At 34.1% G+C, this 72,089-nt stretch overlaps 2 protein-coding genes across 3 annotated transcripts; one reads left to right on the forward strand and one right to left on the reverse strand.

Moving 5' to 3' along the window:
• Window positions 1–16,203: 16,203 nt before the first annotated feature.
• LOC148616111 (uncharacterized) lies at window positions 16,204–29,348 on the reverse strand. Of its 2 annotated transcripts, XM_088582810.1 has the most exons (5): window positions 29,117–29,348; window positions 20,846–20,893; window positions 19,231–19,491; window positions 17,984–18,166; window positions 16,206–17,520 (listed from the first exon to the last, which is right to left on the reverse strand). In XM_088582810.1, the coding sequence occupies exons 1-5, from the start codon at window positions 29,133–29,135 to the stop codon at window positions 17,024–17,026; spliced, it is 1,008 nt and encodes a 335-aa protein (XP_088438936.1). In that variant the 5' UTR covers window positions 29,136–29,348; the 3' UTR covers window positions 16,206–17,023. The 2 variants fall into 2 exon arrangements, with proteins under 2 accessions (XP_088438937.1, XP_088438936.1); XM_088582811.1 differs by lacking the exons at window positions 20,846–20,893; window positions 29,117–29,348 and adding an exon at window positions 19,909–20,020 and having other exon boundaries at window positions 16,204–17,520.
• A 12,017-nt stretch (window positions 29,349–41,365) lies between these two features.
• Window positions 41,366–51,141, forward strand: LOC148616112 (xaa-Arg dipeptidase-like). The gene is made up of 6 exons (XM_088581575.1): window positions 41,366–41,737; window positions 46,098–46,246; window positions 47,837–47,979; window positions 49,685–49,839; window positions 50,103–50,337; window positions 50,712–51,141. The coding sequence occupies exons 1-6, from the start codon at window positions 41,366–41,368 to the stop codon at window positions 50,840–50,842; spliced, it is 1,185 nt and encodes a 394-aa protein (XP_088437701.1). The 3' UTR covers window positions 50,843–51,141.
• Window positions 51,142–72,089: the final 20,948 nt, after the last annotated feature.

Raw genomic sequence — 72,089 nt, forward strand, 5'->3', positions numbered from 1 at the left:
AAACGAGGGAAGGAAAACTATGACCCGTTGAATAAATCAGTTTTCATGGTGCTGATGGACACACCATAACGAACCACGAGTTCATGATAACGACCATAAAACTTCTGTAGTGATGACTTCAATCTTGTAGCAACATAACCCTGTTCCAGAAGCCTATTTGTTAGAGTTCTAGCGCGATACGAAAAGTTGGCGGAGTTTCGGCAAGCTCTGGCATAACGTATGAGTTGTGATATGAACACTCCATACGCAGGATCCGAAGCGATGTTGCCACAGATGAAAGGAAAGTTGACAATTCTGAATGAAAAGTCATCACGTTTGTCGTAAAGTTTGGTCAATAGTTTTCCTTTACCATCGATTTCTAAGTGTAGGTCAAGATATGAGGCTGACATCACAGTGTCTGTAGTATCCTTTATCTCAAGATCTTTTGGGTAGATGCGATGTATCAAATCCCCGAAATTAGGATTGTTTAAAGATAATCTATATAGCGGAAACTGAGATTGGAGGATCTAGCCTAACGATATTCTTTCTTTCTGATAAGATCAGCTATATAAAGTCAGCCTCATAAGAGTAAAGGAATAGGTCAGCAAGTAGAGGAGCACAATTTGTTCTCATTGGAATGCCGACCGTTTGTAAAAAAACACGTCCACCACACTGGACAAATATGTTGTCAATTAAAAATTCCAGCATTTTGTAAACATCTTCCTCTGTATATTTGGAAGATGATTTGGAATTATTTCTTACAAAGTATGAGGAATGTCTACCAAGAACTATATATTTGTATCTAGGTGTACAATCTTTTTTGGAAAAAAACAACGATGTATAATGTTTTTAAGTCGGGATTTTAACTGAGCATGGGGAATAGAAGTATACAGTGTTGAAAAATCATAGGTTTTAATGCTATTATATTCAGATAATAGTCTTGAACTGATTGTCTCCAGCCCCGTGCAGGTCCGGGTGTTAAAAGAATAGGCCTACAGCAGCGCTAAGCTTGTCCTAAAAGGGGACTAAATAATGCTCAGAACCCTAGCCAGGGGCTAGGGCGCGCTGCCCACAGAGCAACTGGGATGTGTGCCCCAGGTGGTGGAATGGGGTACCCCTGGCGTGTTACATGCTGGGGTTGTCAGGCTATAATACGGAAAACCTGACCGCAAACCATAGTGGTGCCCCGTGTTGGGAAAGATGCCACGTTCCTCGCACGAACCCTACTGTGGTATTCTCCCGGAGAAGGAATCATAGGGCTCCGCCACAGGAGGATAAATTGCCCGACCCTACCCACCTCTCCCTATTTCCAGTGGCAATCAAAATTTGTCGACCCCATTGTCCTTGTTTCCCATCCCTCTTTCATTTCATCATCATTTCATGTTCATTTATCAATTTCATGTTCATCGTCTAAATATATAGCTGAAATATTACTGCTCGGACGTTAAACCCGAACAAACAAACAAACAAACAAACTGATTGTCTCCAAAAGATCTTTCGAATTTTTCAGGATCCACATTGAATTAATACCACCACGGGAATAACAAATGTTGTGGTAGGACTAGACCCTCTTTGACAGTTGTGAGTATAGAAGTTAAACGTTTTGAAAGAGGTTGAAAGTATTCATCTGTGATCCGTTCACGGACTTCCACTGTAGAGCGCGGATACTGTCAAATAGACTTATTACTCATCTGTGATCCGTTCACGGACTTCCACTGTAGAGCGCGGATACTGTCAAATAGACTTATTACTCATCTGTGATCCGTTCACGGACTTCCACAGTAGAGCGCAGATACTGTCAAATAGACTTATTACTCATCTGTGATCCGTACACGGACTTCCACTGTAGAGCGCGGATACTGCCAAATAGACTTATTACTCATCTGTGATCCGTTCACGGACTTCCACTGTAGAGCGCGGATACTGTCAAATAGACTTATTACTCATCTGTGATCCGTACACGGACTTCCACTGTAGAGCGCGGATACTGTCAAATAGACTTATTACTCATCTGTGATCCGTACACGGACTTCCACTGTAGAGCGCGGATACTGTCAAATAGACTTATTACTCATCTGTGATCCGTACACGGACTTCCACTGTAGAGCGCGGATACTGTCAAATAGACTTATTACTCATCTGTGATCCGTTCACGGACTTCCACTGAAGAGCGCGGATACTGTCAATAGACTTATTACTCATCTGTGATCCGTACACGGACTTCCACTGTAGAGCGCGGATACTGTCAAATAGACTTTTATTACTCAGATTTATGTTCAGTCTTTATTAATAGCATCTATACAGAAGTTTTACGGTCCACACCACAACTGATATGAAGATGAGATATATTTCAATAAGACTCGACGTCTTTTCGGATGGACTACTCACCGAACTTTACACTTATCAGCTAAAGTGATATAGCGCATTTGAGAAGAGTCAAAGAAGATATAGTTCATATGACCCACTGTGGATCTGAACTACAGTTTCAAATCCAATACTGCCATGCCATCGTGTGGAGGCGTTGACATTACACTGAGATATATTTCATTTCCTTTGAAATCTTCTGGTAAATGCTTGGCACGATGTTTATTTTTATCACCTGATTTATTGCTCATTGATCAAATCCCGGCTTTTTTTTTAGATAAACAGTTACAAATGTCCTAGTGTTTTATTATCTTCATTGTATTTGCTATAGTGACCGCAATATTTACTGTTTACATCATGATATTTTGATGAATAGAATGATTTTGCCCTTGTGAATTGTTTTTGGCGGGATCTCTTTATGACTCGTGTCGGGAAGCTGCATGATTGTTGTTGACTATTGCCGGATTATACTCACATGCAATATGACGGGTGTCTCTGGCGGAGGAGGACATGAATAACCATCTAGAGCATCTGGTGTCATTCCAAGTTTTTTTTAAGTTCACATTTCTTGTGCTGTAATTATTTTATGAGACATCTTTTTTTTCATATTTTCAGATTGTAAATGTATTCTGCTTTATTTGGTTTGCTGCATTCTGTATCAAGTGTATATGTAGATCGTCTTTGTTTCCTGTGTTTACATTCAGGCCATGTTTTGGAATTTGATAAAATGCAAACATATTTGAATTATCCCAAAAAAGAATGACAAATTGAGACTAATCTATATTGAAATTGAGAAATGACATAAAAATAAAACAAAAACAAAAAATAAAGATACCAGGATCAGGTAAGAACTACTAGCCTTTCGTTTAGTAACATTTTCATACGACCGTATTTTTAACCTTTATTAAAATGGCACGACTTATAACTTAGTTGGGATACGAACACTACGTAATGTCGTAATTAGCTACACAGGATTTAATATTTCTGTGCAATATTTTTAACCACAAAGTAACACTTAAATCTAAAAGCACCTTATAAACAATGTTGTCGTCATCATGAACTCGTGGATCGTTACGCTGTATCTATCTGCACAATGAAAACTGATTCGTTCAGCGTGTCATAGTTTTCCTGTCCTCTTTCGTTTACGCCGGACTTTATTTTTTATGAACAAATCGGCAAGTGTTTCTCGAAAAGCAGCAGAGGGCAGAGGACGCTTGCCTTACCGGTGCACCTGGTCCATGCTCCCAGTTTTTAGTGAAGTCCGAGTTGATCATTTACTTTTGTTACTTTGTATGTATTATTTTAGTTACTTTATGTACTTTGTTGTGATTGTCTGTTTTCCATGTCTGGTATTTGTCTTTGGATTAAATTCTTCTGATTTCTGCTGGAATCCTTGTTTCCTTGATTACTCTTTAAGAAGATGCGTTTTTTTCTCTCAAAAATTACAAAAGGCAAACTGTAACGAACTTCATTATATTATTTTCATTTTTGCATTTACTAATTTATTATTTTGCCCATAGTTTGAAATAGATGATGTAGTTCACAAATATCTTGGCATTTTTTTAAGGTAAGTAATACCCGCTAAATGATTTTCCCGCGAAAGGTGCGTATAAGCACGGGTGATTTATACAGGTAAAACGGTTAGGCAGAGCACATTTAGATTTTGAAGTGACTGGACGTGTTGTGTCCAAGTTTGCAATTCACATATTTGGTGAGGTCTCAGAATTGTCAGTTCAGGACATGGATTTTCACAGGAAAATATGTTGAATCTGCTCAGGGGTTTTTCCTATCCAGTTTTGTGCTCCATTTTGAAGGAAACAACGTTAATATTGTCAAATGCTATCGTCCTAGTTTTTGACACAGATCTACCTAAATACCGTATGTTAATGTCAGTTTTGTACGGTGAACAGCGACCCATATGTCCGTAATTTAGCGGATGGTGTAATATTTATAGTCAGCGATAGTTGTGTTAATTTAGCTGGAATGTTGCATTAATATATCCTACAGTTCCATTTGTTACACAGTGAAATTTGCTGAAATTAGTTTTCCGTCGGTGTATATGGTGAAATGTTGAAATATTGTGTGGACGTTCAGCACAAGAATTGTGTTAATTATTTCTGAAATTTATATTGGCCGAAAAGTGTGTATTGGTCAATTTGAATAATAAATTGAGTTGATTTATATGAGAAATAAAAATTATAGTGTGCCATGAGAATCAGAAATGAATATACATGTATATTGAAATGGTGAAATTTAGTTTGAATTTTATATTGAAAGTCTACTGAAATCGTTGCGTCCTAGATCTTGACCATCGAGTATGGTGCACCGTAGGAGCCATGGTGAGAGATGATGATTGAATAATCTATTAGATTTTACTACACCAATTTTTAGTTTGTTTACTGTGTGTGAACTGTGACTTTTGTTTGCTTACATACTTTCATTTGCATACCCATTTATTTATGTTCATTTGCATGTTGTATATATATGTTTAGTTTTGTTTGATTTGTTCAGTTTATTTAGTTTTAGTAAAATATTATTTTTACTTTTGTCTCTATGAATGCTGGCCAACTGACAATCCGACTATCCTACGTCTTTACACAAACAAACAAATATTGTAACGGATGCTTCTTTGGAATTTTCCTTTTTAAGGTGTACAATCTAATGTAAAATGTTGTACATGCATTTTCAAAGGCTCTTTGCTTCCAATTTTATACTTTCCCATTTATTTGCATTTAAGGTATTTTTTTAATGAAAATTGCGGATATTTGAACAAATTTTAAATTGGACCTACTTGTTATCATTAGCCTGGCACAGGTCTTTTGAAATGAATATTCAGTATCTTTCCAATATACCGGAAGGAAATGTTAATGGTATAATGTGTCGCTGTTGAAGGTGAATCTTTTGTTAGTACAATAGATATGTAATTAAAAAATAAAATATAATCCTTGCACCTGTCCATACATGCCCTTTACATTAATTAACTATCCTAAGACACAACCAAAGTCTTATTTTTCCCATTATATGGTAACATTATATCAAAGTATTCTGTATTTCCGTGATCGTTTTATATGAACAAGTTAGATTAGAATTTTATCATTTTAGATTCTATGTATTTGCATTCTTTTTTTTTTTACTGAAAATTTGATACTACTTCAGAAAATATACAATGAATAATTATAAGTAAAGAGACTCATTTGATCTTAAAGCCATTTATATAAAAAATAAAGAAACAGATTATTACCGGAGGTTGGTAATAAGATCAAACCATATTTACATCTGTACATTTTATGACAATTGGTTTGTGGTATTTCGAATCTAACTGCTTAACGCTCACATATTCAAACATTCGAATTGTATAGATAATGTGGAATCCCATTAGTAACTCGATTAAATAAAAGTCTGGTTAAAATTTAGGTCTTAATTTTTTATTGACATTCGTTTTAGCTAGACTGTTGAACATTTCAATATAAACACATTATGAGATCTGACTCAATTCACTATTCATACACAATATGACGGTCCGAATAATTTCAGCAGACTTTGCTACATGTAATTGTGTTTAAATATATGGAAAGCATGAAAATAGCTATTGAAGGTATAAACACCTACAAATTGTATGTGTTGTTCTAAAGAAGTGTTACCCGTCAGAGTTGAAAGAGTTTTCAATAATGACGCGAACCATTTTACGGTTGCAGAGGATACGCAGCTTTGTCTGCATCATTACAAAGACTAGAATTGAGAGAAAGATCATTAAATCTATTCAACATTTAATTTCTAGCAAGAACATATCGCATAATAATAAATAATCATATGAATAAATGACATTACAAGATGCAAATGTGGGGTCTAAAAGTGCCAAATATCCCTGAAAAAGGATCCCCACTCAAAGAATCCTTGGCGAAATCCGAGTGAATGTGCTATCAAAACCCAACCAGAACCATTCATATATTGGTAAGTTAACCTATTTAACCAAGCAAATACCTAAATTCTTCAAATTACAACTTCTAAAAAGCATAAAGGGTGTCCTTCAGTAGAGTAAACCATTTTGACCTCTACTTTTAAGGACCCAGCTACATAGATACATACCCCCGTGCAGGTCCGGGTGATAAAAGAATAGGCCTGCAGCAGCGCTAAGCTTGTCGTATAAGGCGACTAAATAGTGCTCAGAAACCTAGCCCGGGGCTAGGCGCTCTGCCCACAGAGCAAATGGGATGTGTGCCCCAGGTGGTAGAATGGGGTAGCCCTGGCGTGTTACATGCTGGGGTTGTCAGGCTATAATACGTAAAATCTGACCGCAAACCATAGTGGTGCACTGTGTTGGGAAAAATGCCACGTTCCTCGCACGTTAAAGACCCCTGCTGTGTATTCGATAGGAGTAGGAACCTTTGCGCTCCGCCACAGGAGGCTAAATTGCCCGATCTTACCCATCCCCCTTTTTCCAGTGGCAATCAAAATTTGTCGACCCTATTATCCTTGTCACCCATCTTTTTTTTTTCATTTCATGTTCATTATATCATCCATTTCATGTTCATTGTCTGAATATAGCTGAAATATTGCTGCTCGGACATTAAACCCCAACAAACAACATAGATACATACTCATACATATATTCATGTATATGAGCACTTGCAAGAGCAAGTCATGATGACCTCTATTTACAAGAACTATATATGAAAACAGAATGAAAATACAATGTGTATAAAATAACAAAAATTCAGGGCAAGCCATGTTGACCCCTAACTTAAAACTTTTACATTAATCCATGTAGAGTAAGCCATGTTGTCCTCTGCTAAATTATGCATTCTGATATAATGTTGAAAAGCATCGTTGCCGCGTAATTACGGCCCCGATTCTAAAACTATGTCCTTTATAATAATCATCGTTTAAACCAATCGCTTGTAAAATAAATTTGAGTTGTTGTTTAAAAAAGAATGCTGAAACGGGTTTGCCGTCTTGAAACTGAAAAAGAGGACTTTTTTATGTTGTATCCACGTTAAACATTCTAATAGAGAAGAAACTGGACAAACAGCATTGTTTTTATACATAGCCAAAAACAACGTTTTCGGTTGAGCGATACAATGTTTAAAATATCTCAAAATAACACCTGACAAAATGCTTCGTATGCTTTAACCAATTTGATATAAGAACGTGTGGTGGCAGACCAAGACGCATTAACAAGTTGTGTAGTTTCAGTATGAAGAGATGTGATGGTACTGTGACTGGTGTGGGCTTGTGATGGTACTGTGACTGGTGTGGGCTTGTGATGGTACTGTGACTGGTGTGGGCTTGTGATGGTACTGTGACTGGTGTGGGCTTGTGATGGTACTGTGACTGGTGTGGGCTTGTGATGGTACTGTGACTGGTGTGGGCTTGTGATGGTACTGTGACTGGTGTGGGCTTGTGATGGTACTGTGACTGGTGTGGGCTTGTGATGGTACTGTGACTGGTGTGGGCTTGTGATGGTACTGTGACTGGTGTGGGCTTGTGATGGTACTGTGACTGGTGTGGGCTTTTGATGGTACTGTGACTGGTGTGGGCTTGTGATGGTACTGTGACTGGTGTGGGCTTGTGATGGTACTGTGACTGGTGTGGGCTTGTGATGGTACTGTGACTGGTGTGGGCTTTTGATGGTACTGTGACTGGTGTGGGCTTGTGATGGTACTGTGACTGGTGTGGGCTTGTGATGGTACTGTGACTGGTGTGGGCTTAACCCAAGAGCTATTTGAAGAGCTTTCTGAAACGAGTTAAAAGATCACAGACTACGTTTGATTTTCCCGGGATATGTTTTGCTCTAAAATGAATATTTAATTTCAGCACAGACAATAGAATTCTTCGTACTTAAATCATTATTGTTTGTTTTTCTTTTGAGGAGGTATTATGATATCAGCTACTGCTGCATTATCTGTCAAAAATAAAATTTTGTGGTTAGATAAAAGAGAGCCCCATATATCAATAGCGAATACTATTAGAAATAGTTCTTTGTCAGTAATACGTAAGTCCTTCACGTTGTAAGGTCATTCGCCACTAAACCATTTATTCCCAAAAACAGCTGCAAAACCACCATGAACCCCAGCATAACCCGAAAAAAGGTTTAGAACATCAGAGGAAACCCAATTTGTTTTAGTAAAAACGGCGATTCCCATTGAAGGTTAAAACAAATTCATGCCACAAAATCAATTCTAGCTTCTTAGATGAGAGTGAGTCTATAATGTGGACATGTAAGACCTATAGTTAAATAACCTACGTAAAAACGCACGACCAAAAAAAATGACAATGCAAGCAAAATTCTAAATCCCAAAAGTGACTGCAATGCACGTAGAGTTAAGTTTCTTTTATACCGATAATTTCGAAGCATTTTCTCAACTTATCCCGTGACAAACGTGCTTACATTTTTAATAAATCTATTTCTATACCATAGATAGTTATACATGTTGTTTTTCCTCCTTTATTAACACAGTTAAAATGCCTGCCAAAAAACAAAAAAAAAACAAAAACGTGATAAATGAAGTAAGACATTCCCTTTGGGTAGGATACATCATGGCTCAATCTAACTTAAACCTAGTGGTGAACATGCAAAATCTGGAAAAGGAGGTAGATTAAAAGGGCCCACAATACTTTGCTTTCTTACTTCCTTAGCTAATTTTATATTTACGACAAAAAATTAGTGCGAACACTCTTATGATTCGGAGAGAAGGAATTAATTTGTTTCTCAAAATTAGATCGTAATGAAGAACCAAATGTAAAACCATCTACCAGTAGTTTACAATCATATCCATTCAGAAAATTATTCAATTTATCTGCTTTTATTGGGGTTGGCATTTTGTTTTTCACTCTTGTTTTCTTCTTTGCAAGTAATTGAGCTGTGTTTTTATTTCTACTGCAGTGAATGCACTGCTCGTTACAAACCCATGGCCAAAATCTACAGAAGGCCCAGCAGAAACCCATATGGAAAGGTTGTTGGGCCTTCTTTGAAAGGGCACCCCACTGGTTTTTTGAATTTCTCTGAATATATCGTGCCCCACTTGTTTTTAATAGTTACCATACGCTGCCGACAGCCACAGTTCACCATTTATAACACCCCATGAAAAGTTCGTAATTTTTTCAACTTTCCTTAAATGTTCGTCTAAAGTTTTTACTGCTGAAAATCCAAATTGTTTAGCCATAATCCTTATATTATGGTAATGTTTTATAAGTTCTAAGATTGAATTCTGGTTATTTAACAAAAACACAATGTAAATAGACATAAACATGTCAAAAGCGTTAGCCCATTACCAAATAGATAGTAGTTCCCTCTTATATTTCTTGTTTAAAATAGTGACGATATCATTTTCAAACAAAATTTGTCCTGTATTTTCTTCCTCATCTCTGTGAGGGCAGAAGGGAAGAGCAATCAAGGGAACCAAGGTTATAGCGGTAATCAAAAGAATGTAATCTAGGGACAAAGACCAGACATGGAAAACAGACATACAAAACAAAGTACATAAAGTAACCAAAACAATACATACAAAGCAACAAAAGTAAATGAGCAACTCCGACTCCACTAAAAACTAGGAGCATGGACCAAGTGCACCGGTAGGGTAAGCGTCCTCTGCTTTTCTAGAAACACCTGACGAGTTGCTCATAAAAAGTCTAGTCCAGGGTAGACAAACGAGGAAAGGAAAACTATGACCCGTTGAATAAATCTGTTTTCATGGTGTTGATGGATACACCATAACGATCCACGAAAAATCAATATAATTATCAGAACAAACTAAGGATCTTTGCTTCTCCGTGACATGAAAACCTAATGGTATCGAATGTATTAAAAAAAAGAACAGGAAATATCATAGCCATCATAATGTATACCTGTTTGATTATGTGCATTGAAATTGTTTAAATTTAAAAGTTCAAGGTCGAACATCAAAGGCGACTGATGGAACCACAGACGGAAAGGAATCTACAGAAGGAATAATTCCGCACGTGTTACGTCCGGTGACGATATCGGTGTCAATGATAATCCCGAACCTTTAAGCTGGTTCAGCTATGGCGTGGCAATCTTATCTTTTATAGGAGCCATATTGCCCATCTTTATTCTTATATATGTATTACTATTTAAGCCTTAATAAGAAGAGACACCGATTCCGAAGAAGTCTGTGTGGGTCGTTGTTCTCTTCTTTTCCCTGTGCTGGTGTCTTGAAATATTTTCCACAAACCAAACGTGCTGGTAATGTTTTCTTCCTTTTACTGGTCTTCTGTTTTGGCATAGTGTCTACATAATACTTATAAATTACATTATTGCAGTCTCTAATAATAAATAACTAATCTGCAAATCGGCATTTTAAAATACAAATCAAGATGTTGGTCAAGTTGGAATCAAAATACTCATTTTCTACACAACCATGTATAATTGTTTAAACTGAGGGACCACAACCTATCTTTGTTCAAAACCAATAATAAAATGCTTCGCAAATTTGACAGTTCTAACATCGTTGGGAATTTTCAGACCCTTCTATAAGTTTACATTATGTTTATTACCCTTATATGTCCAATAAGTTATTTTGTCCCTAGACAAAACACGTCTTAATATTTTGTTGTTAGCATCACAAACCTTTAAATTGTATACAAACTTTACTTCCGATACATCGGAATACCTTGGGAGCAATTGTCCAATAACGACGTGACGCACGAAAATATACTTTGTCCCTTGCCAATTTGGTAACGTCAGGTTCTCTAAACAAATCATTTTCACCAATTTTCAAGAATACACAATGCGGATTAAATTCAGAATGATTTGCATTGAATCTCGCTTTTGAATACATTTCCGACCGGGTCTAAGCGTTGCCCCTCCAAAACCATGAAATTCTACTTGAATAGCCGTTCCATCAAGCCCATGTTCAGCCAACCCAACGACGATTATTACATGAGAAAAACTGTAATCTATGAACAAAAGAATGCCCAAATATTAACGCCATCGGAGCATTATTCAAAAGCAAATAGATTATTTTAAGGTTCGCTTTTATCTTTCAAAATCAGAGTAAGCTGGGCTGGTTCTCCAACTCACTTATCGTCAGCTACAACACCCATGTCGGGCTATGACGATCGACTGAACACTTCACTCGGTCTAGCGATATATTAATATGCTTAATCCAGCTCCGACTAAAAACACTGCGCCATTATGTACAAAGCTGGCCACTCAGGAATGATTTGGATTTTGTAAAAAAAAAATCGATATATTAGGGTTAAAGACAGTTCTAACTTCGGCAGGAAAGAAACATACAACTTTGAAACAAACAGTATCACAATTTTCCGCTATCAATTAAAATGTGAAACCAAAATTTGTTATATACAGACTTTATCCTGAGGAATTATAACGCTGATCGCTTGACTGTAGCAGTAACTTAATAACCCCAGGATACCAGTTCACCAATCAGATAAACATATATATGATTACGGGTGTATCATGCATGTATATCAGCGATAAATCGATCTTGCACTCATGACGCATTGAAATCCGATACAATCATTAATGGATTGACTAATCTATAATGTAATGTGATTTTGCGGATGAAAATTCTTTTATTTTCCTATAAATGTTCTATATTCTGGACCACTATAAACCATAATAGTATAGAAACATATTAACAAAATATTATTGAATAACTTTTCTTCTTTCCTAACGTCGTAATTGTTTATGAGTAGCTGGACGGGTGTTTCTAGATGAGCATAGACCGCTTACCTTACAGGAGCACCTGGTTCATTGGTTTCTCTGTATAAAATGTATGAAAGTTTTAAGTGGGTCTAAGACCCCGATGTAGCAAAAACCTTGTCTACTATACATGACAGATATTTTTTGTCGTACCAGCAGACAAAGCACAAAATAACATTGTTTTTGTCTGCAAAACGTATTACATTCATTTATTATCATTTGTTTGTTTGTTTGTTTGTTGGGGTTTAACGTCCGAGCAGCAATATTTCAGCTATATTCAGACAATGAACATGAAATGGATGATAAAATGAACATGAAATGAAAAAAAAGGATGGGTCACAAGGATAATAGGGTCGACAAATTTTGATTGCCACTGGAAAAAGGGGGATGGGTAAGGTCGGGCAATTTAGCCTCCTGTGGCGGAGCGCAAAGGTTCCTACTCCTATCGAATACCACAGCAGGGTTCTTTAACGTGCGAGGAACGTGGCATCTTTCCCAACACGGTGCACCACTATGGTTTGCGGTCAGGTTTTCCGTATTATAGCCTGACAACCCCAGCATGTAAAACGCCAGGGGTACCCCATTCCACCACCTGGGGCACACATCCAAGTTGCTCTGTGGGCAGAGCGCCTAGCCCCCGGCTAGGTTTCTGAGCACTATTTAGTCGCCTTATACGACAAGCTTAGCGCTGCTGCAGGCCTATTCTTTTAACACCCGGACCTGCACGGGGCATTTATTATCATAGATATACGTAGAAAATAAAAGCGGTAATAAGATCTATACGGTATTACACTATCCAAAGAAGAGATAGTGGAAAACCATAAACTGTGCTATCATCTTTATCTTTCTACCAAAGACGATGATTGTGATCTGTCGTCTATGAACTGGATTCCTCAGTTTTACAAGAATCCATACAAATAACACTACATAGCTGGATCTGCAAAATGTACTACTAAACCTCTTTAAACATTTAAAAACGACGTTACACCTATATACAAATATGTAGTTTTTGGTAGAGATTCCTCTTACTTTGTAAAAAAGAAATTCTAAATCATTTTCAAAATATACAGAAGACGTTTTCAAAATGCTTGAATTTTTTTATCGACATAGTTGTCCAGTGTGGTGGACGCGTTTTTCAAAAAACGTTCGGCATTCCAATGGGATAAATTAGTGATGATCTTCTTGCTAACCTATTCCTTCACTCTTATAATGCAGACATTATAGCTGATCTGATCCAAAAGAAGGAACATCGTTTAGCTAGATCCTTTAATCTCCACAATCTAGATGACGCATTAGCGTTAAACAACCCTAGTTTTTGGGATTGATACATCACATCTACCTCCAAGAAATTGAGATAAAAAGTACTACTGACACTGTGAAGTCAGCCTCATATCTTGAACTACGCTTAGCGATCGATGGTAATAGAAAACTATTGACCAAAATATACGACAAACGCAAGGTTTTTTTCATTCCGTATTGTCAAGTTTCCTGAGGCAACATCCCTTCATCACCTGCATATGAAGTTTACATATCAGAACTCATACGTTATGCCAGAGCTTGCCGTAACTACGCAAACTTTTTGTTTCTCTATAGACTTCTTACAATAAGGCTTCTGGATTAAGGGTTATGTTGCAACACTAAGTTTTATGGTCGTCATCATGAACTCGTGGATCGTTACGGTGTAACTATCTGCAACATGAAAACTGATTTGTTCAACGTGTCATAGTTTTCCTTTCCTGTTTCGTCTATCCCAGACTTGACTTTTTATGAGCAACTCGGAAAGTGTTTCTAGAAAGGCAGAGGATGCTTACCCTACCGGTGCACCTGGTCCATGTTCCCAGATTTTTGTAGAGTCCGATTTGCTTATTTCCTTTTGTAACTTTGTATGTATTATTTTGGTAATTTTATGTTATTTGTTGTATTTGTGTCTTTTCCATGTCTGGTCTTTGTCCCTTGATTACATTCTTTGATTTCCGCTAGAATTCTGGTTCTCTTGATTACTCTGTACATATGTTGATTATTTAATGTTCTTTGCTCTGTGTGTTTATTTTACTTTCTTATCTTTGGATTCTATTCTTTTGATTACTGTTCCAATTCTGATTTCCGTGAGCCTCCATTGTTATACGGACTTTCCGTTTTGACTATGCAATTTGGCTACTGCGTAGATTTGATCAGTTCGGCAATTTTGTAATTACCCTTCACTGACCCCCATACAAATATGTAATTACCCTTCACTGACCCCCATACAAATATGTAATTACTTTTGATTGTTTAATTGAAATGGCAATATAGAGACAAACCCGGAATTTGGAAAACCCATCGGAGTGATCCTGACTTGGTACAGGCATTTCCAAAATGAAAGGTGGATTTAATAAGGTTTTTCAACCTGATCTTGAAAATTCGATTAAGTTTACTCTGTCAATAATTCAAAGTTGAGCATCATACATTCACCTGATCTTCTTATCAATGAAATGTAATAAACAATGCCGATGATATTTCCTCCGTAGCATACAATTATCGCTGAAAGAGTTTAAAACATTATAACCTTTGCGTAACAAAAAAAAGCTTTCTTGCATTCCACTGGATTTCTTTGCCGTGTTTATCTTCTTACGAAATAGCATCTAAAACTACGGTGTTTCATTTCAAATCTTCAGACATAAACTTAAGACATGAGTAATTTGGTTTTTCCATGTCTATTTAGATTATATTAATCTCTCGTACTTGATGATTCGTGCACCACACAGGACATTGCATGATTCTAATCTACCTTTGTTTTCTGTATGTTTTGCAATAAGTAACGATTTTCTTTTTACAATTTATACAGATTAAATTAGTTATTTTTTTAAATTTTATTACTGATTTCGACTCATATACAATAAAAGTCTAAGTGAAAGTGTCAATTCAAGGACAGCCATTGTTTTACCATATAAAAAAAAATAAAATGCATTTGAAAAAGAATTGATGGAACACCGATAAGCAACCCAAGCTCCAAAACATTTTCACGATAGTTTCCGAGAGTGAAAAGGAAACAGTTCAATGAAAAATAATCCCATCACTGCATTTTAAATAAAAATTTCTGAAAGAGATGGAAATGTCGAAATGTGTGGGTTTTATGTAGTTTTTGCTTTGTTTGTTTTGTTTTGTTTTTTTTTTTGTTGTTTTGTTTTTGTTTTTGTTTTTGTTTTACTTTTTTTTTTTTTTGTTTTGTTTTATGTTTAGTATTTTTTTGTCTTCACTGAATTTTTATTAAGTTTAATTCTTGAAAGGCAAATTCAAATATTATACACTGAATTGGAAATACAAATATCTGAGATCATGCTGGACCACTGAGTTACAATTTCATTGAAGTACACTGAAAATGAACATTTCAAGGGCAAATAACTCTGTAAAAAACTTCTGATCATATTCAATGATGCAAAGATCAAATAATGTTATATAATAATAATTATGTCGAACTGTCTTACTAACCAAATAGCCATTTATCCTGTAGCAGGATTATTGTTCGTGCAAGATAAATTCGTATGTATGTGACTTCTGGTGACCTTAATCTGCGCATGTGCTGTCTGATTGCAAAGCGAAAGTGGTTATTCAACGGCAAGTAAGGCAGACGGACTCAAGCCGTAAGAGAGAAAAAAATCGAATATAGCGCAATGATCCTTTGGAAATTTACGTATTTTGATATAAAGTGGTTATTAAATAATTAGATCAAAGCTATCGATCTTCTCTGATTAAAAATACGCCCCCCCCCTTAAAAAATTGCAATTTTTAAGCACTGTTGAAGAGTAATCAAAAGAATGTAATCCAAGGACAAAGACCAGACATGGTAAACAGATATGCACAACAAAGAACATAAAGCAACTAAAATCATACACACAAATTGTTCAAGATACCATCAGAATGCAGGGTTTGAGGTTTCATAATTCAAAATTTTCTTGGGGGGGGATGCATGGCCCCAAAGCCCCCTAGCAAATTCGGATCACTTCCTGATCCTCATCGGTGATCCTGTCAAGAATTGTTCCCCCCTGTACCTAGTCTTTGTCCGCCACTGAAACTTACAAAGCAGTGTAAAAAAGATCACACAAGTGTTCTGAAGTAGTTAAGTTGGACACATTGTTATAATGTAGGGCAGATTTCCACATAGAGAGCTATTTAAACTACTTAGTAGCCTACCTAAATTTGTATAGAAATTGGAACTGATCTATTTCAACTAGCTGTAAAGGTTTGTAAAATACCTCGCACAACGAGTTATCTTATCACGAGACATTACGTTAAGGTTAAATAAGCAGGTTTCAAAATGTTTTATTCTAGATTGAATTATTGGAACGTTTAACAGTGGAATGTGGAAATAAATGACCGTTCTGACTTGATAATCCAGTCTAGTTGACCGGACAAAAACGTATACTAAATAAAGGCCATAAGAGTTCTTTTATAGACCGTGAAGCTAATTAATTGCATAAAGAACGATTAAATTAATTTTCCATGAGTATCTATTCATTATTTTTTATAACTTAACAATTTTTTTTTATTTAATGCCACTAAACACTTATTTATATCGTGTAAAGTTTTGTTAATTACATAGAACTAACTACACTCGATGCCAATTAAATCTTATAAAACAGTCGTTGTCAAACAAATCCTAAAGAACCGTTAATGTCAAACAAATAGTACAAGACAGTCGATGTCAAATAAATTGTACAAACTATTGGTCGCTTTTCACATTCGTTTGTAAAAATATAAATGCACTACAACTGTTGGTTAATCACATCGTATTACCTATTGGTCGCTTTCGTTTCGTCTTTGATAATCTAAAACGTTCTCTTTGTCATAATGAATACTTGATAAAGTTACCAAGTAAATTCGAAATGCACATAACATGCAATGTTCGTGAAATCGTGACGTAAAGTAAATAAATCCTTTTTAGCTAATAGACAAATAAAGAGTGTGTGATATCTGCAACAAACTATATATGTGTATTATAAACTTCTAAACAATCTGTCATTTATCTGATGAGAAATCATTTTGGTTTGAACTTAAATGCTTTAAGCGAGCTTTTCTGGCATTTCTGTATACTCTCCTTAATTTTCTAAATACTTTTATGTAAAAATTGGCATCCATAAGAACGATTGCACCCACAACAAGTATAAGAACGAGAATTCCCATTGAACCAATAGCAATGGCGGAGGGGCGATTATCAGCAATACTTATAAGTTTATTTTTTGCAAGCGTTGTCTCGTCTTCGTTTATTTTCATATCATCAATCACATCTTTCAACTTTTCTAAAATCTCCCCCTTCGTCAAATTCATCAGAACTGATGATCCAAGTGATGAACACTGACATAGACAAGTGGTAGTTCCTAAGGTCTCTGTTGTCATAGCGGTTGTGGTCTCAGTCGTTGTAGGGCAGGCATAAGAGTTGTTTACCTCAAAACAAAGATCTCTACACTGCCAAGTAGAGGGTGGATCCGGACATTCAGTTATGTTTGGTATATTGACTACAAAGACAAAACGTAATTAAACTGTTGAATTGTTTCGTTCAAGTAGAAGAAGAATATATGAAACCTTGATATCTTATTTTCCGTCAACTAAAATATGTTTGTGTTTTTCACCCACCAAGTTTCAAAATCATATGAGAGATAAACATCACAAATTCGTTTTGATGTTTCAGAGAATGAATCGCATAAATGCTATTTATCTGACTATTTAACTAACTCATAGAGACTGAATGAAAGAGAAGCATACAGAAAAGTAGACAAAGTTGATTTAAATTCTAATTATCTCTTAGTTTAAGGCAGTAGCGGACCTGCGTTGCGTTTCTTAGTACATGCTAAAAATGTAAGGAAAATGTAATTGAATCACTTGAATGCCCGATGTTTACAATATTAATAATCAAAACGTAACAGTATACCCTACTAAGTGTACAGTAAAAACACGAATGCTTCTAAACATTTAACATACCATAAACCTCAACTTCACAAAAGATTAAAGATTTAATTTCCCTTTGAATTTTGACCGTTCTGCCGTGCGCTTCATTGTCACAGGTAAGTTTGATCGGACTCAGAGCATCAGTTTCTGATATCGTCTCATTATATCGAATACATGTGGTGGCATCTACGGTGATTGTTATACCCTCCATTTTTTCTTGAAAGTAATGTATGCAATAAAAAATATATGGTACCATATTGCACGTAAATCCAATTCTTTATCGTTTGTACATTTGGTAATTTCATTTTCTTTACAAAATAAACTGTTATCTACAGACAATATAAATGTATATATCAATATTATGTCTTAACAATAATTGGAATTATTTAACAAAATTATATCATCATTGCTAATAATTGAAAAAAATATAAATTATTCTGAGCTAGCTCTCAAAGATATCTCATTTAGTCTTTGTTGTGTGTTGAGATATCCCAAGGAGATAATTGGATGTATCATTGAGTGAATTTTCATAGTGTGTTTGTTGTTTCAGTTCATTTTTACCTTATATAACTAGTTTAAACGCCCGGCTGACGTCATGCGCCTATACACTGTCAGTTATTTGTAATTTAGGTGCCTTTGTTCACTTACCGTGTATTTTATGACTTTTGTTGTGGGTTGAGAACTTACTTTTAGGGGTGTTTACACTTGTTGCCTATTGCCGATCCCTGAATTTATTAACTATTTAAGATTTAGCCTTTACGCTGGTACATTTGTTATGTTTTCCCGTTTTTGTTTTCATCTGAATGAATTTTGGAATTTTCTAAAGCAAAAATTGGACTTAGTCATTGTCATAGTCATAGGGTGACTGTCTTTTTATCCGCAACTCCGCTGAATACAGAATGATGAATTCTTCAAAGATACTTTATTTCATGATGCCAGTGTGCATCGCCATTTTTGTTTTGTTTTTTTTGGGGAGGGGATGTCTTAATGCAAAACATGGATTTGTCATTTGATGTCCAATGCTGGTCTTCTTTTCATCCACAACTCCTCTGAAGCTGCTGAATTGAATTTGATGCCACTTTCAAAGATTCTTATGCCGTTGTGCACCTCCTAGTGTGTGTGTGTGTGCCTTATATCACTTCTGATATGCTTTTCGGGAAGAGTTTATTTGGGGTTACCACCAAGTGAGCTTTGTTCACAGGTTTTTTTTCTTGTTTTCGATATTATTTATGGTTACTGCATATTTATAACAAAACCGCAAATACATAATACAAACTTACTGTAATGTTCGAATTTGATATGATCTGTCCTTGCAAATATATGTATGTATTCAACTGCATAACTATCGCCAAGATTTACCTCCCACCATTGATTTTGCAGTGCGTTTGAATGGAAACAACTCCCATCGAAGAAATCTTGACTCTGCAGTCCATCTACTGCATTACATGAATACCCGTTTATCATGTCTGTGCTGTAGTACGCTGAAGAGTGTGAGGTAGGCCGTCTATATGCCACATTGCAAAGTAATGAATCCGTAATGCCTTAAAAATTAAAAAAAAGACATTATCGTTTATATTGATTGCAGCTTCAAACCCAAAAGTTTAAACTTAAAATGAACAAAATATTAGTAATAGAAATCACTTTAAATAAACAAGGAATCAAATAAGTAAAAAATATGGATACATAAGGCCAAACCAATAAAAGGACAGCAAACGAATTAGGTCACACAATACAAATGTAACTGGTACATGGAAATATACAAGAAACACCTAAATTTTTGGTTGTAAACAACTCGTGTAGGACACGAATTAGCGAGCGGATGTTGTTTCTTTTTAGACAAAAAAAGTCTACGCTTCTGTGTTATTCCTTGTATTTACCATTAACGAAAAGTTAAAATGACAATTGTCTTGTCACTTAATCAAAGACAACACGGTAATCAAAGATGATCATATTTATACCATAAGTTGAAACGAAAGGTCCGTCCGGCTGATGGAGTTACACGCGTTTTTTTGGCAATCAAAATTCTTTTTTCCCTTGGAATACCATTTCAAAAGGCTGGACAAATGCATTCAGTCTCAAACTGTTCAATACAATTATGATTTTGTTATTTGTACATGTATGTTTTATATTGAGGTGGTTTATGTTGCAGCGTGAACCAAACCAATAGTCGTATATATCTAATAATTTTATCAATAATTGAAAATAGTTCTTATATTTTAATTCGAACATACCAGAAAACAAAAAAAAATGAAATAAAAAAACTTTGTTTACTAAGATGAAATTCACATTTTCTAAGGCGGATAAATTCAGTTCATCTAGCGATAACACCATTTGTAATTGCCATGCATGTTTTAGTGTGTTAGGATACCACTGAAGAAGTTCGTAAATGTATATACTTTCGCAAGAAAATCACAAAACGGAAATTCATTCTGGATTTGTGTACAATTCAAAAATACAAATAATACTTCAATTAATAACATATATAATAATGACCTTTCAAAATGAATGTTTACTTAGAAAAATCGAAATGCAACATTCACACTTTGTTTCGGAGATGCATAACCGCGAACGAAAACCATACAAGTTATTTTGTATGTATCACTTTTGTAATTATTTCTCCCCCTATATATATTATTATTATATGCCATCATTTTGGGAGGGAATTTTCATATTGACAATACATTATAATTTACTTAAACCGAGCTCATGATAAACTACCACAGCATTGTTTTATCAACAATCTTTTCTTTCTACTTCTGTAGTCATATAACATTACCATAGACTTTTTATGGTATGAAGCTTTCAACGAACCACTTAACGTAAGTAGTAACTTTTCTAAAGACTAGCTTACGATATCAATAGCATTTCAACAGTAATAAACATATATAAACATACCTGGAATCATTGTAACCATGAAGATGATCAGTATGAAAGAATCAGCACCTAGAAACAGAAAGGACGGATTGAATGGAATGTTTACGACATGGCATGACACAAAATATGTCTTGAACAATACGACTCCCCAGACAGACTTTAAACAAGCTTCTACATAGATTCTACATTGTTAAATTGTTAATTTAATATAAAGGAGATAAAAAGCGTGAAACATCTAAAATGGGACAATTCAAGTACGTCAAAAATGCGCATGGCCTGAACGTGACAATAGGAAACAAATACAATCTACACACACGATGTAGAGAACCAAATAAAATATATCAAAAATAAAAATGAAGACAAAAGGAAAATAAAAACAAAAAATCTAAATCACTAGAATATGAACTCCCACAAAAAAAACTGGAGTAACATCAGGTGCACCGAAAAGGCAAACATATCTGGCCCTACTGGCGGCTCCCTTTATATTGTAAGTGAGTATAATTAAGGTTTTATCACTGTTACTTGAGTGGCCTTACTATTGTCATGGTGTCATTTTTGGTAAAATTTAATTGTTTTAACTAACCCTTAAAACCCAAGATACATTCAAAATCTGTACATATGTCTTTTTTACGGAAGCAAATATCAATTGAATTGGCAATCATATTACGTGTAAAATTAGATGCAATGCTGAGGATAAGGGATAATTGTTTTGCTCGAAAACGTGGGATTGTTATTCTTTCAGTTAAACTCTGAAGCACCATTCCTTGTTATCAGCATGGTTCCTGTAGCTACAGTAATGTATCTCTTTTGACATAATTTAGACGAAATTATTTGAGCTTGATTTGGTTTCAACTTTTTTCAAATGTTTTTGTTACGAGATTTGTTTGTATAAATAAACAAATCAAATCCATGTAAATGGCCTAAACATGAGAAAAGGAAATGTAAACGATTTGCATACAGGTACACAATGTAGATAGCGTCAAAAATAAAATACAGTCACTTATTTAAACTGAAGATATGAAACAAGACAAAAAAAAATAAAGCACAAGCAATGTGATTATCACGAAAAACGAGAGTTTCCGGTGCACCGAAAGGGAAAGTATATCGCGCTCCGCCATCGGCACCCGTCACATTGTATGTTAATATTTGTTTGTTTGTTTGTTGGAGTTTAACGCCCGAGCAGCTATATTTCAGCTATATTCAGGCGATGAACATGAAGTGGATGATAAAATGAAAATGAAATGATGATGAAAGGAAAAATGGGATGGGACACAAGGACAATGGGGGCGACAAATTTCGAATGCCACCGGAAATAGGGAGAGGTGGGTAGAGTCGGGAAATTTAGCCTCCTGTGGCGATCCTGGAGAATACCACAGTAGGGTTCTTTAACGTGCGAGGAACGTGGCATCTTTCTCAACACTGTGCACCACTATGGTTTGCGGTCAGGTTTTCCCTATTATAGCCTAACAACCCCAGCATGTAACACACCAGGGGTACCCCATTCCACCACTGGGGCACACATTCCAGTTGCTCTGTGGGCAGAGCACCCTAACCCCCGGCTAAGGTTCTGAGCACTATTTAGTCGCCTTTTACGACAAGCTTAGCGCTGCTGCAGGCCCATTCTTTTGACACCCGGACCTGCACAGGTTAAACTCCTCGACACACTCTGTCAAGACGCAGAGGGCTAAAAATGAGATAATTTTATGTCCAATTCCACCTGGGTGAAATCATCTGAGTTAACCAAGTTTCGTGTATAAATAATATGATTTATGATAAAACGACAAATTAAATATCAAAAGATCAAAATATCACTTGAATACATAGGAAAACTCAATTCACAAATACTGTACAGTTGAAATTGAACTTGATAATCTCATATTAATAAAGCATGTAAAAATTAAACCTAATTTCAAGAACTTATTTAAAAAGGCAATCAAGGGAACCAATATTCGAGCGGAAATCAAAAGAATGCAATCCAAGGACACCGACTAGACAGTGACAACAGACACACAAAACAAAACAAAAATAATCGACTTAATACGTTCAAAGAAACAAAAGTTAATGGTTAAGTGAGCGTCCTCTGTTTGAATGATTTGTAAAGAAAAGGTAAAGTTTCTCTGTCAAATTTGAAGACCTGATATGTGGTAGTGTAATTTAAACCCTGCAGATGAGAATATATGTTTCCATCGTTGTTAGTCATAAGGCCTTCCCATGTATATCCTCTGACATCATATATCGAAGGATATTTACCATTGTAGCAATCAAGTGTTAAGTTCGGTTGGTTGTCAACCTGGTAAGACGTCAAATTGAACTGACGGTATTTTGTTTCCTCTGTGAGATAAAAACATCATATCAGTCAATCAAACTTAGATGACGACCGTAAAAATTATGTAGCGATGACATCAAAAAGGCATTTCAGACCATATCAGACCATGGACAAAAATTTCTTTGATAGTTTCCGCGTTCTGAAAAGAATGTTCGTGTACTGATCACAGACTAGACAAACTATCTACTCCATAGACTGGGGATTGCCGCTTAGATCGCAAACTACACATCATAGATTATTTAACAAAACTGGCACAAAATCTACAACTCCTAAAAACTGAGGCTTCACGTTTTCGTAGCTTCTCCACCATATTTTGATAGAACTCATCCGAGCTGGAGTTTGCTTACCATTTCGATATTTTTAGTTCGGAATACTTCTTGAATATAATTTTCTGTTGAGTCTTAAACAAGTTAGGTTCTATTACTAATGATGAGGTATTACCCCTTGAAACACGTCTACGGCATACTGAAACTTGCAAAATTAATATGATAGATATATTTGTATTCATCTTGAAGCAGTCTGCAATTTGGTTAAGGTAATTTTTAAATTCACTTAGCAATAAAGATAAATGATAAAACACGGGTTAAATGCATCATACGGAATTTCTGTTTTCTCAAATCGAATAAATAACTTAATTATTTTCCATTTACATGCACATTAGCTCATTTTAACAACCATAGATTTGTTCATGGGTTGACATAATTATCATTTCATCTACTGAACAAATAAATGAGTACGATTGTGTTCGAAATATTGGCTGACAATTCACAAAAACGGTTAATGTTCCCTTTACCTTCTTAACAGCATAACTGTGATTAGGAACACACCTTCAACTTAATTAAGACTTGAGTTGATCATTATTTCACCAATTGACAGTTTCATTCTTTCTACTATGGCTTTTTAGCTATAGGCTACTATTTGTCTTTCAAGGGAAATAAATCTTATATCTTATGAGCAGTAACTGTCTGTCTGTTGTTCAGGATAACTACTATCCAAGAGAACTTTTGCAAAGTTCTAAAAGCAAAGAACAACTTTTTGTTTGTTTTTATTTATTTTCATATTTTGTAGATATATATTGCAATAAATGGTTTCACTTCTATGACTAGACATGGTCATATTTGTCAACCGAACTCTACCAATCAACATAAATATGAGTCGATACCCAAAGAAAGTGATTGTGACAACTCTGGTTTATAATTCTGTGGATATGTTTTTTTAGAAATAAAATGTCGGTGACGTCAGACGGAAACAACATGATTGCATTATGAAAGTAAGAAAAATGAGACACAAAGAACATTTATTCTTATCTCTTATACTAAGCCTATTTGAAATCTATGGAATATCAATTTTTAAGCTTTTAATTGTAGACATTGAAAATGAGAAAAATAGATCCATGGAGGATAAGAACGATTTTACGACACATAGAAATTCATTTGCACTGTCAATCAACTGTGATGTTTTCCAGTCAAAACTATTTTTTGTTATTTTTATATCTTATCATACATTGGCATGAAAGTAAAATGCATTGTACAGTACATTGTATTTTGATTTGTACGGCTTAAAGGTTGATCTATCAAGAATAACAAGGATTTCAAAATACTGTGAATCTTTTTTTAAAATCTTTCATGCTAAAACAAAATAAGAAAATAAAAAAATTATTGGCAGTGTGCTCGTTATTGAGATGGAAACATTAAAATGTTTGGCAGAAAATGACTTCTCTAAATTTTCCATAAGCATTGTCTTAGAAAGTTACACCTATTTAAAACACTAACGAAATAATAAGGACTTGATAAAAAAAAAACGCAAGAAACATTAATGCTATGAAATGGACAAAACTAAATGAGTCCGAAAATCTGACACAAATGTCTGAACCTTACCAGCGAACACTCTTAACTTGAAACCCTGCATGTACTTAGATTTCAATTTCTACGACGACAAATTGAGTCTTGATTTCTAAAAGAATGATGCTGGATCATATTGACTTAAATAAATAAAACAGAAATTTTCGCTTTTCTGTCAGACATAAATGAACTCAAGATGTTCACATACTTGACTTAACATCTAGATCTCCTGCGTCGATGGATGTAACATGCTTTACATCAGAGGAGAGAGTAGAATATTGTCAATAGTTTAAATGAAAAGATAAAAATATCATATGTAGTAGAATTTTAATTAACTTATTTCCTTTAAGGTTTCCAATTTCAACTGGTAAACGACGCTGTTCTTTATAAGTGCAAAGTCGGTTGATAAATAAATATATATAAACCAATTAAGTACACGTTTAGTATTTTTTGTGTCCATAGTAATATATATAGACCATTAAGTACGCTCTCAATTATTTTTGTTTCCATATTAAATACTGTGTTGGTACCGACTATACTCTTAAACCTTGGCACCACTTATTTCTATAATTACTTGATTTACAGTACGTTTTAAATTACACCATAAAATATCCATTCTAAATATGTTAATTGTAAGATAAAACTATGCTTCGAATGATGTATTTAACCAGTTTTCTGAATGGGTGAAACGTCACTTTTTTCAATATGAGACTTTTCATCGACCCCATGTTTAATTACATTCTCTTGTGATGATGTATTTAGGATATTGAGTCAATAACCTTGACTTCTAAACAAACCCAGGTTTATGAACCTGTATTATACCTTTCTAGAAATGGATACAATGGCATTTGTTATGATTTTCTTTTTTATTATTTAGTCGTGCGTATTAACTTTAATTTTTCAAAATAATAAAATATTCTCACATCATTGCCTACGGTATCAGGTACATAAAATGTTCCCATAAGAATTCTTTGTTAGTCACGCAACAACTATTTCTATCATTTTAAGTAAAAAAAGACATCAGTGTTTTAAATGATGTGACTGGTTCATTAATTAAACATTACAAAGGTAACCAATTTAATCAACAATTTGTAAAGTACGTTTATTGAATTAAATGTCAACCAAACGATAGATATATATTTTTGAACAATGTAAAATATTGAACCTTGAATGTGAACGTGAAATTCTGACAGCAAAACGAAAGATTAAAAGGGTATTTCTTGAGAACTGACATTAAAAGAAATGTAAAGGCTATACAATGCAGATGCGTGCTATTCAATATCGTTAATGCTGATTACGACTCATTGAGTAACTCTTACGTTTTAGTAACGTTGTATTAAAATAGTACTTTGTGTACTTTAAGTTATTAAATACCAAGACAATCTATTGTTTAAAAATCATTTTTCAATTTGATGTCATTTAAGATAAATAATCAAATATCAATTGCTGGCCAGTGGTTAGCACTATCTGACTCAAGATACAAATATCTGTGAAGTTACAATGTATTTAGGTAGTTGGAAGACATTGCATACAAAAGTAGCATTAAAGTGAAAGAAATATATAGAAATAAGTGATGCCGTTTAGAAAAGAATTATACGTTGCAATAATCTGTGCTTTCATTAACAAATTTAATGATTTTGGGGTCAAAATTGCCCTTTAGGATTACTAAAATAGTGTTTTATAATGTTGTTTATGATATAGATAATATATTCTTTCTTGCTACATCTCTGAATTAAAAAAAACATATTAAATTATATGCGTAGGTGGTAGGACATTGTGTACCAGTAATATAATGCAAATTATTTAGTCATTAGATATAGCTATTCATAAGGTCCAGTCCGGGTGTTATCCTTAATAGAAATATTATTGACCTTTAAGATGAACGTAAAAACTAAATTTAAAATAACTATTTTGCTATTTTTATATATCGATCAGTACAAAAGAAATAAAGATTATAAAAGATCATATAGATTGAGCTTTGAAGAGTAGATAAATATTATAAAAATTGCAATGCAAAGTCTGTAAATATTAAACTATAGATATCTCCCTTCTCCAAATTCATCTTCAAAATCTTCAAAAGTTTCAGAATCATAAGAGAAATCAGTTAAGAAAATAAGAAAAAAATGGATATAATGCTTCGGCGACTCACTGTTGTTACAAGGACTCGTGGTTTATAAGTTTTATAAAAAGATGCATATTTTGATAACTCTTAAAATATATCGATGAATCAACCAAGTATTAAATGTTTAGATCTGTCTCCAAACACAATAAGGAAAACTTAAAAAGCCATTGTCTTACTCTTACTCAACAGCTAAGACTGTGGTTATAAAATAGCTACATCTTTTAATGTCCATTCTTTTCTTACTTTTAATTAAGATCAATTTTATTATGTTTTTGTTATTTTTGTGAAAGAGGTTTTTGTGTAACCTGAACCGATCTGTCCATCTGTTATTGCGATCGATCATCGATCACTGATCAGTTTTCAATCAGTCATTGATCCGTCTACCAAAAATAGCATCACGTGACCACTGATGGGTAAATTGGTTTTACGGATTCCGCTGTCTTCTTTGTCAATAATAACACGTTTACTAAGTGCACTAAATTTAAACACCAATTAAATGTAAGTGTTTGTAAGGATCAGACAAAATGAGAAAAATCAGAAACATGCATATCAAAATCCCGCTGATCGGACAATGTAATAGCATTCAAGGATCTTTCTCTATTTAAAAATACCATTATTTAATACCTGCATCACTGGCTTTTCTCAGAAATTTCACCCACTGCCTGATTCTTACAGAGACTGACACTTAATTACTTATATTTCATATTTGTTTTATTTTGAACAAAATTTGTGGATTTAATATCTTGTGAGATATATAAAATCAATTGTATTATATTGAATTCGTTACAATGGAAATTCTCAAATTTACACGAACCGGACATCAGTCATTTTACATAATAGAACTGCGATCAGATCGGTCAACGGTCATCGGTTATCAATCCGTCAGCGATTATTCATTCAGCGGTCATCGATCAGTCAAATAGTTGCGCGGATCGGTTCGGGAGTGTACATACATCTTGCAAACTGCATACTGTAGTAATTTTAAAAAGGAAAGAGACTTTGGAGTATTCTTTTTTAAACTTGCTAGCCCTTTTTTTATTATTTTTCTTTTAATTACATGATAAATTTAACACTTTAACCTTTCTCGTACAAATGTTAAAAAGTAGAAAAAATGAAATAATTAACCAGAAAAAAAGTTCATACTTGCTTGTTATAAATGCAGTACTGCTAAGAATTTCAATTACAAAAAATCGCTTATTTGGTACCAAATTCTTGGTATGATTGCCTGGCGAAAGAGAAATTGGTTTGATTTGGAATATGTAGACAATGTCTGATACTATATAGGATAATAACACGTTTCAAGAGTCATCATGATAGTAATAATTAGTCGAAATCCTTTGACAATATAATCAAACGGACGTAGAACATTAGAAATTCTAACTCACTTTTAGTGAAAAAAAAATCTCAGCTTCTTGAAATAATTTAAGAAAGTACATAAAGTATGGGCCACCACAATAACGAAAACGACCATGTTTTTCAATCCTTGCAAAATACTGCTAAATGTGTTCTTATGTTGTTGGGGTGTGTAGTAAGTAATTAGTCTCGCTAACCTGATCGTCCTGGATCGCTTTAGGATAGATTTACGATTGTCCCGTAAAAGAAATTAACATTGTGTTATTTCATTCTTAATACCGACTGTCCATTTACATATTATATTTTCTCTTAATGTAGCTTCAATCAGATGAATTATGAAAATAGACGAAAAACGACTGTTTTACACACATATTGATAATTTAAAAATGAACATATTTTGTATGTTTGTTTCGTGTGGTGATAAACTGTGTATCATAAAAGACGTAACAATTCTACAAAAATTAAAATTAAACATTAGGTACCAAGCTTTATCAATTGATAATAATTTTAATCCTCTCTTCAATGATAATGTTTAATTAGACTGTGGTATAAATAGCAAACAGTTACAAAACAATTAAAGGCACTCCAATAATGTATTCATTACATTTGAACCAAGTTTAGATTAAAAAAACCTATGATACTTAACTTACCAGGTTTTGTTAAAGTCATTGTTTTACTTCAAAATCCAGCATCTCTTAATGATGGGTGAATAAATTCAATTTCTGTTCCTAAATGTAAAAATGTTCGTTATTGGTATCAAATGACTGCAGCATTATTCAATTCAAATTAGTATCTATAAATGATATCGAGTTTTCAACCGAACTTTCTTCGATTTGTAATGTCTAATTGAAAACACAAATGATTGTTGATTTAAATTACTCGGTGTTACGCATATTAGTTCTTATTGGACTAAGGTCTCACTATTTATAAGTGGTATACACAAAGTAAATACATAAGTAACGCCTTCCTTGCATTGAAATGAATATGTTCCTCTCGACAACAACAGGTAATAATCTACAGTTCTATGAAGACATGCATTGGAACTGCTTTCGAACATACAAATATATAAATCTAAATACCTACATTCTTGTTATATCACTTGTTTAGAAAAGAACACAATGTACTTACTTACATTTTTATAACAGAAAAAAAGAATGGATATGGTGAAAAGCACGAAATATAAGTTAATAAGTACTTTCAGAGGTCACCAAAAAGTCATAAACAAGTATACACATACTTTTCATTAAGCTCTAAAGCAACAAAAGTAATAAAATCCACGGTTACACTTCAAAATAAGTCCCATATACATATCACAGGTTCGAACATTGCAGATGAACTGTGAAATGGATAGTCCATAGGCTGGAGATGTTAATACATATTGCCATTAAGAAAGCGAAGTATACACTTGGAAATTCACAATCGTCACATTTGTCTTAATGTTTCAATCAAACGTCAGCTGTATCAGTTGTATCTTTAATTTTAAGTTCATGTTGGGTTGATAAGAGCTCGATGTAAGTATACCTTGAATGGTTGTTTATTCAGATATAAAACACCATTTTCATCACGGAAACCTATATTGATGGACTGGGCTCATATTTCTCTTTTTTTCTCGTACAGACTTTGTAAAAATCTGGCTTCATTGGAACATATCAGCCAAGAGTGTTGCACAATTTCATAACTTATTGATAATACGAATCCTGCATTTTCAATGATGAGTTATTTGAAAAAAAGAGAATAAAATGGTCTCACAGCTTCTATTGATTCAAGTTTGTTTGTTTGTTTGTTGGGGTTTAACGTCCGAGCAGCAATATTTCAGCTATATTCAGACAATGAACATGAAATGGATGATAAAATGAACATGAAATGAAAAAAAAAGGATGGGTCACAAGGATAATACGGTTGACAAATTTTGATTGCCACTGGAAAAAGGGGGATGGGTAAGGTCGGGCAATTTAGCCTCCTGTGGCGGAGCGCAAAGGTTCCTACTCCTATCGAATACCACAGCAGGGTTCTTTAACGTGCGAGGAACGTGGCATCTTTCCCAACACGGTGCACCAATATGGTTTGCGGTCAGGTTTTCCGTATTATAGCCTGACAACCCCAGCATGTAACACACCAGGGGTACCCCATTCCACCACCTGGGGCACACATCCCAGTTGCTCTGTGGGCAGAGCGCCTAGCCCCCGGCTAGGTTTCTGAGCACTGTTTAGTCGCCTTTTACGACAAGCTTAGCGCTGCTGCAGGCCTATTCTTTTAACACCCGGACCTGCACGGGGCGAATCTATTGATTCAAAGACAAATTACTTGATGCCAAATTAAGTAGCATCATACATTATGCCGTAGCCATTAGAGATGAATAATAAATAAACATCACATTTTTAATATTAGGCTTCGTAAGAAACATCAGTATTTAATATAATAAAATAGTTTGGTAGACAACTTTAATAACCTGAATAAAACATTGACGTGCAGTTTCCAACGAGAAAAGAATAAACTGTAATGCTCCGATGAGTAAAGGAAGAATAAGAACAAAATTTCTCGAATAACTGGATTTTATCTAAAATGTACACATTCTGCAACTCTTTAAGGAAAATAGGACGATGCGGGTTATAACGAACCTAAAGTTTTCGTCTAAAGATGCAATTAATGTACTTAGAAATACTCGGGAAAAAAACAATACATAATACTTGTAACAAACTTTGTGTCTGAATTAATGCATGTTCGACTGTGTGTGTTTGTATGTGTGTGTGAAAATTACTAGTAAATCCTACCATGGAATCACTTTGAATTTCGATTGATTGATTGATTGTTGGGGTTTAACGCCCGAGCAGCAATATTTCAGCTATATTCAGGCGGTGAACATGATGGGGATGATGAAATGAACAGGTAATGATGATGATGAAATGAAAAAATGGGGTGGGACACAAGGATAATAGGGTCGACAAATTTTGATTGCCACAAGAAAATGGGAGGGATGGTTAGGGTCGGGCAATTTAGCCTCCTGTGGCGGAGCCCTATGGTTCCTACTCCGTGAGAATACCACAGTAGGGTTCTTTAACGTGCGAGGAACGTTGCATCTTTCACAACACGGTGCACCACTATGGTTTGCGGTCAAGTTTTCCGTATTATAGCTTGACAACCCCAGCATGTTACACGCCAGGGGTACCCCATTCCATCACCTGGGGCACTCAACCAAGTTGCTCTGTGGGCAGAGCGCCCTAGCCACCGGCTAGGGTTCTGAGCACTATTTAGCCGCCTTTTACGACAAGCTTAGCGTTGTTGCAGGCCTATTCTTTTGACATTCGGACCTGCACGTGGCCTTTAAATTTCGTAACATTTTGTTACTTAGATTTCAAAACTGTACTCGTAAAGAAACAAAGTCTTAGAAATGTGTTTTTAAGATAAGTTGTACTCATAAATGTAATAAATTGTAAAAATGATTTCTGTAACTAATAATATTCGGAAATCTGTATTAACTTTTTCAATTACAAGCACGTGTTATATAATACTTCAAAGGAGATATGTTGAACCGTCTTTGGAGTTCGAACATACACTCAAGATATTGAGAGACCTCATCTAAGATGTCAGTTTATATTAATCGATATAAGTGTCATAAAGTTCAAGAAGTATACGGAAAACCCTCTTAATCGCTAAGGTGGTAGTCTTAGGAAAATAATTCCGATTTTCTGTGCTTGATCAATTGATGGTATTCAGACCGAAATTAAGTTTATATATATTGGAAGACAAATCGTAAATTTTGTTCTACTTATTTCTCGTTTATTTTATTGTGTTTATTTTAATAAACTTCTTTTCGTTGCAATTCTTATATTATATTACAACTCATACAAAGGCCTAGTTTAATTGTATAATTCTTTATTTTCATGGTATTAATTATTTGTTTACGAATAATATATGAACCTTAAAAGCCTTTATGTTACTTTCAATATCCCTCAGTGGGATCCTTTACATAATATTCATCACGTTAGTGTCAAATGATTAAGAACATACTTGTAAAAATTTCATTATCGATATTCTATTAAAATTGTTGCTCATCGCACAGCAAAGATATTCGGTAATTGTTTTTAACTAAGAGAAATAATAAACAAGTCCTTTACTTGGGCTACACTTGTCCAATTAATTAAATGTTTGATATTGTAAAGAGGTGCATGCAGTGCGGGTACTTGTCTTGCAAGCATTGTGATTGTGTAATCTACCGACAGTAGCAAATACTAGATCAAGCAAGAACTGTTTTTTCTATAAAGTAATACAAGTTTAAGTAATAAACGGGGCAGCCTTAAGCTGGACATTTTGTAGTTTATTTATCAGTCCAATGTTAGTTGTGTTAATATCAGCATATTAAGGGTTTAACGAATGAATGACATGTTTATTTTCTCTAGAGAAAAACCTGTTGTGGATGATCTTTCTCATAACCTTGAACTTCATATAAACCTTATCAACAATATGACCAATATTGTTATGCCAGAGGCCGGCCCATCATCGGACAAGATAACATTTATAACTAATGAGAAGTGATTGTCTGAATCGATTGATTATTAAGTGTCAGAGGGGGTGAAAGAGTGTTTAAGCTTTCAAAAACATGGGTTGTGATTCAGTTTTCTTTGGATTAGATGTGTGCCGAACACTAATGTATCTTTTCAAATCCATTATTCAAAAGAGTTTCTGTCACGTCAGGGTTATCAAACACAAGATATAGGCTTGCATCTTCAGCAAAAACTTTTATCAATGACTGATAATCGTTAATATCATTGATAAACTATGAAAAAGTTAAGATCCTGATAATGAGCCATGTGGCACGCCGGTGTCAACCGGCAACTACTCCGAAATCTGACCATTAAACCCCCTTTTAAGCCCTCCGTGTAAATTTTCGAACCTATTTATAAATTTCCCGAAATTCCCATCTGACTTATTCTGGAAAGTAATCCCTTATGTCCAACTATATGCCTTAATAATATTACACACAATTACCCTTATTTCTTTTGCACTAACCAAGGCTTTTATACAATTATCATTCTACTAACTGATTGAATCCCCTTTCGTTAATTCCGACTGACTTCAGAACTTGATTTTGTTAATGAAAATTATGCATATGTTTATACATAAATATCCGGGTATAAGGACTTTGAATAATAACATATCAAGGGTATACCTTCAACTACAATATCGGGGAATTGCAATCCCAAAGTTTAACGTCTACCTTATTTCAATCACTTGCGTTGGGAAAGGTTACGCGGGCAGAATAAGACATAATAACCTTTCTAGAGGACCTGATATAACTCTCTAGTTTTCTGTGGGAATTTGTATTGAATGCACATTTAATTTTTGTTTGTTTTTTTTTTTTTTTTTTTTCATATCTTCAGTATTTTTATGTTGTAGTATTTTATTGTTCTGTCTGAATCATGTATGTTGATTGTCTCTGTTTTCTTGTTTCAATGTTATAACTAACTAACAATGGATGTTTTTGATCAGTTGCCAATCTGTTTTAGTGCTTTGGTATCTTTTACCAATATTCAATGATTCTTCTCGAATGAATATATAATGCGCTTTCCATACCAGTAGAATTCAAATTCAATTCTGCGAAATTGGAAACATTTATACGTAAATAAAATTTTAATTTAGATATTTTAATGAATTTTGGGTTATGCGAACGCAGAATGGTCTAGCTTAGATTCTTTATGATAAAAAATAAGACACCATTCGTGTGCGATCACATATGAACATAAATATTCGTTGAAAACCCTAGACCTCCTTAACATATTTTTTCATCTTATATTCTTATGTAAAAGCAAATTGGCAAAGAAATCATGAACAGGCAACTAAAAACAATATGAAAAATATGCTTTTAATTCCAAAAATTATATCGTACTGATCTATTAAAAACACAAATTGGATATGAAAGGAAAAAAATCAGAACAAATAACTTGCAAAGTGTGATCAGTAAAAATTTCTTTCAATTTGACATGCTTCTAGAACACTTGCACCCAGGATTTTTATCTTTTCCTATTTTTAACGAATGAAAGGTGGAAGATTCCGAGACACACCTCAAGATAATATCGTTTTTTAAAATAACTATCGTCTTAATTGTTAGCTACCATCATGGCCTTCATTCCTTTGTTGACTTGTTGTCAAACTCGCGGCCCGATATTGTGTTCATCATATTTTTTTCAAGGAATTTTTTTAACTTTATTTTCGACTGACTTCAGTTGTATTAACGTTCATTTGACTTTGATTTATTTGTTAAAATTAGTTATAGTTACTCACAATTTAATATCTGGAATATTTCATGTTAGCAATATTAGTCATGTAAAACTTAATTCCGTTCAATTATTACGTTGAAATGCGTAAAAACGTTTTACATGAACGTAGGTCTAGTTAAATTATTCTATACAATGTTATAATTAACCACATTATCTTTGTGATGAAATATTAAATGAATCGTGCCGCTGTCACGACAAATGATGTTTCCCAGGCAAATAACCTTCTATGATATAATTTAGAATTGCAAAAGTATTCAAAGACACTTCGATTAAACGATTGCTATGACAAACATTTTTTTTTTCAATTTCATCTCCCTGTATGGCTGATAATTGTAAAACATGTCACTCAATGTCTCTTGTTCGTTTGTTTGTTGGGGTTTAACGCCCGAGCAGCAATATTTCAGCTATATTCAGGCGATGAACATGAAGTGGATGATAAAATGAACATGAAATGATGATGAAATGAAAAATGGGACGGGACACAAGGACATTGAGGTCGAGAAATTTTGATTGCTACTGGAAATAGGGAGAAGTGGGTAGGGTCGGGCAATTTAGCCTCCTGTGGCGGAGCCCTATGGTTCCTACTCCGTGGGAATACCAGAGTAGCGTTTTACACGTGCGAGGAACGTGGCATCTGTCCCAACACGGTGCACCACTATGGTTTGCGGTCAGGTTTTCTGTATTATAGCCTGACAACCCCAGCATGTCACACGCCAGGGGTACCCCATTCCACCACCTGGGGCACTCAACCCAGTTGCTCTGTGGGCAGAGCGCCTAAGCCCCCGGCTAGGGTTCTGAGCACTATTTAGTCGCCTTTTACGACAAGCTTAGCGCTGCTGCAGGCCTATTCTTTTGACACCCGGACCTGCACGTGGCCTGTCAATGTCTAGCTTACACTGTATTTAGAACGCAAAGCATTATTATAGTAGTTTATATTCATTTTGTTGCTATTTCTGTTACAATTTTTCTGCTGTTACAAATATGAAGCTTTTGCACTGCATGCGAATAGACATATTATGTAAAAATGCTAATTTAATTGCTTCCATTTGACTTTAAAAGATTATGGGGAAAAAGTGTTTGCCTAGAAGACACAATATTATTTTAATATCATACTTAATGATCATTTAGCTTTTTAATTTCTGGTGTTATTTTAATCTTATTGCTCACATTTGAAGCGGAAGAAATCATCCAAATGTAATTTAATTGTGTTAGGTAAAATCGATTGATCAACTGTGGTATGTCTAGTAAGGTATGAAGATCTTGCATGTAGTTTTCTTTAATAACAATGAAACAACTGTCGATATATACTTTGGGTTCGTTATGTAATAGTCGTATTTGGTAACAAATTTAAATAACGATTAAATATCGACCACATTTCGACCAAATGTTTGCGGGTAATGAGTAGTGGACATTGATTAATTGATGTCAAAGTCATCAAGCATGGAAAAACAGATATGGTGAAATGTACCATATGTTAACCTTCATAACAAATAGTAACTACTTACAGAGATCATCAAAAAATGTATTCAATATGTGTAAACACATTAGGCCAAAAGTATCAAAAATTATTGAATTCATGCTTTATATCATGTTTAGAAAGATCTTTACAGAGTTCAGTCATTAACTGCAAATTCATAGCCGTAAGGAGACAAATCGGCCGTAAGAGGAGCACAGTTAGTCTCCATTGGATTTGTTTGTTTCTTGGGGTTTAACGCCCGAGCAGCAATATTCAGGTGATGAACATGAAGTGGATGATAAAAAGAACATGAAATGAAAAATGGGACGGGACACAAGGACAATGGGGTCGAGAAATTTTGATTGCCACTGGAAATAGGGAGAGGTGGGTAGGGTCGGGCAATTTCGCCTCCTGTGGCGGAGCCCTATGGTTCCTACTCCGGGAGAATACCACAGCAAGGTTCTTTAACGTGCGAGGAACGTGGCATCTGTCCATCTGCACCACTATGGTTTTCCGTATTATAGCCTGACAACCCCAGCATGTGGCACGCCAGGGGTACCCCATTCAAACACCTGGGGCACACAACCCAGTTGCTCTGTGGCTAGGGTTCTGAGCACTATTTAGTCGCCTTTTACGACAAGCTTAGCGCTGCTGCAGGCTTATTCTTTTGACACCCGGACCTGCACGGGGCTCCTCATTGGAATACCAACAACCTGTATGTACAGAGTATCACGAAATCGAATAAAAAATTTACCAATTAAAAAACACAAAGCATTGATCGATCATATTTAAATATGTCCAATTGGTGTATTTATTCCGCCTTCAATCACCGAATTTTGTATGCAATGCAAGAAATGAAATGGGAATCAGATTTAACTTTGGTTAGTTAATCTTTTCCTTTTCGTCTCTTACAGAGAGATGAGAACTTACAACATTTTTTTTGCGTTATGGAAGAGCTTGCGATTTGCATTTTCTTTGAATTCATCACAATATAGAAATAAATAATAATGAAGAAGAGTTGATTACTGTGGTTCTATGTTCTTGAAATTTAAGCTAAAAAGTTCCTGAAATTTAAAAATCCAACAGTCTACTTTCCAAGAAAAATAATTTTGTTAATAAAGTTTAAAAAGAACTTCAGCGGCCGTAGTTTACACAATGTAATCTGTATATTGGGTGAAATTATTAGTAGTCCCTCTGTCCTTAATCGATGGAGCATAAACCTCTGTTTATGAACTGACTAGAATTGTTGTACATGCGCACTAGCTTTTTGATTAAAAAGGCTTGGCGCGCGAATTTTGACCAATCATTTCAAGAAAAATATTTGAGTGTTTTTTCTTTCAAGATGACTAAAACTACAGCACGTAAATGTATAATCGGAGCTGATCTGAAATTAGAAGGGAAGAGAGCAACAAATAGCTGTGAATGTTCCCATCGCCATTATTCTTCCATGTATTTTTTAAAACAACAATAAAATTATACGAATTAAAATTGCGCAAAACAAATCCCTGTAAAAGACAAGAAGGAAGAGATTAACTAAACAAACTGGAAGCCGTTCAGAATCATTACAACAAATATGAAAGAGTAATCAAGGGAACCAAGGTTATAGCGGTAATTAAAAGAATGTAATCCAGGGACAAAGACTAGACATGGAAAACAGACATACACAACAAAGAACATAAAGTAACTAAAATCATACATACAAAGTAACAAAAGTAAATGAGCAACTCGGACTCCACTAAAAACTGGGAGCATGGACCAGGTGCACCTGTAGGGTAAGCGTCCTCTGCTTTTCTAATAGAAACATCCGCCGAGTTGCTCATAAACAGTCAAGTCCGGGGTAGACAAAGGAGGAAAGGAAAACTATGACCCGTTGAATAAATCAGTTTTCGTGGTGCTGATGGATACACCATAACGATCCACGAGTTCATGATGACGACCATGAAACTTCTGTAGTGATGACTTCAATCTTGTAGCAACATAACCCTGTTCCAGAAGCCTATTTGTTAGAGTTATAGCGCGATAAAAAAGTCTGCGTAGTTTAAGCAAGCTCTGGCATAACGTATGAGTTGTAATATGAACACTCCATACGCAGGAGCCGAAGGGATGTTACCACAGATGAAAGGAAAGTTGACAATTCTAAACTAACATTACGAATTTGTCAAATAAGGCGTTCAACCTACCAACCCCAGAAATTTGAACACAATATGTGAATGTTTTGAGATTAGCCGTGATTTTAAGCAAATATAACTTTTTACCATTTATGAAATGGTGTTCAAATATATTAACCAAAGATTTACATTTTGATCTATAAAAAAGTGTTAATATCCAATTTAAGGGAAAGGCCATTATATATCAGACCCTTGATTGGGCTAATACGTTTTCTGATAAAAAAAAAAGTTGATGTTTCAAAGTATTCATATCCAGTCATGGAGCTGTTTTTTCTTCCACTTATTTATTTATAACCATGAATTTTTTTTTCTATAAAACAAATAAAACTGTCAATATCTAACTCCAAACGTTTTCATTTTCTATTGCCTCCTATTATCAAATGCTATTTTCTTAAGTAATATCTCGGACTTTTCATGCAACCTCACATATGAGGGATGCTTACATCGCAAAACTAATAGCCATTATGGCGTTTCTAGAAAGGCAGAGGACGCTTACCCTTCCCGGTGCACCTGGTCCACCTAGTTTTTAGTGGAGTCCAAGTTGCTCATTTGCTTGTGTTACTTTGTATGTATTTTTAGTAACTTTATGTTCCTTATATTTTTTTGGTTTCCATTTCTGGTTTTTGTCCCTGGATTACATTCGTTCGATTTTCGCTTGGTTCCCTTGATTGCTCTTTCTTAAAACAATTAGGAACTGTTGTCTTTTTACAAACACCATGAGGTATGTTGATGTACTTTATGGAGAGAACTGGGTGTATTATTGAGTGCACTTCATGGTGTTTTTATTTGTTCTTTCAGTTCATTTTTACCTACATTAAAGGGGATGGTTAAGGCCTTGTATAATTAGTTTAATCCCACTGTAGATTGCATGGATTTGTTCATTGTAAGGTGATGTTTGTCATAAATGTTTCTTTGTGTCGTACATGTATATTACTTTTAATTTGATTTTGAAGAATTGTCATTGTTCCGTTACCATGGAGTTTATAAATTTTCTTTTTGGGGTCTTTTAAAGTTTACTTAAAGGTGTGTTAACACTTGTTGAGGACCTATTGTTGATCTTTGAAAAGTATTTTCCATTCTGGGTTTAGGTTAATAAACCCTGGTACACTTGTTGCGTTTCACCATTATCCGTTCTTTCTTTTATCCTTACAGTCAAAGCCTGAACTTTGAAGCAGACTCTAATGCTCAGCATTTAGCCTTAATGTTTTCTTAACCGTTATGAAGTATCGATGATAAGTTCTGAAATTTTAAGCTTTCACTTAAACATAACTTACTAATTATTTACACAAATTCTCCAACCTGTCGTTAAATGTCTATATGTGGGAACAGTGGGAAATAAAAAAAGTGTTTTCTTTGATTCAACATACCGGGTTTTCGTGAAATAATTTTCCAGTGCCTTCTTCTGATAAAAAATGACCGTTCCCTAATTGAATCGATTATATTCATCAATGTCAACCTTGTGTACATTTTTAAAACACAGATGTGATACATGTCAACTATATATAGTATCGGTATAAAGAAATTTCGATAACATTATAACAACAGTACACCGTGTACAGTATAATAATTTTAGAGAATTCAAGAGTCACTAATTCTAACTTTAAACATTTTACAGTTTAACATTTAACTTTCATTTAATATGTTTGTAGTACATAGAGAAACAACAAATGTATATAGAAATTTATTGACATGTGCGCATTTGTACAAAACGTCGAGCAGACGTACCATTTAAGCAGCATCAAAATTATCACACAAACAATATCAGTATAAAATGAGGAAATATGTACAATACTAGTGTTACTAAAATAAGACCTTGAAGGAATTACAAAACGATTTGTCTTCTTGACAAGTTAATATAGCTAAAAACAAGTTTCCTGTGCAATCAAACTACAGCACTAACAGGAAACTGCCGTTTTACTCAGAAAATTGACCTAAAAAATCACTTGTTCAATCGCGCTAATAACTAAAACCGGATAAATCTACCAAATTTCAATATAACAAAAGTTCGATTTTCCGTATTGTTTGGCTATGCTATCAATGCTTATGTTTTATACTACATGCATTAGAGATGAATTGGTCGACACATGATCATTGAAAACTATTGTTTTGAGCACATCCTCTAAGTATACTTTCCAAAAAAAATGTCATGATCGTTATCATATAATAAATCATAATGGACTATGATCGATTATTTTTGGGGGTTTTAAATGTGGAAAAAATCTGGGAACGCCATCCTCCTAACGAATGTTTTCATTACCCATGTTGAAAGCAATTATTGATATATCCCTAAAACAAAGATATTGTTCCGTTCATTCTCTGAGCAAAATATAGTAGATAAAACTTATCACTCATTCAAATTTACTACTTTAAATTTAGGTTCGATATATCCGTTTTTCCATTATAAGTAAAATATCGATGGCTTAGTTTCTAATCATTCATTCGCCCTTAAAAAACGAACTATTTACGATCTAAAATCATGATGATATAAAGTCGAAAACTTTATTTTTCAAATGTGATACACTTTGAAGATGACATTGGATTCACATTCATTCTTACAGATGTAATAAATTACATAGCCAAGGATATTTATAGTAGTCCTAACAGACAATTTTACCAACTAATTTTTGGCACTTAATATACATGACGCATCAAGTCACTCAAAACGATACTGTATGTTTGAAAATTTTGTACAGCTTTATATGATGGTGAAATCATATGACTGTTGAATTTCAATATCAAATCATTCAAATTTTACAATTTGCGAATTTAATATTGTAGTCAAAAATTAAAATCGATATATGGATATGAAGTTTTCTGTATGACATGCATGCATTGTACAGTGATATAATATCGATGAAGTAACATAGTCACTGATTTCTATATACATTTACTTATTATGGCATGTTCTTGAATATATTTATACACCGATTGTATAAATAATTGATGTAAAGATAGTACTATAAAAGTAGATCGCTCTATGTTTATGTTATAATTGAAGGCATGGACCCATGTTCATTGAAAAATACTGCCATAAGAGCAATTGACAACGCCAGGGATGAGCTTCAAAACATCGGAAATAAGTTATGGGATAACCCAGAATTATGTTTTGAGGAATATTTTTCTCATCAACTTTTAACAGACTACCTCGAGAAAATAGGATTAAATGTCGAACGAAACTATGTGCTCGAAACTGGTTTTAAGGCTAACATCGGGTCACAGTTTGAGGGACCAAATATTGCTATCATCTGTGAGTATGATGCCCTACCAAATATTGGCCACGCTTGTGGACATAATCTGATTGCTGAAGCTGGAGTTGCTGCCGCTGTTGGTTTGAATGCAGTTTTCCAAGATTTAGATAAACCACCTGGCAAGGTACCAATATTATTGCACTGTATGATATTCAAAAGTATTCTCATATGTGATCATTAGTGCCAACAAAGCCAAATAATTGTTGCCAGAAATGTCCCCAAACAAACATTAATTATATAAAATATAAAATAAAAAAAAATAGATTTTTTAAGCTTTTGTTTTATAGCTAAATGTGCTTCTAAATGTCTTTTACTTGTCAACATCAATATTATAACAGTGAAAAAAGAACATTTGATTTACAATGAATTGGTTATGGATCTCTTAGAATAACGAAACACGGAGGTGCCAGTACGAGTTCCAGTCCCGCGGAGGGAACGACAAAACATTTGCATCGCAAATTTGACAGTTCTAACATCGTTGGGAATTTTTCAGACCTTTCTTTACGTTTATATATCTTCCCTGTATCAATTTGATCCGATGGAGCAGTGCAGCAAATATATATATATGGTGTAACAGTCTTTTTTGTTCATTGGTAATTATGATAGCAGGAGGCAAAGGATATTCCACGTACATGAAGCCTTGTTTCTGTTTTAATATGTATTGACGATATGTTTCTATTTAAATGTATTTTGACGATATGTTTCTATTTAAATGTATATTGATGCTATACTTCTAAATTTACATCCGGATATAAACCGTTTCTTTCCGTAATTACTCTTAGTCAATTATGGCGGAAGCGCCACAGACGATGCAGACAAAAATATACATTATCTACATATGTAATATATATACTTATATCAATTATGGACTTTCACTCAGTCAATACGTTATATATGGACCTAGATTATATTGACGTCGTCCATAGACATAGACATAGACAAGCTTTATTTAAAGTTGGCAAGACATAAAACAATACACATAAGCTCTTATGAGCTTTTGAACCGACAAACATAATATTTACAGTCATACATAATCATGCAGGTAAGTAAAACAAGACATACATATACAGACAGAAGACATTTAGACAAACATAAAAACACATAATTATATCAGTCAGTATTATGATAGGAGATTATTTGCAGTTGAAGCATACAAACACTAAAAATACTACTACTACTAGCTAAAGAATAAAATAATAAGCAGATAAGGAATGAAGTTATCGTGCAACTATAGCAAAGTAACTAAAAATAATAATAAAACTGAACCAAAATATAAAAAAGTCTAGTATGTGTGGTTAGTATGCTGCATCAGTAAGAAAATTTTAGTCTGAATTTTGCAAACAAGACAAGTACGTATAAATTCTTTACCATTCCAGAAAGATAATTGACTTTTGAACTGATAAAAATTTGAAATTTGCCTGAAAGATTCTGGAAATGAATTCCAAAGAGCAGTTGCAGCATTGCCATTGTTCTTGTTCTTTTTATATGTATTGTTGGCATTTTTGCCATGATTAAAAGATCTTCATATGTTGAAATATAGTCTTCATAAACAAATCTTAGAGCCCTCTCCTGTATTTTTCAATTTTTTGAGTATCACCTTCTGAACAAAAATGCTATGATAGTGGGCAAAAGTTAAAATTTGACTGTATAAATGTGTGAAATATCGTTAGTCGATTCAATTTGCTCAAGTGTTTACCTATTCTTTTTTAAAATATTTAACTGTTGCCCGGCTTTTTTACACAAATTCTGTATATGGAAATTAAAATTTAGTTTAAAGTCCATGTCTACTCCTAATAATTTTACAGTTTCATTACAGATTATTTTTGCAGATCCAATATCAAAAGTGGGTGCTTTATCAAAAATATTTTTGCCAACAGCTATGGCCTGAAACTTTTCAGGATTTGCCTGCATACAATTAAAGTAAAACCAGTTTATAAAAATAGTACTTTCTGATTGTAGTACATCTATAACTTCATTAAAATTTGGCGAATGAAAAGATAATGTGTTGCCATCCGCATAGTTGTACAAATCTCCTTTTTGAATAAAATAGAAAATGTCATTTATAAACACATTGAACAGCAAAGGATCCGAAATTGATCCTTGCGGAACTCCCTTTTGAATTTCTGCCCAGCTACTGACTCAAGACCCAATCTTTATTTGTTGCTTACGCCCTGACAAATATAATAATAACATGTCAGTAGACTTTTTATTGAGACCATATGCTGATAACTTACAAATTAAAATATCATGGCAGACAGTCAAATGCCTTTGACAGGTCCATAAGAATGGCTGCCACATATTCATTATTATCTAACACCTGTTTCCAGTCTTCTAATAACCTTAATAATGTTGCTTGGCAACCGTGACCTTTTGAACGAAATGCACATAAAAATTTATCAAAAATAGTTTCAAATAAAGTAGACAACTGTTCAGCTAAAACTTTTTCGAATATTTTTGATGGAATAGGTAGTAAACTGACTGGTCTGTACTTGCTCTTCGTACAAGGGTAATTCTTTTTAAATAATGGAGTGACTTGTGCCTCTTTCAGTCTGCTTGGAAATATTGAAGTTTCTATTGAATGGATAACTAGTTTAGTTATTGTTGGCACTAAGAATGATTTGCCATATTTCATGCGTTAAACTGATATTTTATCAACTGTTGCTTTCTTCACATTAAATTTGTCAATGACCTTTGATACAAAAGATTCATTTGTTGGAACAAATTCAAAGTCATTCTGTTTAAAGTCCTTTTCTTCAATCTTCTGAAGGCTTGGGAGGTTACTCTTATCAAAAGTATAATCTTTACCTATTTCTTTGAATACCTCTGAGACTTCATTTTTGTTATAATCTCATTTTCTTCTTGTAATATAATTTTGTTTTGTGTACCTTTTGATTTTTTGGAGAAATATGGCTTGATGGTTTCCCAAAAATCAGTCTGTTTACAGCCTTCCAAAACTTTTCTTGAAAATAAACATTTTCAGATTTTCTTTTCAGTTTATTTACCAGATTTCTTTTTGTTCTATACTTTTCCCAATTTTTAGCATTTTTGACATTGAGATATTTATTACAAAGCATTTTCTTTTCATATATTGCTTTTCGTAATTCTCTATTCATATAGGGTAACTGATTGTTTTTAACATACATCTCTTTGATTGGTACATGTTGATTCAAACTTTTCATAAGCCTGGTTTCTGAACCATGACTTTCAGATGAAGGAATAAATGGTTTGACATTTGATAAGTCAGAATTTAAGGACTCAACATCTACATTTCTGAAGCTTCTATATTTTATTTTCTGCTTTTCATTCGAATGTGTATTATTGTTTGTTATGGTACTAATCATGTTGTGACAGTCACTTATACCATTTGCAACATTTAATGTTTTCATGCATAAATTTTTGGAGTTGGTCAAGATAACATCTAAAAGTGACCCATTACAGTTTTTCATATGACAGGTTGACTCTTTTATCAAATTTTTTAGGTCAAGTATATCAATTAAATCTGCTAGTGTCTTCCCTTTTGATTCATTCAATAAATCATAGTTCATATCTCCAATAACCATATAATGATCATATTGTGTAATACATTGGTCTAGTTTATTAGAAAACTCTTTACTAAATACTAAGTCTTTCATACATGGTGGTCTATAAATACATATGATTGCCTATTTTGTTTTGTTTAATATAACTTCAAAAATAATATTTTCTAAAATTTTATTTTCTAAGTCACACCTTCTATCTGGTATGTCAGTTCTTATAAATGCTACAATACCTCTACCATTACACTTTCTATCTTTTTTTCAAGTTTATAACATGGAACATCAAAGAGGGGGTTTCTGTATGATGAGTCCATGGTCAATATAATCTGAACAGGTCCATTCATAACGTATTGACTTCGTTAAAAGTCCATAATTGATAAATATAATATATGAAGTTTTATTGGGGATTCCGTGAGTATGTTGATTACATCTATCCATGATTAACTTCAGGTATAGAAAACACCTAAGACTGCAATATCTGCCTTATTTTGGGCCTACTTTAATACATTTAAAAAAAGATGACAACTATGAAATAAACTATATGAATATAATAAAAAAACAGTTTAGTTTACATTTCGTATAGTCTGCTTCCCAATCATCTGTTAGAACATTCGATCAGTTTACAGACTGGTCTATTCATAACATATTCACTTAAGACTGGGGTCACTTTTGCTCGAATTTAAAGATATCATTTATGCTGTCGCGGTAATAGACTTGACAACTGTTATAATGTATCAATCTCAAACATAAGGGCAATTTGAAAACGTTCATTTCACCGGTTAACCGAAAATGTCATGAGTATTCCTAGAAATCAGCAGACGTTTACCCTTTCTAACGTTTTTATGAACGTGCTCTCTTACTTTTGTTCGTATCGGCCAATGTTGCTCTTACATTGAACAAATTTCTTTTAAAAAAAAACGGGCATATCTATGCACGTATATTTATCAGGTAACGATTCTTGGTACCCCGGCGGAAGAAGGCGGCGGAGGTAAAGTGGACATGTTGAGGGCTGGAGTATTTGACGAAATAGATGTCGCTATGATGGTTCATCCAGGTCCGACAACTTCTTCCCATACTTCAATGGTTGCAAACGACAGGTTCTTATATTTAGTTTAGTGGTCAATATATGTGTATTTCTCAAATGATCAAATACCACATTTTTAAGTTAGTAATTATGTAACATAGCAAAATAGCAAAATAGCACCTTGTGCGTTTTGTTACTAATAAGAATTAACTTAGGCTTTATACATTTGTATTGAACGTAGATTGGGCCGCATACTAAAATAGGCAAGCCTCAAATGATATAAATGAAAAAATAAAAGTCATTTTCAAGTTGTAACTAAGGCAAGATAGCCATATACCCCAGTAAAAGAGTAATCAAGGACCACGATTCAAGTAGAAATCAAAAGAATGCAATCCAGAGGCAAAGACCAGACATGGAAAACAGACAAACACAACAAAGAACATAAAGTAACTAGGCAATACATACAAAGTAACAAAGGTAAATGAGCATCTCGGACTCCAATAGAAACTAGGAGCATGGACCAGGTGCACCAGTAGGGTAAGCATGTTCTGCTTTTGTAAAAACACCCACCAAGTTGTTTATAAAAAGTCCGGGGTAGACGAAACAAGAAAGGAAAACTATGACAAGTTGTACTAATCAGTTTTCATGGTGCAGATGGATGGACCGTAACGATCCACGAGTTCATGACGACGCCCATAAAACTTCTGTAGTGATGACGTCAATCTTGTAGCAACATAACCCTGTTCCAGAATCCTAATTCTGAGAAGTCTGACGGGGTAAAAACTCTGCGTAGTTACGGCAAGCTCCGGCATATTGTATGAGTTGTGATATGAAAACTCTGTACCCAGATGTTAAAGGGATGTTGCCATAGATGAAAGGAAAGTTGACAGTTCTAATGAAAAGTCATCACGTTTGTCGTAAAGTTTGGTCAATAGTTTTTCTTTACCATCGATCTCTAAGTGTAGTCAAAAACCCAATAGTAATACAAAAATGTATAACATTGAAATTACTATGTAATGTGGAAGCATACCACCTATAAAGCATACATGTACATATTAAAAACAAAACCCTAGAAATTGTCTGTATGGTCAGAGGGGCTATATGCCAGTGAAGGCAAAAAACAATGCTACACCCTGTTCAGTGGTTTCAGAGGAGTTGTGTCAACAAGATTAGTGAGACTTGAAATACTTCATGTTATACTTTTTTGAATTTTTTAACATGGATATGCTTAACTTCTATGACCAATACAACTTTGTTGATGATTCTTGACCAGAGAAAATATGCGAAACTTTCTTCTGAAAAGGCTTAAATTACTTTATTTCAAACACAGCCTTGAAACTTTGCATTTTTACTTAAGTTATAAGCGAGCGAAGCAAAACGTTTCGAATATTGTTATCCACACTATATGTAGAACACAGTTATTTATAAGCGGAAAATTACCTAATGATAGTCCAAATCTTCTATATATGAGACATTTACTTTTGACCTTTCATAAAGTGAGATGGAGTAAACGTATCATATTTAGAATATTAAATAGATTCAAGGTGAACTTTGACTCTTTAGTGCGTAAAATGAATCTATTTGACCTATTTCTTTTTTAAATATTTCCATTAATTCTATTTATTCTATACGTTATTTAACAGTATAAATTACTCGCATACAGGGTTACAGTTAAGTACAAAAGTATGAAATCACGTGCAACAGGCTATCCATGGGAAGGAGTTAACGCCCTTGATGCCGCTGTTTTGTGCTACCAGAATGTGTCGTGTCTTAGACAACAAATGAAGCCAGCATGGCGAGTTCATGGTATATTAATCTATCAAATCATAAACCTTTTCGGCTAATGTTCACTTTTTATGTCAATAACTGAAGTGTTATCTTAAGGACTGTTTAATATTTGTAGATCAAGGCAGATGGGAAGGTGCATCGCATACAAGACCAAATGTGCCGCATATGATAATCATTTAATAATTTACATATTATTATCATATGTTCATTTTGGCTTGAAAACTTATAATAATCATACGTGTATGTTTTTGACAAAATATGATTTTCATAGGATAACCTGAAACATGATTATCACATATTGCTAGATTCTTCTAATAATCATAACGTGCAAACCATATGATTCTCACTTGTGACACATTTGTCTATGTACATTTATGCTTGTGAAGGGGTGTTTCCCTTTCGTGCAAAAGAAAAGGGGCAATAAAGGGTCTTATTGGCGGCCTAAAATTCAACTGAAAATTAATCATAGTGTTAAAGAATTGAATTGTGAATTTGGAGAGTTGAATCTCTCACAAATGATAAGACATAAACACATCTGATAATTCTTGCATGGAAAGGACAGAAAAATTGCTTGAAAGTTACCAATATTCTGATATTCTATAAAATTTTGTACTTTTTGGTCACTTCCTGGTCATATTTTTGCCGAGGAAATGGTACCCACACCCGAAAAGCAACTTCATATTTAGTGAATACATTCATTATTGAGTAGTTTATCATATGTGAAAATGTAAAGTAGTTTCTGTATGTGGACTTAATTTCCTGAATGCAAATATATATAAAAAAAAAACACCAAAATTTACAATATTAATTATCAGCAGTTTTTGCTATATAACGTAAAATTATGGCACCGTTATGACGTCATTACCATGAACTAATGCCACAAAATATTATTTTCCTTATATTTATATATTTTACTATGTTATGAACAACTTTTATGTTATAACAACAAAGTTGATATTTTTTGGCAATATTCATAGCTTAATGCTCCAACACTTTTTAGAATTAAGTCAGTACTTTCGCGATGTAAAGGAAACAACTGGTGGAACATTATTGAATGGGTCTTCACCAGAATTAACACTGATTGTCGACTTAGATACAATAATCTATTTAGATTGTTATACTAGATTAAAGAAAAAAAACTGTCTCAGTTACACGTGTAACAGTGCCATTGATGATGGTTGGTCGTTACCTTAGTAACGGAAGCAATCATACTTAGTACTGACCTGATATATTACATTGGTTAATCGGCGAGAGAAACTATCTTTATGATCTGGTCGCCTACATTGATTATTGAACAAGGCGCCGTATCTTAAATCTGTTTATGACAAATTAGACACTGTTCTCTTATCTTGCATGGAAATGAAAACCATAACTGCAATTTTCCCACGTATTTTTTCACCTATCTTAAATTAGACTACAGCAATTACGTCTTCAAAAACACCGTTTGTAATATACTAGAGGAGGGAGTATTATTACTAATCTAATGAGCAGTTATGACCATACCGATTTTAAAAGAAATTAGTTAGAATATACTTTGTGAACAATCTTTGTTGCAACTATTACTCGTGGGAAAGGTTAATGTTTTCAAAGAGAAAAAAATTGTGATAAGCATTCCTTGCCATTATTTTGTTCCACTTTACAGTCGCAATGTTTTTCTCTTCAGATACCATTTCTCTTGCTTTATAAAGAAAGTAAAATCAAAATCAACAAACATCTTTTTAAGGTATAATAAAACACAGTGACGAACTGCCAAATATTATACCTCCTCACAGTGAGCTTCAGTTATATCTTAGGACACCTCTGAAAAGTGAACTGGATTTACTCCGGGGTAAACTGACATCCTGTTTTGAAGCTGCTGCCCTTGCAACGGACTGTAAGGTAGTGTAACTGTCAATATTCATTTCAGTTATTACATGTATTTATCATATTGATTATTAATTTGCAAATGCAAAGTTTATATTGAACAGATATCAAAGAATCATGACCTTAAAGAGGTATCATTATGTACATGTTAAATGCAATTCGAGACTGAAAAATTTATCTCATGCCTTAAATGTGTAACATATCCAGTCTAAAATTGGTTCCGTTTAGAAAAAGTATGTTAAAAATTCCTAATACTTAACCTTTTTACATTTAAACAGCTTGAGTATGCCTTTTCTGATAAGTCGTCTTGGAATTTCGTTACAAACAACGAAATGGCTGATGTTTATAAACTGAACGCTGAATCCGTAGGGGTGTTTTTCCACTCAAGGGAGTTTGCCAGCTCTGCATCCTCTGACATGGGAAACGTTTCTCAAGTAGTTCCTTGTATACATCCGGGCTTTTACATCGGCAGTGATGCGTTCCCTCATACGTGTGCCTTTGGCGAAGCTGCAGGTATACATATGCCCATAGAAACTAGATGCAGACACTATATTGATGTATTTTGAAGACAAGTTTTTTTTTTTGTTTTTTTTTTTAAATCCATTTTGTGGTCATAAAATGAACAGTTAGTGTTTCTGATTTATTCCGAATTATAATCCATCAAGATACTTTCATAAATAAAAAGAAATCTCACTTTTATAGGAACAAGGAAGATAGTCTCTAGTCTCGAACTGATAGTTTTGTTTTGAATAATTTAGCTTCTTGATCTGATTACCTTCAACATTCAAAATTAAATGTTAAATAGTGTGTGTGTGTGTTGTTTATAATTCGGCTACAGTGTATCAGCATTGTATATGCATGCTTTTTTTATGTTTATTGAACCATAGGTAACCCAAAAGCACATGGATATACACTGGATCAAGGAAAGGCAATGGCGTTAACGTGCCTAGATTTACTTACTAAAAAGGAATTGATGAATAGTATACAGGCGGAGTTTAAAAGGCAGTTCACAACATAAAGACATTGATTCATAGTTAATTACATTGACCAAATGTTATCCTACTTCTTATGATTGATATATCCCATCCTTTTTTTCCAATTACATGTAGTTACGTTAATTCAGTTACCAGAAATATGTTTATGAATCTGATAGCTTCGTTTAAATCTTAAATGTAAATGAAATGGGGATAACAGATGCAAATTGATGAAGTCAATGAACTTTGAATTATGTTTATGATTAAAGAATGTAACAGGACGGAGCAAGTTAGATTTTATTCACCAAATGTAGAAAAAGAATTCCCTGTAAGCAATCTGGGATATATCACGCACTTTAAAATACACTATTAATATAACTAAATGATATACCACCAAACATTTGCACAATACGAGGGGTATTTGAAACGTTCTAAGCAATGATAATGATCTCGTGTATTTTTTTAATAAACACTATTAAACAAAATTATATCTATGAAAACCTCTATTATTTCTCTAAATATTCTTATATTTTTTCCCGTACTTTCCATGCTAAACTCTAACAACTAAGAAATTTGCACGCGATGGTATTATACAGTGAAATAAATATGGCTGAAAAAAATTATTTTACGGTTAAACAAATGGCATATTGTAATATACGGGCGGTGTTAGGAAGTTCAGCCACCGAAAAAAAAATGGATAAAGTTTACTGCACATCTGCTTTATCTTATCCAACAGTTTTACGTAGGTTTCATCATTTTAAAACAAGACGAGAAGCCATAGAAAAAGTCCCAAGAACGGAACAGGTACTTCAACATATTTTATTGCTAAATTTACAGGCAATTTGATTGGACATAAGTTATACCAACCTACAAAGGTCCTTTTCATATAATTAATTACAAGTATTTTGTGAACATACATATGTGGATAATGTGAGAGAATGCGGTTGAAGAGCTAGTGTCATGTCTAGGAATAAATTCTTCAGCAGTTATTGCAATTTTAAAACAAAAGCTGAAGTTACGCAAGGTTTGTGACAGATGGGTACCCCATTTACTCACCGACCAACAAAAACAGGACCGGGTTGATTGTGCCAAAAAAAAAACTTTAAGAAAAATACGAACACTTATCCTCGTAGACTTAACAAAATCGTAATAGGAGATGAAACTTGGATTTATTTCATTAAACTAGATTCAAAAAAAGATAAGAAAGTATGGATCGGAGAAAATTGTAAATATTCTCAAATTGCAAGAAGAACTAAGACTATGAAGAAAGTAATGTATGCCCTATATTTACCCTATTAGGAATGTCTATGTGGGAGGAGATTTGAAAGCCGGTCAGCAGTCGGGAGTGCTGTTTTTCAGTGTATGAAAAGTATACCGCAAAGTTACTATGAAACAGCGTTTTAAAAGTGAAATGTTGAACTTAAAAAGTGTATAGATGTATCAGGGAAATACTTTGAAGGACTTTAAAAGTAAAAAAATCCTATTTGAAATTGTGTTCATATATTATGAGCCAATAATTGAAACTTATCAAATACCCTTCCTATATGACATAAACTGAATATTGAACACATACATAATTTGAAAACAAATCATAAATTAAGCATTTAAATGCAATACCCCCTGTTAACTTTAATATTACACAAGCTGGCAATTAAAGTTCTAAGTATTCACTATACAGGATACATCAACATGAACTAACTGAAACACGTTCAAAGTGTATACGGAATTAAACTTTGAATTACAAAGTATAATGAACTCATAATCATAAATCAGGAAGAGGAATTCATGAACTGGCAAAATATACAGATAAACCGAAAAATGAAAAAAAAAAACACTATTTTCTGCAAAGTGTCAGTACAAAAGTAAAACAGTTAGAAAATGTAGAGGACTATGCCTTATCACAAAGTGAAGGTTTATGTATCAGATGTTGTGTATTTCTCATCACTGAATCAAGGTTGAACTCTCACATGATGTTTACTTTTCATCACTGGGTCAAGGTTGATCTTTCAAATTAGATGCTGTGTACCATATAATAAATGGAAAATGGAAAAGATCACTTCTTTACAAATGTACAAGATCACATAGAGGACCAGATGTGAACAGTGACAAATCATCTCATTATTGCAAACGTAAGATCTAGTGAATATAAGAAAGCAGTTATAAAATCCATGAACATAAAAATCATTGATATTTAACTAGTTTAAATATTGTTCATGAATATTGCTGTAATTGTAAAATTATATGTTAATGTGTCCTAATCTAAAGTTATTGTATTTAATTCAAATGGTAGATCTTATATTAATGAGTTTACATACAATAATGATATCATTCAAACAGTACCAAAATATTGTTATCTTGGTGTCATGTTACATTATAACGGTAAATTTAATTTAACTGCATCTTTGCTGATGGAAAAGGCTAGAAAAGCTTTAATCAAGATAAAAAAAAGTCAGTAGGGCTAGATCATTCATGTCATTTATTAGAAAAGCTGTTTGATACTTTAATTAGCCCCATACTTTTGTACTGTACAGAAGTCTGGGGTATAGATATTGATACATGTACTTTTAATAACTCAGTTGTAGAAAAAATTCACTTAAAATTCATCAAGGAAATTCTTGGTGTACACTGCAAAGCTACAAACGCTGCATGTCGTTCTGAACTTGGACGACCCCCACTTCACTCAAAAATTATGTTTTCCTATGTCAAATTTTTAAATCTTCTTTCCTCAGAAAACACTTTGGCTTTTAAAATATTTCAAGCTACAGAAAACAATAACACTTGGACAAAGAGAATGGATTCTATTATCAATAAACTTGGTTTTTCACACATAATCTATCAAAAATGTAGCTTTAAACCTATTTTATCAAATATAAAACAACGAATAACCGATCAATTTATGCAAGAGCAACATTCCCTAATCCAAAATTCAAATAAACTAACATTTTATCGAAATTTACCCATTGGATACAAACGAGCAAGCTTTGTTGATATCTTACAAAAAAGATCAGAAAGATCCTCTCTTTGCAATATTAGAATCAGTAGCCATAATTTGGAAATAAAAAAAGGCCGTCATCTATCAATTCCTGCAAACGAGAGATTATGTAAAGTTTGCAACTCTGGGGAGGTTGAAGATGAATTACAAAATGTGAAAAATACTCCAGAGTTAGAAGTCAGTTTATATCCAAATTATTAAATATCCTCAAAAAAGATATTGATTCAATTAATTACTACACACTGAAACAATGTATACTCAGTGATTCATATACTATACTAAAGATTATCACTAATTTTTTAGATATTATTTTTTTAATCAGAAAAATTTTATTTCATAACAAATATCTCTTCTCATAACACTTGATTAATATTCTATATACGTGTATACTGCTACTATATATGTTACACTTTTATGTATCAATTATATGGGCCTTTGCCAATTATTGTAATTGTGTTTTTGCCAATAAAGAATATTATATTTAACGTCTGAATGATGGAGAAGTCAAAATGAAATTTTGCATTGAAATTAAAAACAGGTTTAAAGTTTTCGGAGACCTTGACCAGACAGTATATGCCCCATGCAATAGAAAAGAAGTGGAATAACATCAAACAAGTATATCAACAGACTGACGAAAAAAGCAATTGGATTTCGTAGTTAGACTGGTAAATAATGGCTAACACAAGTCACATGGAAAAATGAAGCGGAAACACGATAACTTGAAAAAAGTCCTTAATACCAAAATCACCAAGACTAAAGCAATGGCTACAGAAAGAACATGGAGAAAAATATAAAGAGGTTAATCGATCGTAAAGAAAAGAAGTTTTGTTAAGGAACGTACCAAAGCAGCTGAAAGAAGCCATAATGGGTGATTTCAACACTATTAATAAAATCACAAAAGAATTAAGTGGAAAGGCCAGTCAAGTACTACTAGCTAAAGACAAAAACAACAAAACCATAACATCAGCAGAACAGTCCACTGGGGTAAAACAAGGTTGTATCAGCTCGTCTATCTTATTTCTGGTTGCTATAGACGGCTTCTGAGAAAAGCCAAAGGTACTGAGAAAAGATTAATAACATAGTCCATGTTTTCAACTATAGAGGACCTAGATTATGCAGATGACATTGCACTTCTATCATCTCGGCATGATGATATCCAAAAAAGACCAACAGACTCAACCTCTCAGCCATTTTGCAAGTCAAGTTGGATTCCAGCTCAACACAAAGAGAACAGACGAAATGAGATTTAACACCCAAACTTCAAATAATCTAGAAGTAGATGGAAATTAATTCTACATGTCAATATATTTGTTTACTTAGGAACTGTCATGAGCACTGAAGACTCCACATAGAAAGATATTAAAACAGACTGGGAGAAGAAAAGCAAGAGCATTTCATAGGAGATCCAAACATTGCAAAAGAAAGAAATACTAGGCACAAAATTAGTACAACAGCAACGTGAAATCTGTTCTACTATACGGTAGTGAATGTTCGAGAGTTACAAAGGCAGACATGAGAGCACTGTCTAGTATTCACTACAACTGCCTCCGACGGATCTGCAGAATATCTTTACCCAATAAATTATCAATTAACAACCTACTGAAAATGATAGAGTCCGCATGTATAATACAACAAATCAATCAAGAGCTCATTTGATGGCAGGGGCATGAATGGAAAGCTCAAGTATTACCAAAACAGAACTTCGATGGACAACACAGGGCGAAAGGCCAAGAGGACGACCTAAAACAACTTGGTGAAAAACAACAGAGCACGAACTCAAGGAACTGCAAATGACTTGGTGTGAGACAGCGACAAAGGCAAAGAGAGGAACTGATTGACGAGACCTTAAATTGACCTTTTGCTCTTACCGGAGCGAAGAGGATATAGGTAGGTACATTGTAGGTAGGTAGTACATTACATCACTAAGTCAAGGTTGATCTCTGAAATTGGATGTGTGTACTTCTGATTACAAGGTCAAGGTTGATCTCTTAAATCTCATCACTGGGTTAAAGTTGATCTTTTATATCAGATTGACAGATTCATTGCAATTGTCACCAGTAGGTCATGGTTTCTCTCATAGCTATGTACTTCATATCACAAGGTTATTTGACTAGCTCTCTGTTACTACAAATTTTATCAAATTCTGAAGAAATCGTGTCCACTTTAAGTCAGGCAAAATTAGGATGCATACAAAATGTAAATACTAATACACTATTTCTAAAATATCTAGTATTTTCGTCAGTATGATTAGTTTTCTTTTTATCGTTGTTCATTTTATCATCAGTTTCATGTTTATCGTCTGATTATAGCTAAAATATTGCTGCTCGGACGTTAAACCCCAACAAACAAACAAACACACAGTTAATAAAATAAAATTTATTATTATTTCAATTGATGTTATCATTATATATACATTAAACGAATTATACCATCTTAAACACTCGACTTTCAGTGTAAATTTATGACCTGCTGATCAACTTTTACAATTTTAAACACTCGACCACGTGTTTATGAAAGTACACAATTCAAGTATTCGACATCAAAAGAAGAATTGTGACTAGTTTAAAGGACGTCTGTTTTATGACATGTGTATAGATAGATAGATAGATAGATAGATAGATAGATATTTCTATTTTCAAGTGCAGCTTGGCATACATAAACATTACAATTTATATTCTTACACAGTCATTACACTAAATATTACATGTACCAACGATGCAGTATCATTTAACTGCGGTTATTACATATACTTTTGAAATCTTTTTCGAATTTTATTTTTGTGGACTAAAATCATTTCATCTATAAACAATTGTGTTTTTGTTCTAATTAAAATATAACAAAAAATTTGATAATCACCAACTAAAGGAAAAGTTAAAAATCGGAGTTGTCTTTCTTGCCATTTTGCTTGAAGCAAATTTGGAAAAAAAAAAAAAAAACATTATAAGGGTATTCACTTGTATTGATTCGAGAATAATACTTTATGTAAATTCAAATTCTTTATTGGCAAAAACGCAATCATAATAAATGGCCAAAGCCCAAGTTTTATTACATAATTGATAAAAAAAAAAAATCACACTACTTTCATCATAAGTATTCGAGCATGTTTCCCACATAAATTAAAAAAGTTAAAATAACACCATTTTGTAATATATATTTAAACAATATAGAGTCAGGGTATCGTTATGGCACAAAATTTACATCTTCACGCCAGTGGAAAAGTTGTATCTACTACATTTCACTCAATCCGCAGTATTGAGTGACAAAAGACCAAATCTAATTTATTGAGTAGCAAAGAAACATTATTTTAATTATGAATATATATTTTGGTACATACGTCCGAAGGTCACGAAGGAACACGATCAGACTGCTCTCAGTTAAGTCGATCTAACATGACTTTGAAGTAATGCTATGTAATAATTATTTTGTTCGGAATCTCAATTTATTGATGAGGTACACTCCGTCTGAAAATTTCTGGAAAAAACTTAACGTTTTATAAATAATTTAAAAATTTTGAATTTACAATTTATACATTATATGTTAAAGTCCGAGAACTTTTCTTTACCCTGTCCTGTGCCCAGAGAAATTTCTCGTACACGAGTTCTATTCAAGAGATTCAAAATAACTATTGAGGCTCTTTACGAGTGTGGCGAATATGAACAGTAATATACAGGCGCGTAGCTGAGGCCAAATTGAAGTGTAGGCAAAATTACGGCAGGTGGTCTGGGTGCCGCTTAGGCCCCCAGCAGGTACAGGGTGGAGTCCTGTTAGGGGGTCCAGGGGGCGAAGCCCCTCCGAAGCTCCGCGGAGATAGCGTTTTAGAGCATCATTTATGCGTCTCCTGGATGTATTTTATCTAAAAAAAAAATGGCAAAATTAAGTGCAATCAAAAGCTTTTTTGCCTAACGTCAACTACGCGCCTGATATACTCAATACGTTAACAATTCTAAACCAAAGTAGAGAGGTTCTATACGGAAATGAACATGAGATACAAAATACGCCCGTAACAATGGATAGATTGTACTCGTTAATGGAGGATATGAATACGAGATTAACATCAATAGAAAGTGGAACGTGTTAACTGAAACAAATGAATAGTACAATAAAAAAGTTATCGAGAAATTTTGAAGAGCTGAAACTGCAGTTCTATGGTACTGACACCACGGTGAAAACACTAGCTTCCGATAACCTAAAGCACAGGTCAGAAATCGACAAAGTAAAACAAAGCAACATTAAAACAGACGAAAAGGTAAAACACATGGAGAAAAATATAGATGAGGTCAAAAGTGACTTGCAGGGTATAAGCGACTTCATGGATGATTTTAAGAAAAATCATGACCAAAATGTGAAAGACGTCAATCAAATCAAAACTAAAATCAGTACAGTTGTAAACGACTTGGAAGACCAAAACATTGAACTAAAACAAAAAATAAAACATGCCCTGAATAATGCGAAATGGGAAACAGGAGAACGCCGCAATACTGTGATCGATTTACAATGTAGATCGATGAAATACAACCTTGTCTTTTCTGGTCTTCGTGAATGTGAGAATGAAAATACCGAACAACTGGTTAGAAACTTCATTCGAAATGAATTGAGAATAAACTACAAACTACAGAATTAGGAAACGTTCTCAGGATCGGTAGTGGTGCCGCATCCGGTAAACACGGAAAACCAAGACCAATTATGGTAAAATTCTTATACCACCGTGACAAAGCTACAGTACTTTCCAACTCATATAAACTTAAAGGCAAACCTTTTGGGGTAAATCAGCAATACCCAGAAAGCATTGAGCAAGCTCGGAGAAGTCTGTACCCAGTAATGAGGCAGAAGAGAGCAGAAGGGTATCACGTAAGAATGGTCAGAGACATCTTATACGTTGACGGCATAGTTTATAACAATGAGCAAGATGAACAATACGACAGTAACTATGATGACGGAGTCTGCCACTCCTGTTGGACGTACATCTAATGACAACCCTCGTAAAAAGAGGCGTCGCATTGCCACACCTAACCATCCATTTTAGGGATCTCCTGGAGATGCAAACAAGAACCAAAGAAGATCAATAAACTCTGATGAGTTATCTAACTCTGTTAATAGCAATGATTGTAACAGTAACACTGTGAAAACCAGGTTAAATATGTTGTCTTTGAGTTGTTGTGGAATTAAGAATAAATCACAATTTCCTGATTTTATAGATTTGATAAATGAGTATGATATAGTATGTTTAACAGAAACTAAAACAGATGATTTCGATTCAGCTGTAATTCAGGGGTAAAAATTTGAGTTTAAAAACAGGAAATCAAACAGTATTGTAAAATCAGGTGGCATTACCTTTGGCTACAGGGAGGAGCTCAGTAAACATATCCAAGTAATTAAAACACAGAGTAAACTAATGATGTGGGTGAAAGTTTCTTCAGATTTTCTCAAAACAGATCAAGATGTTCTTATATGTAATATACATATATCCCACCTGTTAACTCAACATATAGCATTAGAAACGCTTTTGAAGAGATGGAACAAGAAATTTTAAGATTTTCAGTCAATTATAAGTACATTTTACTCACTGGTGACTTTAATAGTAGAACGGGTATTGATAATGATTTCAATACTATTTTAGACGGTTTACATGATTTCAGTGATATTGTACATACTCATTATACCTCTAGGCTTAACAATTTTAATATGTTGCATAAACGTTGTAGTCAAGATATGAACACAAATTTGTATAGCAATGCATTGTTGGATATTTGTAGATCGAATGACTTATTTGTACTGAATGGTAGAGTAAAGGGAGATAAGACTGGTTTACATTTACGTGCAAAAACTGTAGTGTTGTAGATTATTACATTTTCTGCTCTTTTCTCAGATGCCAATTGTCCTTTGTCACTTCAAATGACTTTTGATATTAATACCGTTGTTGCTTGTACTGGGGAAAATAAAGCTTAAAATTCAGGAAATAAAAGGATAAAGAGATGGGATGATAACAAGGAACAAACTTTTATTGAAGGAATAGATTTGAATATGTTGAAAACTTTAGAAAATGACCTAGATAGAGTAGACCCTAGTACTATCTCTAAAGACGATATTAATGATATTGTTGAAAAAGTTAAAATTATTTTGGAATCAGCAGAAAATGCGATGTGCAGTTATACATTATACAAGAAACAGAGGTAAAGTGACAAAAGAAAATAAACTATGGTTCGATAAATACTGTTGGGAAAAGCGTAAGTGCTTCAGGATCGCTAAAAGAAGATATAATACTTATAAGACTGATGCCAAAATCCAAAACATGCGCACAGCAGAAAAAGATTATAAGCGTCGGATGAATATTTCGATTAAAGCTTACAGAAAAGAATTTTGAAAAAAGATGTAGAATATGAAGAATAGCGACCCTAAAACATTTTGGAATGTCTTAAATAATAAAAACGGAAAACGTGAACAACTTTCTGGTACATCTATAGAATTCCTTTTCGATTTTTTCAAAGATTTAAATTCTGCACCAGCAGACGAAGATAATATCCCTATGCAACCAGAGGCAGAAGAATTAAATGAGCGGTTATGTTCTAGAATAAGCGAAAACGAAATTTTAAAATGTATTAAGAATGGGAAATCATGTGGTGATGATTTTATCACAAATGAATACATAAAAAGTACAAGTAGGTTATTTTTACCATTGTACAAAAAGTTTTTCAACATTATTTTTGACTCTGGAATAATACCAAGCTCGTGGCTGGTAGGCAATATTCTACCTTTTTATAAGAATAAAGGAGAAAAATCAGACCCAAAAAATTATAGACCAATCACCATTCTTAGCTGCATGGGAATATTGTTCACATCAGTATTAAATTTGAGATTGGGTTCTTTCCTTGAAAATTTTAGATTATTGCACGAGAACCAATTTGGATTTAGAAAGAGTCATTCCACTCTAGATAGTGTATTTGTTCTTTACTTGTTGTTGGAACTATTGAAAAAGAGGAAGAAAAAATTGTACTGTGCCTTCGTAGAATTTGCCAAGGCCTTCGATACTGTCTGACATTCAGGCCTGTGGTCAAAACTTCTTGCATATGAAATTAACGGGAAAATGTACACAACTATCAAAAATATGTATAGTGATATAATATCTCGTATTCTTAATGGTTCTGAACAGTCAGATTATTTTCCATGTAATATTGGTGTACGACAGGGAGAAAATTTAACACTTGCGTTGTTCTCCTTGTATATTGATGATCTTCATAGCTTTTTTTTTTGACAGTAGGAATATTAATGGTTTAGACTCTGTAACAAAGGACATTCAGAATAAATCAATATCTAAAACTTTTTGTGATACACTATGCAGACGATACAGTTTTACTATTTGAATCGCAATCTGACCTACAGAAACAATTAGATATGTTACTTGAATATTGTAATATGTGGAAGCTTAAAGTTAATGTAAAGAAAAGTAAGATTGTTATATTTTCGAAAGGCAGAATGCTAAATTTTTCATTTACATATAATAACGTATCATTAGAAATTGTGTCTGAATTTAGTTATTTAGGGGTCTTGTTTACAAGATTAGGAAGTTTTTCAGCCGCTAAAAAAGCTCAAGCAAGCAAAGCCACGCGTTCTGTGTACGATGTAATTCATAAGGGCAGATCCCACAACTTATCAATCGCGTGTCAACTTAACCTATTTGATAAAATATTATAAAATAGTAAAGCCGATTTTGTTATATGGCAGTGAAGCCTGGGGATTTGGAAATAATAAGGTATTAGAGGAAGTACAATGTCATCTTAAATTTTGTAAAATTTTATTGCACTTGAAAAAGTCAACCCCCAATTTTATGGTCTACGGGGAACTTGGTAGATATTCTTTAGATATCAATGTAAAACTTCGAATGATCAATTATTGGGGAAAGCTTGTACAGCGGCCAGAAAAACTTCCGTCAATATTATATAGACTTACATTACAAAAGTACGATATTAATATAGAATGGATAAAACATGTTAGATCTATTTTAAATGGTAGCGGAATATCATTTGTATGGAATAGCCAATCGTTTACAAATTTAAGTTGGTTGTATAATAATATAAAACAAATTTTAATTGATCAGTTTAAACAAAATTGGTATTCAGATATAAACACATCACCAAAAGCCTTACATTATCATCTCTTTAAGGACAGATTGGAATTTGAGAATTACATTAATATTCTTGATGACAAAAACATCGTTACGATGTGCAGATTTCGAACACTTAACCATCATTTGCCCATAGAAAAGGGAAGACGGCAGAACATTCCAAGAGAGCAAAGGAAATGTACTCTCTGTAATTCAGGTGATATCGGCGACGAGTTTCACTTTGTATCTGTTTGTTAAATTATGGAAAACGATAGAAAAAAGTTATTGAAAGGAAAGCATATCTGCAGACCAAACTGTTTAAAATTTAACGAATTGATGAACACTGAGAACGTTTCAGTGCTTGTTCAATTATGCAAATTCATGCAAATTATTGATAAACAGAAACAATCTCCAGGATAAATGTTTTAATACTTGTACAAACCCTGTCTTACTTTTTACACTATATTTATATTATTTACTGTATTAATGTATCTCTGTACCATTGTTTATATGTGGTTTATGAGAATGAAGATAAAGATTCTTAAACCCAATTATTAACAATGATGTAACAATCAGTATGATATATATGTTAAGAATGAGACTATTTACCTTACAATACATCTACATGTGGTAAAGAAAAGAGCAGGTTATCTATAAAAGATATACAAATCATATCGACGTGTAATTTCCGTATATCCATTACACCCTTTATTCCGTTCATTATAAAGCTCTATATATATAGCAGAGAATTAGACTGTCTTTGTGGATATAAACCACAAAAATCCCCAAAAATCTTTCATAACGCATATTGACGCTGACCATCAGCTGACTGTTCCTTTACTTGGTGTAATTCTCGTTATGTGTAAATATGTATACTCAAAACTGGGCCGCGCTGAGACACATTGAAATGGAGGTGTGCCAGCCGAGGTTACAAAGGAAAAAGAGGGTGCTAGGACATTATTTGCCATTTTGTCAATTTTACATCTGAAAATGACAAATTTTCCAATAAAAGGTATGCCAAACACCCTGCAACCCCACTGGATCCGCCACTGCAATACCGTTAGATCCGGTTTGCACTCAAAGGTGGTATTTCTTTTACACGACTGACTGATGGGTTTTCTTAATGTCTTTTGCTATCATTATGGGTCTCACACGGACGGTATATAGCATTGAAATGTTTACGGACACAGTCCTCGGACCCCTTGTATTAGGTCATGCATGTAATTAGTTGTCATGTGACCACGTCCATTCGTAAAATGCATTATCCTGTGATCCAATTTGTGTATACGCTGCATTTGAAAACACTATGTACAACATTTGCTGAATCTTTTACCAAGCAAAATACGTTTTGGGATAAAATCAACACTTGAAGTCTACAGATAGGTAAGTCAACTTATTGGTGCCAGTCAGTTGCTGACACATCTTATGATGATGATGATGAGTGAGGGGGGTTACGGTCTTAACTATCCTTACGGATCTCGCACGACCGCCCATTACGGGGATTCTATATCTTAGTAGATGCCTGTTAGTAGTTTGAGGTAACGGAGCCCAGCCTTCGGTATATCTAACCGAAGAACTCAGTCAGAGTATGTCCTACTAGCGACTGGGCTGCTCTGTTGACGTGGGTCCGAGAGCGTTTCACCCATCTAACTGTTTGGGAGTACGTCAACATGAAGAGTTATATTTTGCAAATCCTTAATATAAATACTGCACGGGATGGTCTGACTGTACTAATAAAAGGTTTGGGCTTTGAACTCTCAATGTCAAAGGCATTTTTGTATTCATTCAAACACACACACACACACACATATATATATATATATATATATATATATATATATATATATATATTAATGGACAAATGCTCACAAAGTAGACCAGATACTTAGGCAGATTTTCAAATTTTATTGAGAACACAAGTTGAATATGATCCATAACTTAGAGTCCAAGGTCATATAGGGCGTTTTCCTTTTTAATATCTTTGGATCCGCCATGATTAGGATTCGATGTACCGTACACATACATGTACATGTTTATCATATTTATGTACTGTTGGTAATTTTGGCATTTTGCTGCACAACACATGGCATCGAGGAATCTGTTACGTTGGGGTGGTCCCATAACCTGCCCATTACTGTAACATGAAGTCCTTTATTTCCAACAGTTATGGGGGACTGTACATTATACATACACAGGTAATCTACATGTAAAAGTACAATATATATATAAGTACATTCCAGAGGAGCTCTTAAGATTTATAGTTATGCTATATGTGCATATGCCAGAATGCAAGTACTGAAAACTCTTCATTAGGTTTTAAAATTAACCATTTATGTTGATGAATTTGTGCCAATAAAGTAAAGTATATACACGTACGTAAAAATATAATTTTAGCCACTCTCATACATATATATTGTACATGTACATGTACATGTAAACATTTCTCTTTTTCAAAATTTTCGATTTTATTACTTTATGTACATGTATTAAATTTTGATAACATTCGAAATGAAATGAAATACATGTAGCTGTAATTGTGTGTATATGAACCTTATCCAACTATAATACATATAAATTTCCAGGGATAACAAGCATGGTTTGATCCTTAGAAGATGAAACTACACAACAATGTACAATCTGAGTGTTGGTTTAGGTTTTGTAGATGTAGAATAGTCTGTACATGTACAATGGATACTTCAAGTCTACATTATGTTAAATCAGATGTGTTGAATAAATGTACAATATCATAAAGTGTTTACTGTCATTTAAAATTTAAAAAAAAAAACACTTAAAAGACTTTCCTTTAGTAATGATTGGTTTGAGAGGAGAAATAGTTAAGGAAGTAGAAATTAGTTTGTATCGAATTCTACATTTCTGAGCTCATTTTATTGTTATATGATATACATGTGCATGTAAGTAAAAATACATTGCACATACACGGCTTTTTAAACAATGTTGAGCCATAGTTATGTTTTCGTTAGAATATTTGACATTGATTTTGAATTACACACAGCGAGATTTATTGTATGGTTAAAACTATATGAGTAATTACATGCACATGTACAAATATGTATACGTAGGCATTGATATACAATAATGTAAATAACATTTATAATGATTTTTGTAAAGTATTAAAAATAAATGTTTGCTCTTTTTCTCATTTTTGCAAGTAGGCAGATATCGATGAATCTCTTCTCTGTTAAAGGGACGAGGATTCTAAAGAATAGTAAATGACAGTGCAAAGAAGATACTGAATGTACATACACGTTCATTTGCTTCTGGCTTTATTTTTATAGTACTGTAGTAAACCGTTTTTGTCCAAAGAGCCATATTCCATGCTACAAATTAAAATTCAAGTTTACGTTTCGCGAAACGTGGGAGCAACTTACCTCCCGTACACATTATTACCTCGAAACTTAAAAAAAAATAGTTAAAGCATATTATTTTCACCCTAAAATATAAATTAGCCTAAATTGGTCAAAACTTCCAATACAATTCAAAATACAAAAGTGCGCAAATACGGGATTTAGCCGTCCAATGCGGCTTGCACCCGATCATTACGTGATATTGGCCTGGTTAAGATCAATATTGGCCTAGGCAAATATGACGGGGTCTCACTAATTAGCGACAAGAAGTGACAAGAGCCGACAAGAAGCGACAAGAAGCGTCAAGAAACGACAAGAAGCGTCAAGAAGCCGACAAGAAGCGTCAAGAAGAGAAAAATAGCGACAAGAAGAAAATAATAGCATAAAGAACAATAAAAAGCTACAAGAAGCGTCACAAAATCAGAAAAATCGACAAGAAGAAAAATTATATAGATAAGAAAATATATTTTCATTGTTTACAGTAATGGTATATTAGATTCTGCTGCACATTTTTGGCTAATATATTAAAGTGTCACCAGTATTTTTTAAAGTGTAAAGTTTCCTTTTTTAAATTTAACATTTATTTTTAGCTACAAAACTTGACAAGCGACAAGAAGCCGACAAGAAGCGTCAAGAAGAAAAAAAGATCCGAAGAACAAGATTTTTATGTGTTGCCTGTCTTTACATTCGTGCCAATATTGACTATACTTGTATCCGTTTTAGTGCACATGTTTCGACTACTTAAGTCTCATCAGTAACGCTCTATGCCAATTTTTTTTTAAACTAATTAATTTTGCGTTAGACATGTGCTGAAATTTTGCCAAATATAAATTTTGAATATAAATCTTTGATGAGAAACTTGAATGTTCTTTTGAAAATATTTACTTTGGAATTGTCAAATATCAGTTTTAATGCACATGTTTCGACTACTTAAGTCTCATCAGTAACGCTCTATGCCAATTTTTTTTTCAATTAATTTTGCATTAGACATGTGCTTTAATTTTGCCAAATATATAAATTTTGAATAAAAATCTTTGATAAGAATATTTAATGTTTTTTTTTAATATTTATTTGGAAATGTAAAATATTCATCCCTATAATTTGACCAAAAGATATGTCTTGGATTTGACAAACTGATCTAAGATGCCAATAGCCTTGTCCATGAAGCCATTCATTGGAGGATAAACAGACTGAATCGGACAGCCCATAACTGTTGCTGATGCTAGTATTGTCCAGGCAGACGAAAAGCTTCTATTCTTTGCTGCTTTTAGGCATGACTCATCATATGATTCAGTTACTATACTTAAACGATCATTTAAGCGAGTTTCGTACTTGGACTTATTGCTGACAAGTTCAATGCAAGTTAAAACACGAATTCTACTGGCTAGATGTTCATTACCCATAACATCGACTGATAGAGAGTTAAAGAGACAATTTCCATCACTAGACACACTGACAGGTTTTCTATCATTTATTAGCATATTATGTTCATTCAATATGTGTCTAGAAACCTTATCTTCTGTCAGAGCAGACTGTGCCGTATATGTAAAATCAGTCTCATTTCTTATTCTAGTCAGTGGTTCTCCCCTGAGTAATATGGTTTCAACTTGCACTGCCTTTGTCAGTAATTTGTTATTTGCAGCATATTTCTCTAGTCTACTTAGAGAGAGATTGTAATCAAAAGAACAATCGCTAGTGCGACAACATCGTGAACAGACAAAATCAATGTTTTTGCATTTAGTTAATACTCTCAACTGATCTTTGCTTAGTTTCTGACATTTGCTGTGATACCAAGCTTCACATTGCTCACAGAATACACAAAGATCTATGCAGTCTAAGCCACAGTCACCACAAGGATTCGACATCCTTGTTTTGTATATCCCTTGCCCAAGGGGTGTAGTAAACCCTGTTCCTAAGGGTTTAAAATTTTAAATCGATACTTCAATGATATCTCCCTTGCCCAAGGGGTACAAAACCTGTTCCTAAGGTTTATAGAATTATTCGATACTGGAATATAGGAAATTATCCTTGCCCAAAGGATATTATTAACCCTGTTCCTAAGGGTTTTGATCAACACCGATGGTATCAATCTGAATGTATTTATTCGAGAAATCGTAATCGTACAAACGTAGCAGATTCTTGCAACCGAACGGAGCCGTATTTTTTGCAAGAATCGAATAGAATATGCGTGATCATGAATTTATGTCAAAGTGGTAGTTAGTTGTGGCTTCATTAAGCTTGGGCGAGTAAAATTTAAATAAACATGGATGTATTATTTATAAAAAGATCAAATCCTTTAAATGTTACAAAAACATTCCATCAATGTTTTTATTACTATTAATCATAAAGTTATACTTTTACATTTACCCAAGCTAATTATTACATTAATTACATGTTCATTTGCATAATTATATTCATTTTATTATTCACTCGAAATGATCAAAGAATAATTTGCTTGCAAATTAAAACTAATTAACTTAATCTGACCCACGTGCCGTCGTCAATTACACGGCTTCTTGTTATTGCCTGAAGGTAAACACGTGTGTATGAATAATTATGCACAAGGCCGCCCCAAAACAATATACAAGCCAATTAAATTACAGGAAAAAATAGACAGAAATTAATGCTTATCTCTTAATCAATCTGAGGTTGCTAATTAATTTTTCTTTTTCTATTTTTAGTAGTATATTTCTTTATTTTATTACTTAATATCTTTTGAATTTGTATAACAATTCTTATTGGGTTGATTTATTTTTTATTTTTATTTGCCTTCTTGTCACTATTGTTTCTTTCTTGACGCTATTTTGTGCCTTTTTATCACTAATTTCCTTCTTGTTTTCTCTCTTGTCCCTAATTTTTTCTTCTTATCGCTATTTTTCCCTTCTTTTCGCTATTTTTTTCTCTTTTTATCGCTAGTTTTCCCTCTTGTGGCTATTTTTTTTTCTTGTCGCTATTTTTTTCTCTTTTTATCGCTAGTTTTCCCTCTTGTCGTTATTTTTTTCTTCTTGTCGCTATTTTTTTTCTTCTTGTCGCTATTTTTTTTCTTCTTGTCGTTATTTTTTTCTTCTTGACGCTTCTTGTCGGCTTCTTGTCGCTTCTTGACGCTTCTTGTCGCTATTTTTTCTTCTTGTCGCTAATTAGTGAGACCGAATATGACGCATTGGACTAATTAGTCTATAAATGTATAATTGCTTAAGGTTGTCCATATTAGCTGAGTTACTAGTCAGAGGCTTTTCATATTGGATTTCGGCTACGCCTCAGTCCAATATGGCTAGCCTCTGACCAATAACTAAGCCAAATGGAAAACCTTAAGCAATAATACTATAATATTACAGTGCAACCTGATTTACAAGTAAATTACAAAGTAATATTTGCCTCATTAATTATAGGATTGTTTTATGTGGCCACAAATTTAATGGTATGGCCTTGTCATCGTCATCCGTGTCGTATGTAGACACTTGGTTTTCGAATGAAACCATGAATATAAATTGGTTGAAGTTTATAAAATTATAGGTTTTAAACCACAAAAAGAATAGACAGTTGGTATAGGTTTTGGGGGTTGTGGCCCGAACCGTTTGTGAATTAGAGGCAAAAAGGGAAAAAAAGAATTGGATATATTTGACTAAATAACCTCAGTAAAAATATGTTGATGTTTTTGCTGAGGCATTGTACGGTACCAAGGGCTTTTTTCAATAGTGAAAAACAACACCAGATCCCTGAAGATCTGGTCATTTTATATAAGTTCAAAATGAACTTTACCAATGTAAAACCCATGAAAGGATTTCAGAAAATTAGCACGTTTTTTTTCTTTTGGTTCATTCAGTGTTTTTATTAAGACAGTATATGAATAATGTACATCGTAAAAATTGGTTTTCACTCCTTCGCGACATGTGCAGGTCCGGGTGTTTAAAAGAATAGGCCTGCAGCAGCGCTAAGCTTGTCGTAAAAGGCGACTAAATAGTGCTCAGAAACCTAGCCGGAGGTTAGGCGCTCTGCCCACAGAGCAACTGGGATGTGTGCCCCAGGTGGTGGAATGGGGTACCCCTGGCATGTTACATGCTGGGGTTGTCAGGCTATAATACGGAAAACCTGACCGCAAACCATAGTAGTGCACCGTGTTGGGAAAGATGCCACGTTCCTCGCACGTTAAAGAACCCTGCTGTGGTATTCGATAGGAGTAGGAACCTTTGCGCTCCGCCACAGGAGGCTAAATTGCCCGACCTTACCCATCCCCCCTTTTTCTAGTGGCAATCAAAATTTGTCGACCCTGTTGTCCTTGTGACCCATCCTTTTTTTTATCATTTCATGTTCATTTTATCATCCATTTCATGTTCATTGTCTGAATATAGCTGAAATATTGCTGCTCGGACGTTAAACCCCAACAAACAAACAAATTTAATCAAAGCGGGTATCCACGATGTCTAGGCACGAACAATAAAAACAAAGAATGAAGGCAAACGCGTTTCCTATATATAATGTCGTCGTATCCTGAGCAGTGTCCATATATATATATATATATTTGCGATGCAAATTTTTGGTCGTTCCCTCCGCGGGACTCAAACTCGTACCGCTGTGACAACACCGCCTGCACCACGTCCACCCCCCTAGACCACTCGACCAGCTAGGCTATATAAAATATAGCTTTCGCTGGCCGGGTCATTCCTCCTCGTAGGCTTAATCTAGGGCTCTAACTTAGTACACGATGTATGGTAGTACGGGAAGTTCATCTAGGTGTTATTATGTAGGATAGAGGATCAAATTAATGATGCATGTCACAACAAATCAATATTATACAAACGTCTCAGAACTCTATTCGCTACACTGCTCCATCGGATAAAATTGATACAGGGAAGATCACGTTAACTGTGGAAAACAATTTAAAAAAAATAAAAATTCCAAATATAGTAGTACGGCGTATTGATGTATAACAAGTAGTGTTCTACCGGTCTTAGACCAAGACCTAAAAATGAATTATTTTTTCTCGTTAATTCCATCTGGAGAAGTTTTTTGCAATTTCTTCATCCAAAAGCTTTCCCGAGATACTCTTTTACATTTTGACCAGTTTTTATTATGTTCTATGATCGTAACAACAATGTTGTGGAGATCCTCCTGGGTGTGTCCGACGGATCTAAGATGGCGACTTAGAGGGAGGTCTGGTTTGCATTTGTAGTCACTGCGATGACCATTCATACGCCTGTTGAAAGGTTGTTCTGTTTCGCCAACGTACTGCATACCACATCGACACGGGAGAAGGTATATGGTATTTTCGGTTCAAACTCGCGTTGCAAAAAATGGCAAATTCCTTTCCAGTGCAGTAGCTTTTTAACGTTTTGGTGTGCAGCATCTGGGTACAGGTCTTACATCTCTAATCTCTACATGGTCGACACTGGCTCGTTGTATTTTGTTTGGGCTGAGATGAAATCTCTGCTCTTACTAAGGCATCTCTTAGGCTCCTAAGTCTACGGAATGCCAGGACCAGGGCCCCAGGAAAGAGCTTGGAGAGCTTAGGATTTTTTTTTTTCAAATTGTAACTTTGATAAAAAGACCATCTTTGTTATTTTCATTCAGGCTGCTTATCAGTTACTTATGTGAGCCTATGATAAAGGTGCAATCATCCACAGCGTATATATATATATATATATATATATGTGTGTGTGTGTGTGTCTGAAAAATTCCCAAGGATGTTAGAACTCAAATTTGCGATGCAAATTTTTGGTCGTTCCCTCCGCGGGACTCGAACTCGTACCGCTGTGACATCTATGGCAACACCGCCTGCACAAGGTCCAGCGCCCTAGACCACTAGGCCAGCTAGGCTATATAAAATATAGCTTTCGCTGGCCGGGTCATTCCTCCTCGTAGGATTTATCTAGGGCTGTAACTTAGTACACGATGTATGGTAGTACGGGACAGTTCATTCAAGTGTCTAGGGCGCTGGACTTTTTGCAGGCGGTGTTGCCATAGATGTCACAGCGATACGAGTTCGAGTCTTGCGGAGGGAACGACCAAAAATTTGCATCGCAAATTTGACAGTTCTAACATCGTTGGGAATTTCTCAGACCTTTCTATACGTTTACATATCTTCCCTGTATCAATTTGATCCGATGGAGCAGTGTAGCGAATAGAGTCGTCACATTCTGAGACGTTGTATAATATTGATTTGTTGTGAAATGCATCATTAATTTGATCCTCTATCCTACATAATAACATCTAAATGAAGTGTCCCGTACTACCATACATCGTGTTATAATGTATTGAAATAATGATTTTTTTTATATTCTTAAGTGCGTATATTGTATGTAGGCGTCTCAGATTTTGACTTGGGAGGAACCTTTATGGCGAGCCAACTAATATCCATATTGTACGTCTTAAGATAGTGCAAATCTCCTGTACAGTCAATAGTACATGTAGTCTTGCCATTTCAGCTGTGTATCAAACCATGTCGAATGATTCCGTTTTCATGTAGAGCATGTGTATGCATAGACTAAAATATTAAAATACTACCTTAGGAAGATTAACTTACTTTAGTGACTGTACTCTGCACCCCGTTTCAATAATGTGAGGTATAGCTTGCTATTGTATAAATAACGTACAAAATGTGTCTGTGTATGACGAATGTTTGTAGCTTGATATATGTGTATCATGTAGGTTTATAATTCTCTTGTATTGTGGAGAGGACTTCATATGCTCTTAATTGTGTCCAATCTGATTTGTTAATGTTCAAACTAATTAAAATCATAAAAATCATTGCCTTCATAGTAAAAACTCGTGGCTGATTCTAGGTCACCAAACGTACAGGCATACAACGTGTCGTAGTAAGATATTTATCTATTAGTAAA

Source organism: Perna viridis, chromosome 5, assembly GCF_037379345.1.
Source record: "Perna viridis isolate PV_CMFRI_1.1 ecotype Kerala chromosome 5, ASM3737934v1, whole genome shotgun sequence".
In the NCBI taxonomy this organism is placed as follows: domain Eukaryota; kingdom Metazoa; phylum Mollusca; class Bivalvia; order Mytilida; family Mytilidae; genus Perna; species Perna viridis.

Bases quoted from the DNA above. Each gene is read 5' to 3' on its own strand.
- LOC148616111 (XM_088582810.1), bottom strand. The intron at 19,492-20,845 runs GTATGTTTATAT...TTAATTTTTAAG, and splicing joins CATGGTTACAATGATTCCAG to GCATTACGGATTCATTACTT. The intron at 18,167-19,230 runs GTAAGTTTGTAT...ATTACTTTCAAG, and splicing joins TATCAAATTCGAACATTACA to AAAAAATGGAGGGTATAACA.
- LOC148616112 (XM_088581575.1), top strand. From the start codon at position 41,366: ATGGACCCATGTTCATTGAAAAATACTGCCATAAGAGCAATTGACAAC. The intron at 41,738-46,097 runs GTACCAATATTA...TATATTTATCAG, and splicing joins TAGATAAACCACCTGGCAAG to GTAACGATTCTTGGTACCCC. The intron at 50,338-50,711 runs GTATACATATGC...ATTGAACCATAG, and splicing joins TGCCTTTGGCGAAGCTGCAG to GTAACCCAAAAGCACATGGA.